The sequence below is a fragment of the Gobius niger genome (assembly GCF_951799975.1).
Source record: "Gobius niger genome assembly, chromosome: 9".
Classification (NCBI taxonomy): domain Eukaryota; kingdom Metazoa; phylum Chordata; class Actinopteri; order Gobiiformes; family Gobiidae; genus Gobius; species Gobius niger.
This window is the reverse complement of record NC_136860.1, coordinates 9,024,555-9,085,502: the sequence shown is the minus strand read 5'-3', so window position 1 is coordinate 9,085,502 and position 60,948 is coordinate 9,024,555. Positions and strand designations below refer to the sequence as shown.

General features: G+C 42.2%; 1 protein-coding gene across 1 annotated transcript; it reads right to left on the bottom strand.

Moving 5' to 3' along the window:
* Positions 1-9,555: 9,555 nt before the first annotated feature.
* On the bottom strand, positions 9,556-31,771 carry LOC306967776 (indian hedgehog B protein-like). The gene is made up of 4 exons (XM_079562955.1): positions 31,436-31,771; positions 16,839-16,996; positions 15,727-15,830; positions 9,556-10,258 (listed from the first exon to the last, which is right to left on the bottom strand). Exons 1-4 carry the CDS (start codon positions 31,733-31,735, stop codon positions 9,603-9,605), a joined length of 1,218 nt encoding a protein of 405 aa, XP_079419081.1. The 5' UTR covers positions 31,736-31,771; the 3' UTR covers positions 9,556-9,602.
* Between the last annotated feature and the right edge of the window lie 29,177 nt (positions 31,772-60,948).

Here is a 60,948-nt window from a genome sequence, read left to right as displayed (position 1 = left end):
TAACTTAGGCTATTAGCTTACATGAATATTAGCAACTCACAACGCTAGCTAAGCAATCTGATCATTACTACTTGAGCATTACAAATATGTTAAATCTGGTATAAACTAAATCACAAACACTGAGACCTTCAACAGTGGCCAGTATTATTGTATTACTCATACTTTCTGTCCCAGCCTTAATTAGTTGCCGCTAGCATTAGCATGCTGCTGCTAGCTTCATTTTTTTGCACGGCAATCAAAAATACCTTTGCGGAGGTTGAAACTTCTAAAAACGAAGTCAACAATTGAATAAGTAATAATAATTTAGTTAAATAAGGTCCTCATTCAAATCCACGGTTTGATTACCAACTGCAAAAATAGCGTTTTCTGTCAGGGAGATTGACAAAAAAGAGACAAACAACAAAGCTGCTTGTCACTATCGATCTAAAGGTTTTTGCAATTAGAATCACAGATTGTATTTACAAAACACTGGAGAACAATTTTATGCCACAGCTAGAAAGAAAATCAGGTATAGGCCGGTCAAGCTAAAGTCAGTCCTTTTATTTTCTTCACCAATATATCGACAAAAAAAACTATTTCAGGAGGACAATTAAGGGTATAAATTGTGAGTATAAATAAATGCCAGCCCTGAAATGCAAAATGGGCTTAGAATTAATCTTTTTGAGCCCCAGTTGACTTGTATTTTTCCTATAGCGATTAGCGTTAGCCATCAAACATTGCTAATTCTGAGCGATCCAGATGTTTCCAGCTATTGCCAACTTGTCGACCACATTTAGGTGAGGTCAAAGCTTAGTTAGAAATCATTAATAAAGGTCCAGACCTTGTGAGATTTGACTTTAGATGAGAATAAGCATGTGATAATGTCCTCAGAGCTAAATGCTGCATCACACTCAGTGAAGTTTCTGCTTTTCGTTGGGTCGGATACACGTCCAATGGCATCTGATCATATTTTAATGGTACAGAAATGATATAATGAAACAGACATGTCATACCTCGCCATACTTTAGCAGAGGGCCTGGCTTCTTCATTCATTTGTATGGGGATAGAACGTTCAATTCCAACAGGAAAGCTGTTAGCTAACAGATGTACGCATTTATAGCAATAGGCTCAGATGTTGCTAACGGCGTTCCTGCATTTCAAATCCAGATGTGGTGTCCGGCCCTGGCCTGAGCGCAGCCTCCTCAGCGGTGGAACCCTCGTATACATCCGTCCCATACCGTTTCTCGTAATACTATTGTAAAACGTGCGACTGCGGTGCTACACGTGCGTGCGAGTGGAGATGAACTCTTCTTATAGGCTGTCGTTACTGAGTGGACTCACCGCGGCCCACCCGGAAGGATTTTTTTTAAACATTTTTATTTAACTATTTATTTTTACGACGATTTCTTTCTTTCTTTCTTCCGGGTGTCTCTTGTGCATTCGTTGTGTAAAATTGTACTTTTTCGGGAAACATATTGTAAGAAGACATTCATATTTGTGAGTTTTTGTGAGCATGCTGACTTCCCCCCACCCCCAACGTGTACTTGTGCGAAAACTCCCCCCTCCCCCCCTCGGATTTACGAAAAATGCTAACCGTGCTAACGCGGCTAATGATGCTAACGACGTGACATGAACTGACTTTTGGGGCTACCGTAACAGCACTTTTTTTTTTTTTTATCTTCAGAGTTATTTATCATTCTCCAGAAAGCCGGTTTGCTGTTACACGCCGTGTTTTATTGCCTCAAATACCCTGCAAAAGTTCGAAAATATGAGTTAAAGTGACTTGAATTCAGGATGTTGGGTTGTTTTAATGAGTTGAAATGTGTTTACTTGTTAGATCATAGTTCGTCTACATTTCAGCATTTTTTGAACTTGGACTGTTTCAATTGGAGTTTAAAGGTGAGATGTGGCAGGTGAAAACAGAGATTCTCCAGGTTTTAAAATGCCTGATTGTAAAAACGCTCATCTTCTTAAACAGTAATCATCCTTTGTGGAAGATACCAAACCCCCCCAAAAAACTACTCATGCATTACAAAACTTTAAAGCCTGTTTTCTCCAAATGAGGTTTTCATTCCACTCTTGCAACAACATCTCCACCTTAGTCGCTCCTACAGACTCCACACTTTCCAGGCTTTTAACAATATTTTGGAGTTTTTGTTTCAGAGGGATTTTTAAGTAAGTCCGAGCCTGATTTATTGACTTATTTTGAACGCAAAAACAGAAACTTGCTTCTTCAAAAACTAAACAAGAGATCCAAAATCCTCTCTGAATAAATCTTTGGGACAAATATAACCATACATTCATCATTAAGTTTTTGTGCCAGAAAACATTGGCAATTTTAGCTATTCTTAAAGAAAAAGATTTACATATCAGATTTGGGGCCCTAATAATACTGGAATACAGGTGTCACGATAACATAATTTTATATATTGTGCAAATAAACTTTACTTCTAAATGTTCCCAATCACATTTTAAATCACACAAACATGTCATGCAAGTTGAAACTTCTCTACTGAGTGAAAATTACAGGATTACATAGGAAAAAAAACTGCAAATAAATACAGCAGAGATGTCCGAACTTTTTTTACTGAGGGCCACATAGAGAAACCGAGCCGCACTCAGTTAATACCTCTATTGTATTAAAGTTAGCAAATTCAATAAAATGTAAACTATGCTTTTTAATTGAATATGCTTAAAGTAAATAAAACAAAAACCTTCATCACAGCTTTCTATTAATGTATTTTCGTTTATTTTACGTATATTAAATTATATATAAAAAAACAAAAATGTGATTATTTTTATGGGCCGTAGTTTGGACACCCTTGAAATACAGAAAGAGGATAAATATTAATATTAAGCTCAAAAAATATATTGTTTATCTTTGATTTATTGAAGGATGAGCCGATAAAGCAATTATCGTGACAGACTCGCAAAATGTCTTATTTTGATATGAAGACGTAAAATGAAAGTAAACTTGTAACACATTTTGATCAGGAATCTTATCACAAAGGTTTGAAAATAATCTCTCCTTACATTCACCTGCCGTGTCTCGCTTTAATACCAATGCCAGTCACATGACAAAAAATATTGGCCCACAAACTTCCAGAAAAACAAAAAACAAACAAACGACTCCTCCATTTGCAAATTGAGGTCACTTTAATTTCGCCGTGGATTTTTTGCCGCGTATGAAGCGACCTGTGGAGATGCGACACGGGAGCGCCACACTCGGGGTGTGACTTGTAAACATGAGGTGTGTGGTATTTTCCTGTGTGTTGTTTTTTGCGTGAATATGGGAGAATCATACGTCATCATTTCGTGAATGGATTTTGTTTCTCTTGAGTCCGACCCGAGATCAGGTGTGTGTCGCTAATCCGTCTCCATAAAGGAAGCGAAGGATCTGAGATTTTTTTTCCTGTACCCAAATGACCAATAACAATAAAGATGATATCAACAGTCTGATTTGGTGACTTTTTTCAAGTAACTGGACTTCTTAGGGTGGTTTTATTTTATTTTATTTATTTATTTATCAGGGACGATACAATCAACATAGTTACAATTAATATTTGCAGCTGATGCATGAAGAGCTTGTAGCTAGAGCTAGTTCGCAGCTCATGTCCCTGGTTGGGCCTTTCTACACAGTTTACAATAATAAAATACATAAATACAACATTTGTATGAAACTTTGTCAGTCGCACTCATACACACTGTGTACACTCACACCTACGTTCACACAGACTCAGTGCTATTTACAAATGGGTACAGCTTTGGTTTGTTTTTAGCCAGGACGTAACCCTAGAAGTGAACATTTTAAACTCAGATGTGGTTTTAAGTTCTCCGGGTAGTGAGTTCCACAGCTTCGGACCAGAGAACGAAATGGCAGACTGACCAAATGCAGTTTTCCGGTATGGAATGGTACAGTTGTGATTGATTGAGCCTCTGGTGACTCTGTTACTGTTTTGTCTCTGTATAAATGAGTGGCTCGGGTGCAAGATTATTGACACATTTGAATATTCGTTTGAGAAAACACAACTTGCCAAAGTTTTCCAAGCTTAGCGGTTTATGCTTCTCGAGAACATTGCAGTGATGGTAACGGGTTGGTTTTTTGTCCATGATTTTTATTGCTTGATTGTATAATGATCCAATACGTTTAGTGACTTTGGGAGTGGCCTGTGCCCATGCCGTCATACAGTATGATATATGTGAAAATATCATAGCGTGCATGTACAAGAGGGCAGCCTGGTTTGGAATATAATGTCTAATTAACTTAAAACAATTTGAATTTCTTTGTATTGTCTGTGAGATTTTCTTGATATGTTTATCAAACTTTAGTTGGGGGGTTTAGTTATATTTGTGTTGAATTTTCCTTCGGATTGTTTTTAGTGTTTTCATTTCTTTTTATTTTCTAAAGTAACATTTTCAGACAAGAATGTTCTCATACCTGACTCACTTCCTGCATTTTTCCTCAGAGCGGTCACGTGATGCTGCTGTGACATGTCTTATCTGCTTTATACAGGTTTTGGCCCTGGCTTTCTGCCGGTGAATAGCGCCACCTGCAGTCTGACTTCTTCAGCGTGATGTTCCAGGTTTGTGAAAGCAATAAAAGCCCTCCTGGATAACTGTCCCGATTGGGAGATGGCGGATATGATGTGTTTGAACATATTATTACTTGAAGACATCCCAGAGATCCTCAATGGGGTTAAGATCACAATGTGAGCCCCATGAATCCTGGCGTTGTCATCTTGGAATAAGCCCGTCTAACCAGGGGAGAAGAAATCCATTGATGGAATAACCGGGTCATTCAGCATGTTCATTTAATCAGCTGATCTCACACTTTTGCTTAACCTAGACCTGAACAACTGCAGCCGCCCAGATCAGAACAGTTAGTCACATCCAGGTGGTAGAGATGTGACATTCATGACCGACCAGCTCTTTAAGGGGAACGGTTCAAACCGGATCCTAATTGTGAAAAGATTTTACCCAGAACTCCTCCTCCGAACAGCCTCTTTTTATTAGTTGTGGCACAAGATTTGTTCATAAACATGTTTTTCAGCGCGTATATATCAGACCCACTGTCGTTTTAGATTATTTCAATGAATGAAAGAGCAAAGAAAGTGCATAGATAAAGGGTTAGTCCTGAGCCACTGCCTCTCAGGTCTAGGACTGTCTTGCTGTAAGGTCAGAGCGTTAACCACTCAGCTCCAACACAAAATAGAAATCTAACAGTATTTGAATTGAACCAGCAGAGGGCGCTGTTTCCACACATATATCTATCTGCTCATCGTGAGCCGAAAACATTTGGGCTTCATCAAAGCAGCAGAAGCAGGAAGAGCAGGAGGAGGAGGGGAGTGTCGCTGTCCGTGGTGCTGAAGCCACAGCCCACCCTCCATCAAAGGCACTGGCTCCTCAATCCTCATTTGGTGGGTTGTTAAAACCAGTCAAGTCATTTTTCTATGAAGACCACACTATATAAAATAAAGAGCCAAGGAGTAACGATGTTAATATAGAGATGAGAAATATTGTCTTAAAGATCTTAAAACAGGGTTTCCAAGGGCTATTAAAAGTTAATAAACGAATTGTGCCAAAACGAAGGACTTTCTAAAATATATTTTATTGAAATTAAATTGGTGTTTTCCTCCTTGAGTGTATTGTAAAGTTGCTGACTAGTTTGTTAGAATGTCTGTGAAAAGAATTTGGAAGTTAGGAATGTATTAGTAACTGAGTTCAGACACAACTATTAATGTAATCTACTCGCTCCCTCTCTCATTGTTTGTAATAAATCAGGTCAAGGGCCTTTAAAGGGGGGGTATTATGCAAAATCGACTTTTCCAAGCTTTACATCATGTTATTAGGTCATTCCCTCATTAAAAACATGCCTGAAGTGTTGCCTTGGCACATTCACATATTTTTGAGTAATCTGTAAAAACTCTGATGGCGGCCATTTTAGGGATAGGTTTGCCTGAGTCCTCCTAGGAACGCCCCCACCTCCTGGAGACGCCTCCGAGCTTTCGTCACCAGCCGAGTAACCAACCACTGCTCCTCAGCAGAACCCCCTCCCCACTGATGCCACAGACAGCGTGTGGAGGGGGCGTGTCGGAAAGGCTCAGAGGTTCTTAAAGAGACAGAGGCCTATTTCAAGACATTCACTACAGCCATTTTGAAAGAGCAATTTTATACAAGGCAGTTATTCTAATTTACTGCATTTACAGACCAACAGAAGGTTTCGTCATCATTGTAGTGTGATATAGACTGGTGCTATGTGATTGAAAAAAGCATAATACCCCCTCTTTAAGTGAAGTGTGTCACATCAAAAGAGGCTCAACACAATGAAAAAGTCAACAAAAATCTATATTTAATATAGAATAAATTTATTTAACAAAAACATTTTTGATGGCGATTATTCAATAAGACAATTATCTTCCGAATTCAAATGATACGCAAAATAATAGTAATACATTTACAATATTATCTAAAAATAAATCTTTAAATATTTTCTCAGACAATAGCTTAATATACATATTACACAAGAGTGATCGAGTTTATATAAAAAAATTCCCTTTGCAAATTTCATTAAATAAGTCAGAGATAAATAGGTTTGTAATGCAAAAGCTTCCGGCTGATTTGGATGGATACATTTGACACGTGCCCATGTTTAGCGCAGTAGTTCCACAGCCTGAGTCTAAACACAAAACCTGAAGTCTGCTGAATAATATACCTGACCATATAAAAATGTGAATTATGACTTTATATTAGCAGATATCAAAATAATTTACACCGTAGAATATGTACAAAATGTTGAGTTTTACATCGCTTTCGAGGCAGCACAAAAACTGACATAACCGTAAAGTAATCCAGGAAACTCGTGCAAAATGAAGAAGCTCGCCTGTGTGTGGAATGTGGCAGCTAACTTCCTGTGAGCTCATAACTGTTTCCTGTTCATCTTTTTTATATGAATTATACATAGAATAAAACGTAATCATATTTTAAAGTCAAACCCTTCTTCATGCAAATCAGATTGTGTCGCTAATTTAGCATTTAGAGTCAAGTTAATGTTAGCCTTTAGCTTAAACATGTAAATAGCTAAACCTTTAAACACAGAAGTCTCCTCCAGTGATGTATATACAGCCCACATATAGTTTTTAACATTAGTTTAGTAAGTTATTGGCATATTTTCTGCCATGTAGTGTTTAAAAAATATATAGCGAGACCCGTAAAACGGGGACAGGAAACAGTTATGAGCAAAGGAAGTTAGCAGGAGCTAGCTAGAACGCCTGAAACAATCCATCATGCTCTTCAACTAATGACTAAAATGACTTAAATGTGTGTTAGTATGTTGTGCCAGACCAACATTTGAAGATGAATTTTAAAAACTTTTCAGTGTTTGATCGCCTGCCCAATGTATTTTTCCTGGAGCTGTTAGCATTAGCCATCAAACATCCTCTCTCCTTATGAACGACCCAGGTGTTTTCAGCTGTTCAACTCATCCACCACATTTAGATGATGTCGAAGCCAAGTTAGAAATCATCAATGAATGTACAAACCTTTTCAGATTTTACTTAGGAATTAGCATATAAATGCTAATGCTCTGAGCTAAATGCTAACTCATATTCAGTTCAGTTTGTGCTTTTTATGGGGTTGGTAACATCATCTTATGTTATGCTAATGATCGAGAAACCACAGAAATCATTTAAATGCCATGAAACGTGTCACACACCGCATACGTTAATATTGGGACTGCCTTCACCATTCATTTGTATGGGGATAGAATGCTCAATTCAAACTGGTCCAGGTAGCCTGTTGGCAAACAGATGTGCGCATATGAAGGAACAGGCTCCGATAGCTTTAAGCATTTCTGTGTTTCGATGTGACCAACCACTGAAACATTGCTAACGTTAGCGATAGCGCTCGGGGTTGCATCGTCAAAATCGGTGGCGGTGCTAGGATTTTTTAAGTGAGGTGGCCACGTCAATTTGCCACTCTCTAGCTTTGTCACTGCCATATGGATAAACCCATGGAGACTTTAACACTGGAGTTATTGTTCACATGAAAGCATTTGAACACTACAGCAGCTAACGGAGTTGTTCTCAGTGGATAATGTATGCAAGTAGTGGATTTCTATGGTAATTACTGTATCTGTTTGTATGGCGAGGTTGTTGTTGCTGATTGTACAAACTATGCCTTGGTACAGTAAGCTATTCTTCAAAAAATGTGTCCTCTGCATTTGACCCATCCTTTAATGCTACTAGGTGCTTTGCGGGAAGATGATCTGGATGATGTTTTAGCCAAACAGAAGAAAAGGTACCGACACAGTCAACAACAGTCCAGGAAACAAAACAGTGACCTTGTGGATGCGAGCAGAGAGGCCTCAACAGTGTGACTTTGCTGGACGGCTTATTATCAAACTTCATCATTGACAGTTTCAACGTAAAAATGTGACAAATTCAGGATAAACACAAAACCCTTCATTTTGGCTTCATATACAAAAATAACTTAAATTTACTATTTTACAGGAAGAGAAAACTGCAGAGCTACTGCCGTGATTACATAGGTTCATTTATACAAAAATGTCACAGTGTTAGCTCAAGTTGAACGTAGCGTTTGTTTAGCAATTAATGCTAACGGGATACTTTGGAAGACAATAGACACAATGTTTTTTGTTTTTTTTGGCTTTCTGGTGTGTGGTTCCTTCAATAGATACAGACGGCATCTTTCTCAACGCCCTTAAATGGTCATGTGTGAGGCTGCCAGAGGGAGAAAACAAAGAGGCAACTACTCTATCATATACTGCTTCCAAACCTCTTTAACAAATGCTGAATTAATTTTTTTACACCAAATGAAGACATGGAGAGGAGTGGCTCAACACCCCAGTCTCAACAGAGATGCCCAGACTTCCCGACAGGCCAACAGCCCATGAATAGATAAATAACGGGACATGCTAACCATGATGCTAACGCTAGCTTCATGATACATCCTAGCTTCGAGCACCGGTTTTCCGCTTCTTCTGGACAATTTGCGGTGTCAAAACATCCATATGGACCCAAGTTTGACCTCACTGTATTTGTGTGTGTTAAATATGTTCATAGTCCACTACCATGACAAGCTTCCTTCCCCCTCGGCTAGGCCACGCTTCCTTGCATGACGCGTTGCCGTCTGTATCTATCTGTGTGTGTGGACAAGCTTGACCACACAGCCTACGGAGAAAATGGGAGAAATCTGCAATTGCTCTTCAGAGTTTACCTGTAGTTTGATGACAATTAGGAAGGCCAGCTATTGGCCTTGCTAGTTGTATTATGTACAGAGAAAGTCAGTCTGTGATAGGGCTCTGTTTGAGTTCACGTGAAAGCTAAACAAACAGGCATCGAGTGAACCCCATCACACGGAAAACCCATGTGACATATAAAAAAAACCCCTGTCTGTAGCCGTACAACTTGTATCCAGGCTCTCTGTGAATGCTCAACCGTAGTCACTGCTCCGTTGCGCCATTATCTCATGTCTATGGCTTATTTTTCTTATATTCTCTTATTAAATAGATTTGGTCATGTCTGTCCTTTTTGGCATGAGAATAATATTGCCAGCCTAGTCTTTGGTCACTCTTTTCAACATTCCTCAAGTCTTTTCCAAACAGTCTACACCTCAACCCCCCATGGATGGAAGTGTGCCTCCGGCAGCAGCCTCCTCCCCAGCCACTGCAGCGCTCGCGGGTACCAGTGCACTCCACCGTTGCTGCTTGGGGCCTGAGGTGGGGCTACGAGGCTGTAGACCAGTCTGAGAGGAGCCAGCGCCCAGTGGGCCAATCGCGGATTGTTCAGTGCCGCGTAACACGACGCCAGCACTCCGTCTACCACGATGGCGCCGTGCTGCGTCAGCGGGGCGTACAAGCCGCGACTCCTCCTCTCCTTCACGGCGGACACGGGCGCCCACTCTGACCCCTCGCCGCCTCGCGATGTCACCACGCATTGTCCCGGCTCGACATCGCTGGCAAAAACCGTCCGTAGAGAGGAATTTCTGCAGTCCGACACGAAGACGAGATGCGCCGAAGTGAGGGAGATGCTGGCCCCGCCGTTCGTTTCGATGACATAGAAAGTCTTGTTGACGTCGGGTTGCCGGTCCAGGAAGGAGAGCACCCGGCTGTAGGTGAGGGGGCCGAGCCCGTCCGGCGAGGAAGAGGATAGAACCATGTCCCCAGGCTGGACGTCCCGCATCCGTTTGGTGCCACCGTCTTCCATTGTCACCAGCGCGTCGCCCGGGAAACAGCCTCCGGTTTTAGCAGCCACGGAGTGCTCTGTGGGAAAAGAGACAACGGTAAGTCTGTGTAATATCTATGCTATGGATGTCACGATTCTAACATTTTGAGTCACAATATTGTGAAACAGGTGGCAAACAGGGCTGACGGGTCAGACAAAGAGCGGATCAGAAGCCCCTTATGAGAGACCAACAGGCCCGGTTTGAATCGTTAGGCCGTCCTTCTGTGGACCCACCACCTGCAGGAGGAGCCATAAGGGGCTGGGGCAATGTGATTTGGGCAGCTGTCCCCACGACCCGGCAATGGACATGTGGAAGAAAATGGATGGATGCATATTAGCCATATCTAAAGGAAGCAAATTTATGTTGATGTTTTCCAAAGTCCATCAATGTGTCTCATGAATTTACATTAATTACAAGAGTTCCTAGAGAAATGTGCCTATTTCCTCCATGCGCCCCACACAAACAAGGCTGCACATGGTTCCTTTGGAGTTGGCCTGGAGCTCCCTCAGCTGGCAGCAGGAGGAATGACAGCAAAAAAACATTAAATCAAAAACAAGACTCAAACATCCAGGTGCCATTGCATCATGGCTAGCTACTTCATTAGACTTCAACCAAAAGCAGGAAGTGTTTGATTGATGGATCTGAATAATGCATAGAGCGATTATGAGGTTGTTTCGTTGACATATTGAATGCAAAGCTTTTTCAATAGGGGTTTCCGATGTCTATCTATTAGTAGTGGAAAACATGAATCAGGCTTCTTCTGGAAACAAATATAATCTTAAATAAAAAACTGTCAAACTTATCTTATCTAGGTGCTGTTGTTGTCAACATTGTGAATAAGATGCATTTTGAGAAAATGGCTCTCAAAGTCACAATTTCTTACATATATCCAAGGAGAACCTGGGATTAAGTGCAATAACTAAACATTTTAGTGAGAAAATTAAGCCATTATTTGTTTCAAATTGAAAGTTTTTACTCTATTAAGAAACGTTTGGCTTTCTCTCTCCACTTCACATTTTACATTGTGACATCCTTACCCCAAAAGCCAATCAGAAAATGAATTTTGTGTTTTCTCTATTGCGGTGTTTCAGAGAGCAGTGAACTTGAACCTCTCCCGTGACAGAGCTGTGATACTGGGTCAATGACAGCGCTGTAAAAGTCAGACTTTGACTCTGACCAAGGCCCAGCTTATCGGAGCTCAGCCTGCCCAGCTGTAAACACGGAGTGTGGGACTGGCAGCATCAGAACAGCCACTTCCTCATTCTCATAAAGTCAGATACACTAAGCAAAAAAAGTTGTGTCCACTAGAAAATGTCTACAAAAGCAAAATTAAATGCTACTGCTACTTTATGTTAGCGGTTTAACTTTTCACCATATTGAAAAAAAACAACCCTGGAGTAGTATTTTTGCTTCATTCATTCATTGTTTAGATTGGTTGTTTCTTCTTCTTCTTCTTGGATTTTCTTGCATGATACATAGAACATATAAGTGCCCTTTGCATTTTTTAAGTCCATAAATCATCACCAAGCCTATTCTGAGCAGTTCTCCTCTCAAACGGTGTTTACTACAGCGCCTTTGATCTGTTAGCGTGCCATTGACTAAACCTTATATGTTTCATTTAAGACACATAATTCCCATTGCCGCCCACTCCAACAACACAGTCTGATACAAACCAAGACAGTCCAGTTTTTGTCTTTTTGGCCCAGATGTTCTATTGGCTCTGTGCACGTTTTTTGGCTAACTTCCTGTTTGCCGGTGTAGGGCTAACACTACTTCCGTAAATAATGCATTTTTATTTTGTTTTTTAATAGAAGAAAACTGAAATATACGTCACGCTGAGTATGAAGTATGAGTTTGAAGAAAATTCAGTTCAGTGTGTGGTGCTATTTAACGTTAGCCTTTAGCTTCAAGGCTAAAACAGCTAGAGTTGCAAACACAAGTCTCCTCTGGGGAATTATTTACATCTTGTGTAAGGTTTTTAATATATTAAGTAATTATAAAACAGCTGCTTGTTTTCACCATGAGGTTGAGGTTAAGGTTTACTTTATTAATCCCCGTAAGGAAATTCATTCTCTGCTCCATGAACTGTTTGATTTCAACAACACACGGCTAACTCTTCATAGGCTTAAAACACAAACAGGAAACAGTCGCCACCCAAGGAAGTTAGCATTATATTGCTAACATTCTGTACACAGAGCCTTTTAGGCAGGACAGCACAGGGTGAAAGAACTTGACTAGAAGCAAGAGACATTCAGCACATTGTCGGAGCCAGGTCCTGAACACACAATGTAGTGACATACACTGTCTGCAGAGGGCGCTCCCGGCCAATTCCAAATCCTGACCAGTCCAGTGCTTTTTCCTTCACATAGATATTATTGCAAACTTTGCTAAGGCGCCCAAAATAATGTTTTTTAATAAATTATGCATATGTCCACGTTAATGGATTGGACTTGTGGTTAGGGAAAGAGTGAAGTTTATCAGATATCCTTCGTAATCTCCACACTATTTGTCTGCCCTTTGTCTACACTGCCCTACTGCACCCGGGTCGATCAACTGTGAATTTCCCAAACGCTGCCAGCAATGCTCACCTATCAAGACCACTGTCCCTGACCTTTGTCCCATTCCAAGACACAAAAATAATAATATGACTTACATCATCAACACATCGCATTACAAGCTCGGTGGTTGACATTTGACCTTTATGTCTGAGCGCTAACTCTGCGTCGCAGCTCATGTGTAACGGCAGACATTCCTTTAACGGCGAGCATTCCTTTACCGCGCGCTGGGGGGAAAGAAGTTTGTCCTTTTAAGACGCCGTCGGAGCCGCGGTGGCAAGAGGTAAAGGCAGTCGGGAAGGGCTAATGTGTAACCAGCCGATTGTATCAGAGCACGGCCAGGTCACTGCCAAGGAACACGTACACCCCGCCTATACGGCAAGGACAAGGAACATCAGCTTGAGTGAACATGGCTTGACTTGTTACATCTGATCCTGAACAAAAGATATCAATGGCAGATTTTCATTGATGCTTTGAAAGACTTAAGAAAATAAGTTACAAAAATAAAAATTATTTTAGCAAGAAGGTCCTGAGTTTGATCCCCAGCTGAATGGGGTTTCCTCAAGGTGCTCCGGTTTCCCCTACTACTAAAAACATGAACAACAGGACAGGATGAATGATGTGTGTGTCTGAATAAATGATGGTGTTCGGAGGGTCCGCTGGTGCAGATGTGTGCAACCTGTCCCTAAGGGCAGCCATGGCTACACGATTTTAAACATCCCTCTGCCCTGTGTGAAGCGATTTGGGCGACTTGTGTCATGTGAAAAAGCTATACAAATTAGATTCATTTCCGATTTTGTTAAGACTATCGGGCTGCTCTTTGTAAACTGTGAATCAGTGCAACTTTTTCTTTATAGTGTTCAACAACAACAAGTGCAGACAAAAACTATGCGTCACAGTTTCAGTCTTATTAATATGCAGAGAATAAGTCATTCTAGAGAGAGAGGGAGGGAGGGAGGTCTGGAGTAAGTTGTCGAGGCCAAATATTTGTCCAAGGTGTGCGCGGAGACGGGGGGGAGGAGGTGATAAGATGGAGATATGCTTCGGAGGAGACAAAGGCAGAGTTAATGATCTCTCAGGCAGCCTGGGCCGTGGTACGGACTGCAGCTCATGGAGCAGACACGAGGAATGTGCAACACTGCTGTGTGTGTGGAACATAGCGGGTATGTTTTTTCATTCATTTTTTTTTTTTTTTAAAGAAAAGGACAGAGATGGCAGTTGCAGTGAAGTATCCATTCAAATAAAATTTAAAAAGTAGTGTACTGCCTCCCCTGGATCCCTCAATTAATGTGGGGCCCTTTGCTAATGCAACATTAGGAAATTAGGGTATTGTCTGCATACAAAAGTGCGTGGGAATGACTAATTGCACGGGGAAGATCGTTTATATGAATAACAGGGGACCCTAAACACTGCCTTGTGGACCTCCCATTGATCATTAATTTAAAGGAGCAGTAGCAGTGGTAGCAGTAGCAGAAGATACAACAGATGCAAGTTGAAATCACTGTAGCAACGTTGAATGTATAGTATTATTGCTGTTATAGTGGTAATAATTGCAGTAGTAGTAGTATTATGTGTAGTAGCAGCAGTGGTAAAGTGTCTGTAGAAGAACTTGTAGTAGTTAAAGGACCTGTAACAAGGCAGAATGCATAGTAGTGTTATAAGAGTAGTATTATGATATTATTAAATTATTAGTAGCAGCAGGATTAGCAGTGGTGGTAGTAGTAGTAGTAGTAGTAGTTGTGGTAAAAGTAGTATAAGTATTGTCTCGGAGTAATGACAGAAGCAGTAACAGCTGAAAGCACTGTCTGCATAACAACGCTGCTAAAAAAAAATCGGGATGACAGGAGCGGAGAGGTGGTGGAATGTGCATGACCATTGTTTGAGTATAATTACTATGGCAACCAGCTCCAGACCCCGCCCCCTTTCAATATTAAACCTGGGTTAAGATCCGACCTCAGACTGTTGATCTACAGGCGCTGTTACAGTGAAGAGGACGGGACAGAACGACCAAGAGTGAACACACTTTGCAAATAAGTGGAAGGAGTGATGTATTTGCCCCCTGACCACAGAGTAGCTGGTTCAAACCCTGTCAATGCTTCAGTCCTCACTGGTTCTGTTCACACATTCACAGTTAACGCACTGATGTACAGTTAAGGATGTTGTTTTTTGGGGAAGAATTGCCTCTTTAAGGCAGTGGTTCCTGACCTTTTTTCCTTAAAGCGAAAGCTAGGCCCCCAAAAATGTCTCAAAACCTTGAAAATAGCTGTCATCAACATTTAATATTATTACTTATGACCTGACCCTTTGACCAGACAAAGGTTTTTGTTTTGTTTTAATATTGTTTCGCAGTGTTTGATTAGCCTTTAAGAGGTGCTGTGGAAAAATTTTATTGCTACAATTTGCTGCCCTTATGTCCAGCTAGACTAGATTATAGTGTGATGACAGAGCAATCAAGTGAGTTTATAATGGAAGTCAATGGGGCCTAAAATGCAGCTAGTGTAACATAAGGGTTAAACTAAATGGAAATAAACTCACAAATTTAAACCTGAACCTTCCATTATTCAAATGCAGTGGCACAAATCTAAACCTTTTTGGACATTTTTACACATCAAATGACTTATTTACAGATGGAAATACCATGGGTCCAATCCGTCCTGGTGGGGCCACATTGTGAACGTGATTTCTAAATATTTAAAATATATGAAATGAAATAAAATCTGCAGTGCCTTTATTCTTACACTCGAATGTTTCAAAGTGATATTTATAAATGTATCTGTCCTTCCTCTTCACCTGCAGGGTCTCGCCTTATGCTCTGAATGGCTTCAGCGCTGACAGAAGCAGGTGCAGGTGCATGATTGCCTCCCTGCAGACCTCCCCGTCTCTCACCTCTGTCCCAGGACCTGCACCACCCGCCTCTGTCTCTCTCCTGTGACCTGACAGATAAGCTCACCTGACTTGACGCTGCAGTGGATGTGGGCCTTGGACTCGTAGTAGACCCAGTCGAACCCCGCCTCCACCGCCAGACGGGCCAGCATGGCGTACTTGTTCCTGTCCCTGTGGTGGAAGAGAAGAGACTGACAGTTAGCATTCATGAAGTCAACCGCGGTAACTTTGGAGAGTAGTTAATATAATATACTGTACCCAGACTTTTCTTTATTTTCAACACTTTTTACATTGTGTGATTCTCATTGAAGGCATTAAACCATGAATGAGCACATGGGATTATGTAGGAAACAAAAAAGAGTGAACTAAGTATTAATATGTTTTATATTTTTTAATTCTTCAAAGTTGCCACGCTTGATTCTTGGCAAATGTCAACAGTGTGTAAAGCATTAACCAAAGCAAAACGCTATTTTGAAGAATTTATGTCAACTTTTAACCAAATATTTTAATTCGTAAATAAGCGCCTTTAGTGAGAAGCTACAATGTAAATGGTCTTGAAGTAAAAACAATACATTAAAAAAAAAAAGGTTTCCAAACTTCCTAAACCTTGACAGTAAGCCCATGAAGTGTTTTTGAGTGATGTGCTGCTTCTGAGCCAGAATGAAGGCAGTGACAAATCATATTTTCATGATTGGACCTTCCAGATCCTACAATATTAACAGGTCTTGTACCTGATTTATTTGTACTAGTCGTGAAATGGAGTCTCGCTATTTTTTTCCGCTACCCTTGTTTCTTTGTACTTACCAGATTTAGTACAGCTATGTAACAATGTGTAATAACTTGTATCGATGTAGTACATGGACAGTGGGATATCGTGTATTCGTAGATTGGGGGTACATAATCTAATAAGGTTAGACTGAAGTTTGTATGATTTACCTCCAAACTACTAATACCCATAATTCCATTGTGTATGGAAGTTATTACACATTGTTACAAGCACATTACACAGTAGTAAGTTTGGGTTAGGGTTACATTAATATGCAGTCGTTTGGGGGAGGAAATACTTAACTATAATTATAATAATAAGTGAAGTAGAAATGTAGCTGTTGTTTGCAATGTATGTGAAGACGCCAGATAATGTTTCTGATGATGATGAGGATGTTTCAGCCGTTTAGTTACCTGTCTGAGGTTGTGATATCCACAGCACGTCCCTCGTAGTGCAGGGAGTCTTCAGAGTGGTGCCCGTCTTCGTCCCAGCCCTCGGTCACCCTGAGTTTGACGCCGGGCCACATGTTCATGACGGAGATGGCCAGGGAGTTCAGCTTGTCCTTACAGCGCTGAAACACACAACACCAGCACCGTTAGCACCGACAGGGAGACGCTTCGATGTAGCGATATCCAAATGACATATAACTAACTTCACATGGATGGACTTGTTTTACTAGATTACATGGCCACTGTGCTCCTTCCACCTTCTAAGTTCTATCTTTCACACAACAAAATCCAGGAAATACAAATTGGAGAGCTTTTTGCTGTAGAAGAAGCAACCAAATTGCACACAGTCACTCTCAATTGCACGAGTGACGCAAAATACTACTCCAGTTATGTTTTTGACAAGAGAAGGGGTTTTCCTGTGGTCCACAAACGCTTCGAAATAAGCTTTACTTCTTTCATTTTCCTCCAAATGCCATAGAGCTAATGTGAGTCGCAGAAACTTAGCCATAAAAGCAGGTTCAGTAACATCAGAATTCATTATTGATGGGAGGTCCACAAGGCAGTATTTTGGGTCCCCTGTTATCTGTCATGTATATAAACGATCATCCCTGTGCAATTGTTATGCAGATGATACCCAAAGTCTTGTATACGGTTTGAACACGGATGTCATTCATCTCGATTTGATATTTGGCGGGTCTAGTCGTAACTTTTTCTGACAAGGGCCACAGATTCACACCAATGCAAAGCTCGTTTGTACAGCTGTACGCAGAGCCGTGGGAAGATATTTTAGTTAGGGGGTGCTGAGGGACAAAATTTACCCCCAACATAACTTAACTCCCGCCTAAATCGAGAGCATTTTCTCCAGTTCAGCTATACCCAAATCCTGTAGGCCAGTGTAACACCTCATTTGAAAGACCTACAAAACTAAATTGATCTTTTTCCTCACATCAGATTTTCTTTCATCACTTTTTTTGTTGGGCAGTCATCTCATTTTTGTCAAATTTTCGTCAAATTATTCTAATTTTTTTTGTCATTTTTTTGTCAATTTTTGTAAATTTTTTGTCACTTTTTCGTCAATGTTTTCTCACTTTTTTCACATTTCCATCATTGTTTTCGTCTCAGTTTTGTCGCTATTTTCACACCTTTTTTCCAGAAGCTTTTGGACTGGGGTAAAGCTGGAGAAAATGTGCTCGGTTCAGGTGGGAGTTAAGGGGTTAATATTGCCTGCAGTTCACAAACTATCCACCAGGGGGTGCTGCAGCGCCCTCAGCACCCTGGGTTCCCACGCCTTGGCTGTAGGATGTTTTGTAACACCCAGTGATAGGTACCAAGAGAATGTTTCGTTCTGTGTACTGCAGCCAGCGGCACAGGGAACATTTCATGGGAAAGAACGCAGAATGGGTTAAATTAATTTCCAATAAATTCAGGAGGGAAAACGTAACACCATCTGCGAAAAAGCTACAAAGGCTACAAAACCAGATGAGATCACAATCTCCTGACCTAAACATCTTTGAGGATCTATGGATGGACCTCCAAAGAGCAGTGTGTGACAGAGGTCCCAGCGATCTCTCAGTTTGGGAATATTTTTGTAAGGAAGAAAGGGCAGAAATCCCTCAAACTAGAATCAAACTGTGCCATATTGGTGGGTTACGAGGTATTTACTCAGCAGGGTGCCCAGTCTTTTGGAGATCATTTCACCTTCCCCTTGCTTCATTGTCTACATTAATAGAAATTCTGATATATGGGGCCCCTATACCTTTTGCAACTTCGAGGACACAGATTTGCAGATTTGCGACTGGTAGCATTTGCTTATAGAAACCTGCTCATCTCTGCAGCGCGGATCGAGTCAAGGTCAGAGCGTGTTTGGGGCGAGGGGGCGGAGTTTGCGTGCGTGTGTGCGTATGTTTGTTTGGGTCTGGAGTTGGGATGTGGGGGGTGGGGATTGATTACAGTGTTGTGGCTGGGACACTAAGGACACGGCATAGACTAAACACAATAGAGATGGTGCAATCTCTCCAACAGGCCTAATGGAACAGGTGCACTCATATTAGGGAATACAAACGCACCATCCGATCAGACTGCTCATGCTGCCAGGCGCATTAGGGGTATTAAAAAGTTTAAATTATGCGAGTGCGTGGTTTAGAAAACTGCAGTTATGGAGAAAATGAAATGCAAATACGTAATGAAAAAGAAGAGAGTGGTGGAGGAACAAAGACTGTTCTTTTTTTTTGGGGGGGGGGGGTCCAGTTAGCTTATTTACAATGACTATGAACTTTCACCTGGAACAAGGAAACAGTCCGATCTACACATAAAGCTGTTTGATTATTTTCACTCAATCCACATTCCAACAAATTTGAATGGAAAATAAAGAAAGAAATAATCCACGGCAGCAGATGTTTTTTGTTTGTTTGTTTGTTTGTTTGTTTGATCAAAGCTTTTGTTGTGGTGTCTCTCGTCGTTTCCTTCATCCGCCACAATGCCACATTTTAGCCTGACTTATTAGTCTTTTAACGTCAACAAAAAAGGATGGATTATTTTAGTTTCTCTGTAAACACTAGTTCAATTCAAAATCTAACCAAGGTTTCCAATATCCCATCTGAAAAAGTTTGCATCAACAAAATAAAGTCATAAATCTAACACAGATTCTATTCATTCATGGCCATTTTTGTTTTGTGTTCGTTCCTTGAAATATAAGCAACGGTTGATCATTTTTTGCTATTTCATATAAAGATATTAAAAGATACAGTGGTATTAAATATCAAATTAATCTTGCAATATATTTTTTCCTCATGTTTATGTCAGAAATTATTAGCAAGAGTTTCTAATTGATCCAAATCTCCCACGCTCCAGTGCGCTCATGAACGTCACATCATTAGCATCATAAGCTAATGTACATTGCACGATTTAAACGAAGGATCACTCATCCCGGGGGACATCTTCTGTCGTAGCTCCAAAAACACAGGTCGTACTGTCGGTCGAGAGTGTCGAGCTGAGGAGACGGACGTGCTAGCAAGAGGCGCTGACTTCAGCAAAAGAGCGCCAACCCTGTGGCTGAGGTTTAAACTCTAACTTTTCCCAACTCATTTCTAACATCCCAATTCTTCACAGTGATGAATTTATAAGCTTCACAACTACCGGGGGCAAAATGGTCACAGAATAAAATAAAAAGCTAGTTCACTATCGAGACTAAGGCTTAAAGCAGTACTAACTCTTCCCCCTAGAGGCCATAAGCGCAACTGCAGGTGTAGTAGCAAGTTACGATTTTTTTAACTTATTAATTGTCTTGGAGAGTAAATACTACACTGACAGGAAAGGTGAAGGGAGAGAGGGTTACTGTGCATCCAATTATACAATGGAAATATTTTTTTTTTCATTCAAACCTGGATGTAAATACTGTTTAAAGTGATGCTAGCCCGCAGCTAGCTTTTCCCGTTAGCCTGTTAGCTTCTTCTTCGTGATTCCATTAGTGTGTATTGCTTTCTCCGGACCGGTGGCAGTCAAGTTGCAAACATGGTTTTCAGAGACACCAGGGGGAGATGAAAGACCCTCCAATCATCCTATAAACACTTGTATTACCCCCACAGGGGCAACTAAAAGGATTTATTAAGGTAAACACGTTACTTAGTACTGCTTTAAAGGGACTATACAGAGTTTAAAAATGTTAAAACTATGTATTTTCCTCCCCCTACATGTTCCAGCCATGTCCTAATGTGTAGATTGGGCTCACTTAAAAGTTTTTAATGCGGGTCCGAAGTGCCGTCATGCATGAGCTTTATATAGAAGCTGCAGTTACACATTAGACCTGAGGTGGCAGTAGTGGGTATAAAATGACGAACTTGCATCTAGCCCAGGGGCGGACTGGGACTGAAAAACCGGCCCTGGACTCTGACCAGCCTGGCCCAATTCAGCGTAAATGCGACACATCCACAAAGACGTTTTTTAACCTCTTACCCCCTGTCACGCTGTCGCTGCGTTTTCGTCAGATTTTTGTTTTTTCATCACTTTTTTGGGGGGTTTTTTGCTGTGTTTTTGTCAAATTTTTTGGTCACTTTTTGTCTTGTTTTTGCCATATTTTTTTTCACTTTTTAGTTGCTTTTCCAGCACATTTTGGTTCTGTTTTCATCCTCGTTTTTGTCACTATTTTGATGCTTGTCTTCTAAGCTTTTAGATGTGGGTAAAGTCGGTTAATGCGGGGGGTAACAGGTTAAGGAAAAAATTGAGAGGACCGGTGGCCCTAGAGTCCGTGGCCCTTCTGTGCTCTTCCAGAATGGACATATGGCCAGTCCGCCCCTGATCTAGCCCCTTTACAGATTAGAAACATCTGATTTTATACACTGATGTTAAAACAAAGTTATACATGCATAAAATGATGACTACAGATTGTGTTATGTGGCGAATGACCTGCCAATCTTCTCAATCACCGTGGAACTTTCAGGGTCGAAATATATCTCGAGTTTTACAACAACAGGTGTGTCTTTATAAACGTTAAAAAACATTGTAAAATATATAGTGGTCCATTTAAAGGTCTTTTACATGAATCATTAACTCATACGCACTCACATGCACTGGGTCATTATGAACCCGTCAAACTGAGGCCGCACCAGAAACCGCTCTGGAAGTGTTCTTGTTTTGGATGCCATGGCAGGATTATGGTCAACTTAAGATGCTGGATCACCAAATCCATCGTCATTGATGTGACCGTCACAGAAGCAATCAGCCATAGATACAGACGGCATCTTAATTGTCTGTACGGTATACGCTCATGTTCGAAGCGGCCAGAGCAGGAAAACAAAGAAGAGGAAAAAAAGAACTTTCTTCCACTTCACCGTTACTGCAACAAATTAATTATGGATATATTTTTCTACTAAAGAAAGACACAGACACATGGAGAGTAGCAAAGTGGTTGAACAGCCCATAAATACAAATACCGTTTTTTTTCGCTTCTATGGAAAAAAATTGGCTGCAAAAACAACATCCATAATGACCCGATTTTGGCTTGACTTTATTTGTATGTGATATACATGTCCATTGTCCAACTAAACAAATCTGTGAGTTTACAGCCATCCAGAGGCCTTGTTTCCCCGGCAACCTCATTCTCCAGCCCTCCACAGGAGAATCCATCTTGAACCGCTCCCGTCCTCACCGTTTGGATAGAACCAAAACTGGTTCAGTTCAAAAGACACTAAATCGGCGATCACGGAGACACACAAGGTGCAGCAAACACACATAACTTTTTTCATAACTAAATATTGCATGGATTTGTAATGTTCTTGATGCAAACGCTGCTCCAAACGTGCGACCTCTACCGGAAAAACAATTCAAGCCGGCGCAGTCCCAGATTGATGTTATTGGCACTGTCATAACAATCTGAACTAAGGTCACATGACTGTCTCATAAAGGCGAGACAACATTCCAAATGATGACAGGACTTTGAGCCGTAAGATGAATGTGGCAGGTTTGTGAAACCGGCCACTTCCCAATCATGATCGGGGAAAACATCTGGACATTTTCTGTTTGTGCTTTTCTTTCCAAAACTGTGTCTCTCCCATTGAGCTATATCTGCTCCTACTCCGACTGAAATTATGGCATATCGTGGACACAACCTATTATACTTTTATAGACTTATTTTTTATGACTAACTTGAGACCATCCTGTAATTGCTTTTGTTTCAGAGACACATAACAAAACATGATCTTCTTTGTGCTCCTTTCCGATGCTGTGAGGTTGGAGGATTCTTCTAGTCAATGAACGAGGTTTGAGGTATGAAAAAGGAGAGTTCTTTTCTCGAGGGAACATATGGTTAAAGGCAGCAGAAGGTTAATTTAGCAGAAAATGCCCCCTTTAAGTGCAAAACCAGGACATATAAAAGCAATGACTCAGAGTTTACAGCAGGTCTAAACCGTGACTAACTCATGACAAACCCGGAAATAAAAGTCTACACCAGGACCAACACCTTCAACTCAAACCTAAATCCAACTGACGGGCAGAATCATGACTCAAAGCGGCGCTAGCCCAGACAGCGCGAGGTTAAACCGGGCCCGGAGCTCCTATATCCCGCGGCCGCTGGAGTGGTCACCTGACGTATAAATATCTTTTATGATGCGGCGCGTGCATTATTATAGAAATCATAAATGTTCCCAGGCAGCGCTGCGGCCGACTGCTCAAGGTCTGTTCTTTTGGGGAAGGCTGCATACTTGAGGTCAGCTGCAGCGCGCGACACATCAGGCTGCAACCGTAAATGTGAGGTTTCAGGCGAGGTACTGAAGGTGAATAGGGAGAAACATTTAATCAACAGATATCGATTTCTCAAACCTCTGCTGTGCATTACGGACTAAGTATGGGGAAAAAATGTATTGCAAGCTTCCTGTTCATTTATGTTTCCATACAAAACTAAGGCATTTTGTGCACAAAACTGCCTGTATTATTTGCTCTAAAATCTAATTAAAGTGTAAATGTACGGCTTTAATTTGTTGATGTATTAGTTGCAAAGATTTATGTCAGTTTCACTTTGTTTAGTTTTTAAATAAATATTGCTTAAAAAAAAAAAGAAATAATCAAGCTAGGAAATATGGTGCTTTCCAGGCACTAGTATATTTCCCACTTGAAAAGTACGACCCATAGACATATTATTAATAGACCGTCATTACTCACTCCTCCCCGTTTGACAAAATAACTACGTTCAAGGGGGAAATCATGGCGGATTTACAGACTCCTCCTCCCCAGCTCTGACGAAGCATGTTCCTAAAAAGGGCATAAGGGCGGGATCTTCACCGTAGACTCGGCCCTTGCGTGACATATAGTTCGGTCGAAGCCGCGCAGCTACAATGCTAGCAGTCCGGCCCTCATTAGTACGAGATTTCTGAAATTTTTCTAATGAAAACCAGCCTGGTTTCTTTAATTGTGCCTAACCCAGCGTTATCACAGGAGCAATATCTAGCTGTAGAAAGTTAAAAAACAAACAAAAAAACAAGCACCAAGCTTTAGAGTTATTTAGAACGTGTCTAAAGTACAATGTTATGCAATGTAAAACTAGCTTGTTCTGCCTCCACTATATGAAGGCACAGCAGCAATGCCGGCCAATGGCGGCCCCTAGGGTCGTTGACGTGAATCTCTGCTACAAGCGGCCATTGGTACGACCTCAGAGCGTTCCAGCTGAATAAGCTTCTATGCAAACAAAACGGCTAATGCTACAACAGCTAGCTAATACGTTTGTTAAGTGTGACGTCACGACTTCAGCTTCCGGGTCCTTGCAGACCGGCAAATATTGGAGAAAAAAACATTAAAAACTCTTAAAAACAACAATCAATATTTCTGAAACTCAACAGAGAGTTACTGAACATATATATTTATCAGACTCATTTGCCAAAAATGCCGCACCTACTGCTAAAAAAGTATTATTTACTAAAGTCGCTACTTTTGGGGTTAGCGTAGCTGCTGCGCCGACGTTAGGTTTTCCCTCCGCTAACCCGGATGTACATTTTGGTAAATATTACTTTAATAGCAGTAGGTACAACATTTTTGGCAAATGAGCCTGATAAATAAGTATGTTCAGTAACTCTCTGTTGAGTTTCAGAAATATTGATTGTTGAATTAAAGAGTTTTTTTTTGTAGTTTCTCGCACATCTGCCAGTCTATGCGAACCCGGAAGTAAAGCTGTGACGTCACCACTAAACAATCGTATAAGATGCTAACGTTATACGAACGTTTCTCCAAACCAGATATGATTCAAAACACGCGACATAACGTTATGTTGAAAGCTGTGACCAAAAGTAACGTTCACGTCACTGATGCAGTGGTTTTGTTACAGTTGTATCATTAGCTGCTCCTCCACTGGGGGGCGCCATTACTGCCTCCATCTCGCATTCGAACTCGGAGCTCTCTTGAGGTCTCCGAGTTTAAGAGTGGCTTTCCAAGGCATTTTTCCAAGTGGGAGGTCGGAAATTTACCAGTTACCTGGAACGCATCATTAGATATTCAATAATAGGGCTGGGACAAAATAGCGTTTTGCAATGGATCGCGATACGTCTTTCCGTGTGTAACCATGCATGGCATTACTTTTGACACTTAACTCAGTTCTAGAAATACATATACAAATACTAATAATGAATTAAAACAAAGGAGCGCAGTGCTGTTATAGTGATTTTCTCCATAGCGATGTTCCAGAGACGTCATAAAATTAATACTGACAAGAAGACTAAGATGTTAAGAGAGAAAACTAGTTCAAAATGTCAACATTGACCATTTCATCTGCCGTGTCTGCCTGGCCTTAAATATATTTGGAAATGTTTTCCCTGTTATAATGTTTCATTTAAGTGGTTGCTCCACTGTAGGTTTTCAAAGACGTCTTGCCTTCTTGTCGCTCATCTGATCAATCATTTTGGTGACAAAGCTGTACGTAAAGGGTTTAATGGTTTAAAGTTGCTCCATAATCCAGAACAGACCTGGAGTGGAGCTTCGCTTCATTCTCGCAGGTCTGAGTAATCCTGCTTAGTTTGGTTGTTTCTTCTTCTACTACGGAACACACTCCCAGTTTATTTCCTCATTTTCAGATAGAACATGGAAAAATGCCAACACTGTGATCTAAAGTTGTTCATTTTTGGAAGTGACCCACATGTGCAGAAGCGGACACAAAATTGGATGTGTAATTGGAGCCAACGTATTGACAACATAAAAGGTTTAAAAGAAGATCTAGAAAGAAGAGAAGTAGGGTTTTTTGAGGGAATGGATCACTTTAAAAATATTTGTGGTGGAACTGTCCGGATCTTTTTCCCCCTTCAATTTAACACAGATTTACTCCTGAACGCAACAACACAACAACCAGCAAAACAAGAGAGCAGGCGACACAAGTCACAGCTTTTTGCACTTTTCATTCACTGCGGTTAATGCTCATCACTGAATCTGGGAACCTTAGCCTTGGTATAAGCTAAGTTCACGCCACCGACACGTGAGTTCTGACTGAATTCTAAGGAAGCGCTGCTCGTTATTTCCCTTTGAGTTAGTGGCAGCATCTTCATTTTCCATGGCAGGCAGTGAGTTACTGATGGACAGTCATTAGCATCATGCTAAAAACATCATATTGTTAGCAAAGCCTTCACCAAAGGAAACTTCATCACAGTAAACTGTCTTGTCTTGAAGCTAAGGGCTAACACGGCTCAAGAGATAATGGACCTGTCTTTAGTGTAAATATCAGTTTAAAGCATCTGTATCCGGCTATTTTAGCCATTCCAAAGTTAAGTATAGGCATTTATATGATATATTGTACCACTACCACTATGGAGCACTAATTTTTGTGATAAATATAAGTGTTTTCTGGAGGTATTTTTCAAACCCGGAAAACAAAATGCTTGGATTCAGTTAACTCCGCCCCCTTTCTCCGCACATACAACTTCTTTAGCAGTAGTAGAAATATAAATACCACAGCAAAAAGTAAAGTTACTTCACAATGCAGTTATAAGGAGTTGACATCTGCAGCAGCTGTGTTCCACAGCTTCATAAATGGCTAACAGGACGGCACAGTAGTACAGTGGTTAGCGCTCGTGCTTCACAGCTAGAAGGTCCAGGTTCGATTCCCATCAGGGACGGTGCGATTCTGGCGAAGGTTCACCAAACATCCATCAAGTGACAGTCACAGAAAAACACTATTTTGGTGATAGTTGCTGAATCCCGGAAAGAAATTCCAACTTCTGGTGAGTGGCCTCTTCTTTAGGAAGGTTGAATAAAGTCCTATCCTCTCAAACGTGCTTTTCTCCGTGACATTATCGTTAGGTAAAAATAAAGAACAGGTGTGTCCAGAGTAGGTTAGAAAGAGCTCCATCTTCACAACCTTCAGTGCAAACATGACGTCTGTTCAGATGCTCAGGGGTGCGTTTGTTTTCCCTGCAGGGGCAGCGCTGACACGTCAGGTACTTCCTTTTTTTCTTTCTTTGCACTCTGGGGGTGTCTTTGATGAGGAAGTAGCAACATGGCTAAAAGCTCCACAAAGTTGATTTTGCATGAGATAGGTCCTTTAATGTTTGTGCTTCTCCAGTCAAGTAGCCAGTAACTGTCCAACAGTAACTCTCTGTCTGTTTTCTTCAACTATTTATCGATTTAGGCAAGCCACATACTAAAAGTTTAGACGGAGGATGAACATTAGACTGAAGGGATTGAAATAGACAGTGATGTTTTATGAATAGAGCCGAATCCCAGCACTTTCATCCAACTCTTTCTCGTGTGGATAAGCACGGTTACCGGGAGCTATTGTTGTTTTTTACTATCATTTTAAACTACTTCAATTTTCACTTTAAGCTCCTGACATCAGCAAGAGTTTCGGAGAACATGGATTTCAACATGAAAGATCACTCAAACATACATGAATGAAACACAGCCCCGACATGGCCCCAAAGGTCGAAAACATTTGAGGATTCACCCAGAACCAAAAAAAAACAAACATGTATCTCAGCTATTTTTTCATTCAATTCCAACCAGTCAACGACAACAAAGTGTAAACCTTGACTTCTCATGATAAGATGTGCCATAAATACAAGGTTCACATGCATTTTTGCCCCTGTGTGCTATTTCTATATGAGCGCAACATTTCGGGCATGGTCTACTTTTCACAATATGAACATTTCAAAATTTCTGTAGACGCATAATTGTAAAGCCATTTTTAGTAGAATATTTCTTATAAATCGAGACCATTCTCAAACTTTACCATGAAAGGCCTAATTTAGCTTAATCTAGTAATTTAAATACAAGTTTCAATAACAATCAGTGTCAGGATATTTATTTTTTTGGACAACACTAGTCTGAACACTCTACACAGTGAGTTCACATGGATATACAGTATGCAATCTCACTGTGAGTGTTTAAGTATCCTGGTTATGTCCATTTAAAACACAATGACCTCAATTCAATATCCTGGATAAGCGTGAGATATGCTAAACCAGGATACTCTCACTGGTAGATTTCGACAGATACAGTGCCGTGTAAACAGAGTATCCTGGTATCTGATGGACACTGAGCATGTGTGAACTATTGTACATGGGGATTCAAAATGTTGTATCTTGTAATAGCGTCATTTGCCGAAGCTGTGACAGAGGCTTCGGCGCTAACAGAAGAAATAAAAAAGGAAACGCAGCAGTCGGTCTGAACGTTTTGCATATGTTTGGATCGACTGCTGTTTTTCTCCAGTTAACAAGGCAGCGGGCAATTTATCAGCGTCCGTTAGCCTGTGAAAGGTGTCTTTCCTATAGCCGTTAGCATTTAGCCATTAGCCATCACAAATCAAGAACGGTCCAAATGTTTTCAGCTGTCAGCCATCCACCACATGTAACTAGCCTGGCTAACACCAGACTAAAATCACAAGTGATATTTAGTCTGGGGACCACCAATTCATTTTCTCGTTGGAGAGGTGTGGTTTACGATCGTCCATACTCGTTTATTGGGCGATACGAAAAAAGAAAAAAATGTCTATCATGCGTCTGCACGTAGCCACAGCCAATCATATCATCGTATGAGATGACGTATGACGTACCCGCTGTAAACTTTTGAGCTAAATTATTTAGAACAAGGTCTAAAGCTTGATCGAAAAATACCATCGTGTCTGCTGCTGTCATGTTGGATCCGTAAATAAACTTTTTTTTTTTTATCCGTAAATAAACTGCAATCTTCCGTATATCGAATAGCACGTCATCGTCTTGCCGTCCCTCCTCGTTCTGTGATTGGTTCCCAAATCCACCGGAAAATTTCGGCCATGGTCCCCAGGCTGTTGTGCAGTTCGAAATAATTCGAGCGCACACAGCAGCCTGGTGTTAGCCAGGTTAACATGTAACATAAATCAATAATAAATGTACAGATCTTTTGAAATGTTGCCTAAAATACGATGAAGTGTATGAAAGTGTCCTCTGAGCTAAATGCTAATGTCATATTCAGTTTAAGGCGAGATTCCGCAGGTGAATAAGGAAACTTTTTAAATATAGTGATATGAATTTGAAACTTTTGCTGTAGATTACTGGCATAAATATGAGAAAAAAAATGTATTGCAAGTTTTCTGTCATTTCATGTTTTCATAATATTTTATGCCTAAAAATCCGGCGACAATATCTGAATAATGGATCGAGCCAGGTTCAAATGAATGATCTTAGTTTGTCGACATATTAGTCACAAAGAAAGACATTTTGGATATCTTGTTTAGTTTTAAAATAAGCGTTTTAGTGTAAAAATTTAAATTTCGCCTGTGGTTTTGAAATTCAAAACTCAATAAATCAGATGAGGAATTATATATTAAAAAGTCCGACTGAAAAAAAACTTAAATATTGTTCAGTCCAAGGCTGTAGAGTCTGAAGTTTGTAGGAGCTAAAGTGGAGTCACACCAACGTGAGAAAATGCCTCTTGAAATGACAATTTCCTATAAATCAGTGCAGTAATTAAACATGTTTTTTTGAAGATAAGGACGTTTTTTGTTTCCATGTTAAAGTTTATATAGTAAGAGACCAAACTGGCCCAAAACCTGAAAATGAAAAAAAAAAAAAAAAAAAAGGTGCTGCTTTGTCTGGGGTTGGAAACACAGCCAGTGGCCACTAAACATCACCATTAACACGTGTTAATGACAGGGAAACCACAGACGTGATATACCTGACACGGACATACCTCACCATACTTCAGTATAGGGACTGGCTTCACCATTCACTTGTGTGACGATAGAACACTTGTACTAACAGGCTCAGACAGCTAACGGCGTTCCTGTGATTTCTCTGGCGCAGACTGTCCTGCGTCACACCATCAGGCTGTCTTTACTACTTAATTCACACCAGCAAGGTGGGTGAAGCGTCTTGCCCAAAGGCACAACGGCAGCCTGTGTAAAGCCAGGTCGAAACCACTTCAGAGTCCAGGAATAGGACTGAGTCAGAGCAGCGGCAGTAGCAGCAGCTCGTCTCCTCACCGCGCTCCAAACTACATCCAGATGAGCACTTGACTGCACTTACAGAGTATTAGGGCTAATCCGGGACTGAGGCAGGACTCAACCTACAGGACCAGACCCCGACCAGATCTGCACCAGACCGGGACCGAACCGGGACTGATGGGTCGTTCATGACACACTCTTTTCAAAGTTTTTCCAACAAATTCTTTCTGCAATTGTTGCCCAAAGTTGTATTGACGTGACGCACATTTCAAAGTTAAAAGATAAAATCCATTCTCGTTTTAAAGAGACGTTTTAATGGAAAGGTGAAAGTAAAGTTTGACTGTATTGTGCTGAATTGACAAAAGTCTTGCGCTTGAAATTGGGACGTCTTTACAAAATGGTCCCGTGACACGTCATAGAATATTCCAAGCCAGTTAGGAGGCGAAGATTTTACACAAATAATAAGGAATTGTTTAGCCCCAAATCGACTTTTCCAATCACACAACCAGTGGAAAAATCTGGACGCTTTTCCGACGGAAAGCCGGGACAAGTCACCCTAACTAAAGACGAAACAGGCCATGCTGTAGTTTTTGAAATGCTAAATTTGCAGCCTTTTCACTTGATCGATTGAACGCAGCACTTCAAGTCCGAACAAATCTGGAGAACTCAAAACTTCGCTCTCCAAACCTCATCCAGTTTACTTTAAGAGATCTTTCCTCAAGACAGATTGCGCATTATGACCAGTACATGCCAATATTATGCCCTTCCCTGTGGATATCTCACTTCATAGCCGACAGAACAATTGCCCTAAACGCAGCAGCCTCTCACCCCGGAGACACCAAAAGACGAACAGCTATAGGGTCAGGTCATGTACTGGAACAGACACGAGAAAATCAAAACTTAGATGACGTGAGGATCAGCATCGAGACGTTTCAAAATCACACACGCAGAAAGAAAGTCTGTGCAAGTCTGTGCATCTAAGTCAAAGAGTTTAGACTTCCTACTCGAGACAACGGTGAGATTCAGGGCCTTCATTTTGGCGCAATTCCTTTTCGTCGCTCAGAAAACTTGGAAACGCTGGGGGATCATGTGAACCCTCATCGGCAACACTTTATAAGAACTACACCTTATTCAGTCTTAAAGGAACAGGCCACCGTTTTCCCCCATACTGAGATATGTTCTTGCCTGAGCTTAGACGAGTTGATGCGTACCCGTCTGGTCGTTGTGCGTGCCCTCAGTCACGCAAAAAGACGCAAAGATGTTGCTAGCATTTGGCCTGTCCCAGTATATTCCTGTAGCAAGCTCTTCCGCGGGCACGCACGTAGACCAGACAGGTACGCATCAACTCGTCTAAGCTCAGGTATGATATCACAGTATGGAAAAAACGGTGGCCTGTTCCTTTAATAAATGATGAATTAACACTTAATTCATCATTTATTAAGGATAAATAAAGTGTCGTTATTATAAAGCGTTACCCTCCTGTATAAGATCACTGATGTGTGTTTTAATGTTTATAACCCGAAGAAATAAACGACTCTTGCTACTGAATCTAACTTTACTGAAGAAGTGGGACATCCAGGCTAAGTAGGTGGGACGTTGTGGGGGGCTAAAGGTCTAAATGGCGCCGCAGGGGGGACCCGGCGGTCACCCTAAAGAGCATCCCTCATCGCGCCCTCACCTGCGTCATGAGGCGGTCCGCGCCCGTGTCCTCCTCGTCCTTAAAGATGATGTCCGTGTTGTAGTTCGGCGTCAGCTCCTTGAAGCGCTCCGAGCTGCGCGTGATCTTCCCCTCGGGCCGCCCGCTCGCCCCGAGGGTCTTCTCCGCCACGTTGGGGCTGAACTGCTTGTACGCCAGCGGGATGAGCTTCTTCGGGGGCCGCCGCTTGCCGTACGCCCTCCCCGGACCGCAGCCCCCGACGGCGGCAGGTGCGAGCCACAGGAGGAGCGCGCAGCAGAGGAAGAGCGCCGGGACCCGCATGGAGGGGGGTTTGGTGGTGGTGGTGGAGGAGGAGGGGGGGGGGGGGGCGACGACGACGACGGTCCGCGTCACCTCCTCCCCGGAGAAAAAAAAAAAAAAAAAATTAAAAGGAAGCTGTCAAAAGGGGGCTCACATGCTTCGGGAGTCTCGGGTCCTGAAGAAGCAGCGTGGCGCGCCGCTGTCCCACGCAACTCAGCTCATTTTTTTTTTTTGTGTGCGTCCCTTTTTTTCCCCCTTCTTTTTCGGTCGCGCGTAAGAGAGTAGTAAAGTCCGCGCGGAAGGCAAACAGGTTCAAAGTCGAAGTTGAATGAGAAGGAAGGGGGGTGGGGGTGGGGGGGTGACAGCCAAAAGCACCGCTATCCCGCCGCGTACAGCGCTCCCTGTCCCGGCATATACGTCCTTGTCTTCCCGGCGCGCGCTCCCAGCCTAGTTCCTCTCCTTTCCACTGCCGCCGCTTCTTTCCCTTTTACGCAGCGACTTGAAGGCTTTGAGTGATCCAAGGGCTGCCACTTTCAGACCGCACCCTGCTGCCAGCCTCTCTCTAACTCTAACCCTCTCTCTCTCCCTCCCTCTCTCTCTCTCTCTCTCTCTCGCTAACTCTCCTCTCTCCGCGCGCCACCCACCCCACCTCAAGGCCCGGCCCCCCCCGTGCGGTCGGTCGCTCGGTCGTGGGTACATGCAGGGCGCAAGGGAGAAAGCGTGTGTGCTCCGGGAAACTGCGGCCGCTGCGCCTGGCTTTTCCGACTGAAGTGGAGCCGGACTGGACTGAGCTGAGCTGAGCTGACAGAATGCGCGCACTCAGGATGTAAACAGCGCGATCGATACAAATCACGTTACGCAGCAGCCTATGCACGCAGCGGGACTGTATAGGCTACTTTTACGCACGGAAGTATAGGCTGGCCAAAGGGGGGAAAGAGGGTGAAAGGAGACTGGGCAGTGCTCCCTAGGGCTGCTTTAATGTTCTACTCATTTAGAAGTGAAAAAGAATAAAAAATAATTTAAACAAAATCAGTGTAAGAGTAGAAAAGTGATGAAAGTGCGTCGTCAATTTGAGCGAAATAATATGTTATCTGACTGATTTCTTTAAGCTCTTAACTCCCACCTTTTCTCCAATTTCTCGAAAAGTGTTAACAGCCTATAGGTCAGTGTCATGCCTCATTTGAAAGCTAAGACCTACTGATCTAAGCAGATGTTGTCACTTTTAAATTTGGGTAACGCCGAACTGGAGAAAATGTGCTCGGTTACGAGGTGTTAAATGATCATTTATTATATTAAAGGTGTAAGAACATACACGTTTATTCTTCTTTGTGAATGATTCTTCAGCCCGATGGTTTCACTCGACAGCTCAATGTGGGAGACGAGCGGGGAGAGACGTCCAGCAAATTGTCAGAGTGCAGCAGCCTTTTCCACACGGCTGCATCCAACTATTTCACTCCAGTAAAAGTACTGATGTATGTACTTTCGAGCAGAACTATTATGACACAACCCAGAGACCAAATATGCGATAAAGAACTCTCAAAAAGTGGGAAATACTGTCAACATTTCCTGGCAAAGCAAAACACCCCATGGAGACATATATGATGTACAAAAAGTGATCAGAAAAAGGTGCTTAACCAGGGGCGGCAATTGTGAGGTTCAGAGCAAGGTGAAAATTGTCCCTCCACGGTGTAAACTTACCCCAGCTTTATGTTAAAAGGGGGGTTTTATGCAAAATCTACTTTTTAAAGCTTTACATCATGTTATTTTGTCATTCACTCATTAAAAAACATGCCTGAAGTGTTGCCTTGGCACATTCACGTATTTTTGAATAATCTGTAAAAACTCTGATGGCGGCCATTTTAGGGATAGGTTCGCCTGAGTCCTCCTAGGAACGCCTCCACCTCCTGGAGACGCCTCCGAGCTTTCGTCACCAGCCCAGTAACCAACCACTGCTCCTCAGCAGAACCCCCTCCCCACTGATGCCACAGACAGCGTGTGGAGGGGGCGTGTCCGAAAGGGTCAGAGGTTCTTAAAGAGACAGAGGCCTATTTCAAGACATTCGCTACAGCCATTTTGAGAGAGCAATTTTATACAAGGCAGTTATTCTAATTTACTGCATTTACAGACCAACAGAAGGTTTGGTCGTCATTGTAGTGTGATATAGACTGGTGCCCCTCTTTAAGTGTGTTTACATGCACTCGAGTATCCCGGTTAATGGCTAGTATCCTGGTTTTGTCTGTGTCCATGTGAACGCAAAATCCTGAGTTTCCTGGATATTATAGAAACCGTGATACTCTCACTAAGTGTTTACATGCGCTCGCGTATCACGGCTATTAGCCATAGTCCGATCACGGCAGATTTGGGGATATGGTGCTAACTTAAATCCCCTGTTTACGTGATCAATCTAAGGATCTCGGCTTAGATCCTCGAGGCTGTCTCTTTAGAATGCCCACTTTGCCTCAGCTGAGGTAGACGACGGCAGCGGCAGCCTGTGGGTAATTCGTTCCCTGGGTCTGTCTTTGCCATTGATGTGGATCAAGGAGCACTGCTGGGAGAGTGTGGAGCTGATGGAGTTCACCGATCGTGAGCGGAGAAAGAACTTCAGGATGAGCCGGTCCTCCTTCAGCGTTCACGGACCGTTTTATTCTTCTTGCCAGCTAAAATATTCAGTACATTTAATTGTTTCATTATTAAAAGAAAAGAAAAGCTCAGTCTCCTCTTGACTCCAGAAATAGTTGTCCAGACTCGTCGCCACTGCCATGTTTGTTGACGATTGAAGGAGCATGTACAGGAAATGGGAAGTTGCCTATAACCAGGAAATATCACACACATGCCGTTATATCTTGGTTATTGCAAGTGTGTGTTATGTATCCACACAGTTTCCAGGGTACTGTGCCATTTGAGCTCAATATCCTGGTTTCTCATGACTGCAGACGTAATGGGCATGTGCGAGGTTTGGAAATAGATGCAGCAGTAGCACTAACTTTCCATAACACTGTAGTTTCTCATGTAAATAGTCATATGAATATCCTGGTTTCTCATGGCTCATGAGTGTGTTTACATGCACTCCAGTATCCCGGTTATTAATCACGTCTCGGTTATGATAATATACTGGATGTTTACATGTGTCTGAGAAACCAGCATACTCATATCCCTGATTACATGAGACACTATCCAGGATATTTGGGCTCCTGAGGCTAATGACAAATATGGTAAGACGCTAAACACCTTAGCGATGTTGCTAACACATGGCTTTTTCGGACATTCCTCTAAACACAGACACAAGAACTGTCCAAGAAAACGCTTCAAACTGGTGGTTGTTTGTAGTAGTTTTATTGGTAAAGTTCACTGTGATGTTTTGTTAATGGTGGCGAGAAACTGTCGGAAAATCCTGTGAGAGCATCCTGTTTTCTGATAACCTGGATATTGGCTTTATCCAGGAAACTGACATTAGGGCAGAGACAAAACCCGGAAACTTCAAATCCTTGTTAATAACCTGGATACTTGAGCACATGTAAACGCACTCATGCAAACATCCTAACAAGAATGTTGTCCATGACTCATAACCGGGATACTTGTTTAAGTCTTCCAAAAGTTAACAAATCCTGAGTACAGCCAGTGTCGAATCCGGCGCCTTATAGACCCAAAGATCCCAATATGAGTTCCCTCTTTTCAAATAATATGTTGTTCCTCGTACATTTCACTAAGCCGGGTAAACATTAAAAATGGACTTCACTGGAGTGGTATTTTTCTTGGGAACATTTGAAAGATAAACATTAAAGGTGCATTATGCAACTTTTTATACTCGTGCATCTTTAACCTTGTAGTGACCCAGTGGATGGGTGGTCAGCATGGCAGGCTCCAGGATCAATGGTTTTGTTAGGTTTTCAGGATGGAAAGTTAAGGCGCCATGTTAAGCACTCATACAACCGCTGGGTCACTAATGTAAAAAGCTGCGTAATGCATCTTTAAAGAACATAATGAAACATTAGACCAACTTTTGCTAACACAGTTATATTAAAGATTTTGCAGAAAAAAAAAAAAATGAACCCAGCTTTCTTTTGACTATTTTTGTGATGTTTATAGTTCCACCTCATTATTGGACACTGACAGGACGTGACATAGGTTGAAGAAAAGAATTTTAAACTGTTGCCGTGCCGACCATGTTTTAGATACAGATGGCGTGTTTGTAACAACTTCAAATCATGATAACGCTGCCTGACTAATGGTGCTTGGTCCTTGCGCGCTGGATCGAAACAGGAAGTCAGTTCTTCGGTAGCGTTGTTATGATTTGAAGCTATGCACAGAGTGAATGGCCATGTGCAATGCTCATGCCCATCAATCATTGCTCATGTTTAAAGCAGTCATTTCTCCACCGTTACTTTAACAAACGCTGAATTATGAATATATGTTTCTACAGAGAGACAGAGACATGGAGAGGGGCAAAGTGGTGGGTCAACAGCCAATAAATACTTTAAAAGCGGACAATGCTAACCAGGAAGCTAATGTTGGCTTCATGCTACGTTAGCTAACGAGTGCTGTTTTTCGCTTGGACCATTTGGCTTGACTTTATTGGTGTGTGATGAATATGTTTATTGTCCGCCAGAAAAAATAGATAATGAAAAATTGTGACTCTACGCCTGGGGTCACCAACCTTATTTCAGCTGAGAGCTACTTTAAGAGCACTAAGTTGTTCGAGGGCTACCAGTTAAAAACAAATCCTAAAGACTTAAACGTACACTGTTCACTTATAGAATATTGACCCCATATTATATTAAAATAGCTTTATTTTAAACTCATACCGAGTCACAAGAACCGAAATAACTGTAATTTTAAGAATTAGATTCAAGAAAATGAAGTGTTTTACACTTTACAAAAAGTCCCAAGGGCTACTGGACATGCCCCAAAGGGCCCCTGGGTGCCCGCGGGCACCACGTTCGTGACCCCTGCTCTATGCCCTCAGCTAGGCCACGCCCCCTTATATGAGGCATTGCCATCTGTATGAGTGAGTCAAACTGCTATGGACATTTACCTCTATCTATGTCAGTTCCTGTCATTACATTTTCAAATAAAAATCACTCTTCTGTCCAACATTTCGTCATTAAAATGGCTGCTGTCCTGAAATAAAGTGATGATTATTAGTAAGTCATATTTTTAAAAGCATTAAAACCTGTCACCTGCACTGTAAAGCTTTCCACTGCAGCGCCATTCAACACAAAGTAAACTCTCACACACTGTCGTACACTATTTTCTGCTTCCCAGTAAGTCCAACAAGTGCACTGGCTGAGGTTTCACCCCAGGTGCCCTCCCGGACACAACAACAGACGTTTTTGACCTTGAGCGGCTGCCTGTCTGTGAAGTATCTCTGCCTGACCTGTCTTGGCGGGGAAGTTTCCCGTGGAAGCCTGCCAAGGAAAGCACATCCATCTCTCCGAATGGCACGGACTATACAGCAGTAATCGCCAGATTGTTCAACACTTCATCAATAGGTTTCTTACACTCACTGTAGAACTGACGTTAAAGCTTCACATGGATCTCCTGTCTATGCCATCACGCCTGTTAGTGATAATACCATAATGACAACATGCATATTACCCCACACATACCAGAGATGGTACTTTTTACAGCAAATGTAATCATTCTGCATGATTAGAGTCTCAAATATGAACATTTAAGAATGAAACAGAGCTGCTTGAAGCTTCTGAGTCTAAATAAACGTGTGGAGCACAGTTAAAACCTCTCTTAAAAGCACCCAGTTTCACTGCATTGACCCTCAACGCGGTATAAACTTCAGTATGTGGCAAAAACAAAAAAGTTTGTGCACCCCAGCTTTAGACCAGGATTTCCCAAACTTCCCAAAATCACAAACAACTTGGGACTTCCTTCTGTAAAATGCAATTATCATTCATCATGATGTTGGACTAGATACTGTTTTGATATTGGGCTTTTTCACTAAAATATTCTGCTTTCAATCAAAAATACATCAAATTCAATGTCAGAAAATGAAGATACTGTCTCAAAATGTTTCTTAGGGAACCACTGCTCTCGACAAAGCACACCGAGCTTCATGACGACTTATGAAGTCATAAGATTACAATAATTATAGATACTGATCGTAAATCAGGTTAAACATCTGCATTTTGACTCAAGTCATTCTAACCTGTCCTCCTTTCCACCTTTCGACATAAATCTCCTTCAGTGTGGCGCCTTTATGTTGAATTTTGGCCAGAACAAATCTATGATGAAATGTGATACAAATGTTACTTTATGAGAAATTCAAATGGGAAGCACAACGGCTCCTGGATGATTCTTGTGTCAAACCCTTTCAAAGTGAATTCATGATTGTGGATGGGTTGGTGATTTAGGGTCTTTTTTTGCAGATAAAATGCTGGAAACGAACAGAAAGGAGAAGTCCCTGAGGATCTGGAGTTATACACACCGTTGGGGGGACACTGGATGTGACACAGGTTTGAGGGCAGTTTCCCCAGGATGGTGCCGGTCCATCTTATAAAGGGCCTATAACACCGGTCTGGAGACTAGTTGGAGACTCGAGACCCGCTGGGCACCGAGATGTCTCTGAAACCAGGTAGTCTTGTTGAAAACGAAACAGGTTTGATTTCAGCAGAGACGGCACAGAGTCTCCGACAGGTCTGGAGACATTGCAGGGAGACCTCCAGACTTCTTGGTTCTTGGTGCAGAAATCGAAACTGTTTGTTTTCACCAAGACTACCTGGAGACTCGCCTTATCTCCAAGAGACGTCATGGAGACATCTCCGTGACCAGCGGCTACTGGAATCTCCAACTAGTCTCCAGGCCGGTGAGATCGGCCCTTTACAAGACGGACCCGCACCATCCTGCCCTCAAACCTGTGTCACATCCGGTGTCCCTCCAACTGTGGGCACAACTCCCGCTCCTCAGTGACTTCTCTTTCCTGTTCTTTTCCAGCACATTTTATCTGCCAAAAAGATCCTAAAACACCAATCCATCCACAATCAGGGATTCACTTTAAAAGGGGGTGACACACGAGAGCAGGAGCAGTCGTACATCCCATTTGATTTTCTTATACAGTAACATGTGTAGCTGTATTTGTATCATTTATTTGGGCACCTCCGGTGAGATAGGCCCTTTAGGTTGAGTGAAGGCCATGAGCGCAGGGCCGTGTGCAGAGGTGATGAAGCGGCAGTGCACTTTATTTCAAGACTATTTCCATTGTAGATTCAAACTGAAGGCACTCATTTATGAATGAACACATATGGAATTATATTTTAAAGGAACAGGAACAGACCAGTGTTGTTTTTGGCAGCCCTTTTAGTTTTAGTCTTAGTCTTTTGGACGAAAATTCTTTTAGGTTTAGTCACATTTTAGTCATTTCAAAATGTGATAGTTTTAGTCACGTTTTAGTCAGACGAAAATTAAAAAGGTTTTTGTCAAGTTTTCGTCTGTTTCATTATAAGAAGTTATAATTAATTTCGATAAGTCTTGGAAATTGCAGCACGGCGCCGCTCCGGGTCACGTTTACCGTGTGTTCTCGCACTCCGCGCACAAACTCTGTTTGTGAACGACCTGACGAAAAACTTTCTCCCATTTTTGTCTCGTCTCGTCTCTTTTACGTAAACTCTAAACGTCTCGTCATGTTCTAGTCCCCAAAGAGCTAATTTTAGCTCGTCATCGTTACGTTATCGTCATTAAAAAAAGGGGCGTCAACGAAAAGATATCGTTATCGTCTTCGTTGACGGAAACAACACTGGAACAGGCCACTGCTTTTCCATACTGAGATATGTTCTTACCTGAGCTTAGACGAGTTGATGCGTACCTGTCTGGTCTTTGTGTGTGCCCGTGGAGGAGCTTGGTCGCTTCTAACTTCACCCCGTTTGGAGCTATAGGAAAATACTGGGAGAGGCCAAATGCTAACAACATCTTTGGTCACTTTGGGTGACTGAGGGCACGCAGAAAAAACAGACAGGTACGCATCAACTCGTCTAATCTCTGGTAAGAACATATTTCAGTATGTAAAAACGGTGGCCTGTTCCTTTAAAGGTGTAACCAGTTTCCCCTACAACGAAAAACTCCCCTACAACGAAAAACATGCACAATAGGTTCATCCTACAGCCAGCTGTTTCTGACCTGGCTCCACATCTGGAGACTGGCCTCTCTGCTCCTACAGGCAGCAGAGAACCAATTTCCCTTTGGGGATTAATATAAACTATAACTTATCTTAAAGGTGCATTCTGCAGCCTTTTTATGTGGAGAAAAAAGTTGTTGTTTGTGTGTATCGGATCTTGTAGTGACCCAGCAGCTGTATGAGTGGTCAGCATGGTGGGTCAGCATGGTGGGTCAGCATGGTGGGTCAGCATGGTGGGTCAGCATGGTGGGTCAGCATGGGGCCTTTACTTTCCGTCACAGTGCTCTCCAGGAGGCTCCAGGACCAATTGTGTGGAAAGTTGTCAATGCTGAAGAAGCCCTCACCAGAAAACTTACAAAACAATTGATCCTGGAGCGTTGTAGAGACCACTGTGATGGAAAGGAGCCATGCTGACCACTCACTACAAGGTGTAATACACACACAGTCTCCAGAATTGGTTTTGACGTCACAGTTAAAAAACATTTCAGGGGTACGACCTTATAAAGCTCATTGAAGAATTTAAAATATTAAAACTTTTTTTTTTCCAGCCTTTTCTGTTTCCTACATAATCCCATGTGTTCATTCATAGTTTAACCACTTTCACTTACCCAAATCTAAAAGCTTCTTTACTGGAGAGCTTCCAGCCTACAGACCAGTGTTACGCCTCATTTGAAAGCTAAGACCGACAAATCTGAGCTAAGATCTTTGCATTCTTGCCACGTTGTCATCACTTTGTTGTATTTTCGATGCTTTTGCTCCACTTTTTCATCGCCTCACTTTTTTTTTCTTTATTGTTTTCAGTTATTGTGGTGTTTTGTCCCTTTTCCATCGCACGTTTTTCACATCTAATTTCCCCCCCGCTGTTTTCACTTCTTTTTTTTGGTTACACTTTATAATAACTACTACACCTTATTTAGCCTTTATAAATGATGAGATAACACTTAATTCATCATGAACAATTCATTAGTTCGCACTACTACTACTACTACTTACACTACAACACTTAATAACTACTTAACTACTACATTTAATGCCAAACTCATAATGAATCGTTTTTCATACTTGACTTTTTCCTTTGTTAAGTAGTTATTAAGTGTTATTCACACTTAACTAATGCATTGTTCATGATTAATTAACTGTTAAGGCGAGACACTGCAGGTGAATAGGGAAAAAAATGTATATTTACAGATATTAATTTGAAACGTTTGCTGTCGATCACTGGCATACGTGTAAGAAAAAAATACATTGCAAGTTTTCTGTCATTTTATCTTTTCATATAAGAACAAGGTGTTTTATGCCTAAAAATGCCCCAAGTTTCCCCTCTTTTCGGCGACGAAATCTGAATAATGGATAGAGCTACATTCAAATTTATGGTTTCATTTTATTGATAAATGAGTTACCAAGACGTTTTCAGAGGGGATTTAGGATTTCTTGTTCAGTTTTAAAATAAGCTGTTTTTTTGTGGAAAATTTTGTACAAATATAATTTTTGCCTTATTTTTTGACATTCAAAACTCAATAAATGGGGCCAGGGATTAAATAATAAAAAAATCCCTCTGAAAAAATCTTCCAAATATTGTTCAGTCCAAGGCTGGAAAATTTGAGGTCTTTAGGTCCGACTGACGTGAACATAGCGTCGCCACAATGACAGAAAAATGTCTTTTGAGAAAAAGGCCCTTGAAATTGCATTGTCCCATATAAGTCTATGGGTGAACATTGCATCAGCGCAATATTTAAACATGTTATTGTGAAGATTAGGCATATTTTCTGTTTCCGGGAGAAAGCTTGTATGTTCAGAGACCAATTTGGCCCAAAACCTGAAAACTGAAAAAAAATGAGTTTTGCCTGCAGTGTCTCCCCTTAACTCATCATTTATAAAGGTTAAATTATGTGTAGTTATTATAAAGTGTTTCCTTTTTTTTCCCAAGAAGCTTATCCATTTGGGTAAAGCCAACCTGGAGAAAATGCCCTTGGTTCAGGTGAGGGCTGAGAGGTTAAGTTGAAGTGTAAGGCGAACTTCCCGCACCAATCCATCTGGGAGTTCCTGTGGCTGATCTAGAATCATGGTCAGAACCCCCTCGCTGGAGCATACGTACCCACCGAGGCAAAACTCCACACAGATAAAGATCCCATCCGGCTCAGGAACGGAACCCCGGGACCTTGAAGCGAAACGTTGCCCCCCCCTGTAAAGCTCCCGTTCCCGACGACAAACCGCAGCGGCTCGAGTGTCCGCGCGCCGCGAGCCCTCCGATGAAAGGGGCAGTGATCGTTATTCTATTTCCGCCTAAAGTCAACAGAGCTAAACCTGGCCTGTGTACACTGTCCCCATCGGCAGACATCTAAAGGCGCCCGCGGATCAAAAAATACTTTACGGCGTGTACGTTTGACAAATAATAAAACATAAATCGCGGCCCGCTCGCACAGGCCAGCTCATTGAGAGACGTGCGTCCGCGGATTCGGCGTGGATAAATATTTGAAGAGCTAATTTGGAGGGGTTGGTCGCGGGGTGTTTGCCCAGCCCACACAGGCGCAGTCAGGGAGCCGGGACCGGAGAGGGGAGAGAGGGGAGACCAGGGGAGAGGGATTAGGACAATTAGGAGTAGATTAGCCGCTGTTAGCTACTGTTGGTCGCTCTAATGAAGGGGAGACACTGCAGCTCCATTTGTTTCATCTTCAGATGTTGGACCAGTTTGACGTATACATTTTAATAACCTGTTAGCCCTCGCCTTAACCGAGCACTTTCTCTCCAGTCGTTATCCAGGTGTCCAGGCTTTACCCAAATCTAAAAGCTTCTTGAAAAACAGCCCTCAAAATAGCGACAAAATATGAGACGTAAATGAAGATGAAAAAGCGACAGAAACACAACAAAAATGTGACAAAAAAGCGATGAAGAAATGACGACAACGCGGCAGCAGCGCATAGAAGCACAATGAGGAACAATCTTCGATCAATTTTGTAAGTCTTAGCTTTCAAATGAGGCGTTACACTGGCCTGTAGGCTGTAAGAAGCTTTTAGATTTGGCTAAAGATGAACTGAAGAAAATGTGCTCCGTTAAAATGGGGGTTAGGGGATTGTTCATTTGTTAACATGTTTGATTATTCAGCTGCGGTTTCTCCATATATGAATATGGTAAATTGTAGCGTTCTCAAAATGTATTTGACATTTAAGTTGCTCCCACGGACACCACATTTTTGGTGTCAGTGTGAAATTTTGAAGGTTATTTTTCAACATCTAATTTCTAGCCTGATGAACTGAGCCTTGAAACCCATCCATCCATTTTCTTCCGCTTTATCCGTGGCCGGGTCGCGGGGGCAGCAGTCTAAGCAGAGATGCCCATAGGTGAGGTTCACGCACACCTCCTCCAGCGTGTCCTGGGTCTTCCAAGAGGCCTCCTCCCAATGGGACATGTCCGGAACACCTCCCGAGGGAGGCGACCAGGAGGCACCGAGCCACCTCAGCTCCTCACCTGATCTGGAAGGAAACTCATCCTCGATCTTGTCCTCTCAGTCATTACCCAACGAGGTGAGGTTCAGAACGTAGATCGATCGGTAAATCGAGAGCTTTGCCCCCCGACTCAGCTCCCTCTTCACCACGACAGACCGATACAGCGACCGCATCACTGCTGACGCCGCACCGATCCGTCTGTCGATCTCACGCCATCCGTCCCTCACTCGTGAACAAGACCCCGAGATACTTGAACTCCTCCACCTGAGGCAAGGACTCTCCACCGATCTGAAGAGGGGAAACCACCTTTTTTCCAGTGGAGAACCATGACCTCAGATTTGGAGGTGCTGATCCTCATCCCGGCCGCTTCACACTCGGCTGCAAACCTCCCCAGAGCAGCTGAAGGTCCTGATTTGATGAAGCCAACAGAACAACATCGTCTGCAAACAGCAGAGATGAGATCCTGGGGTTCCAAAAACCGGACGCCCCCCGGTGTTACAATCTGAGCAAGGCAGACCCAAACAGAGGACGGAGAGAAAGGTGAGTACAAGGTTTATTTATACAAAGCTGGTTGATGGCTGGTAGGACGGAACAGAGATAGGGGTTGTATGGAGCAGACAAGGTGGTGGAGGCTGGAGTGAAGCAGGTAGGTAAAGGCTGGGCTGGGGAGAGGCTGGAGTGGAGCAGGTAAGTAGGGCTGGGGCTGGTGCGGGACGAGGCTGGGATCCGGAGTGGAGCAGGTGAGTTTCTGGCAGGCAAACTGGCACGAGGATCTGACGGGGAGCAGGAAAAGGCAGTTAGAAAAATATCCGAATACAAAATAGCACATTCAAAAAATAGGCCTGAGAAGTCTTCTCACTCAAGTAGACTGACGATCTGGCAGAGAAGTGAAGGAGAGCCCGTGCTTTATACTGCAGGTGATGAGATGAGTGGATTCAGGTGTGCCAACAAGCCAGCCAGGGAGCAGGAGCAGCCACACCCATCAGGGAAGCAGCCAATGACATGCCCACAGCAGCAACAAACAGGACAGACAAACCTACACTACAACACCCGGCCCCCTTTGAAACCCGCAAAATAAAGTTACATTTTTACAGATTATTGTAGACTGATTAGTTCAGTGAATTCAAGACTAAACAAGATACTCCAAACATTCAATGAACAAAACATCTTTGTATCTAGAGTAATATGTGACACAATAAAACCATACATTTACCTGGCTCTATCCGTTATTCAGAGCTCTGTCAGAGTGACCATTGGGTTCTCGGTCTCCTCCCTGACCAAGGCCCTTCTCCCCTGATTACTCCGTTTGGGCTGACGGCCTGCTGGAGTCCTGGAGGTTCTGAACTTCTTCCATTGACGAATGTTGGGGTCAATGGGCTCTTCAGGACCTTCAATGCTCCTACAGTTTTTGTATACCTTCCCCAGATCTGCACCGCCACACAAACCTGTCTCTGAGTCTACAGACAGTTCCTTTGACTTCTGGGCCGTTCTCATTGAATACGGGATGTTTTTTTAATCAAATATGTGAATAAAACAGTGGCGCAAATACTGTGAAATGAGATTCAGTCTCAATGGGCTCAAGACACTGCATAGTAAGGATTTTCTTCTAGTGTGATGGTCATAAGAAGGAGAGATCACTGGAATTAACTGACAGAGTCTGGGATTTAAAAATAAACTCGCTTAAACATAGTGCTTTTTTGATTTTTGTGTTATCACTCGGTGAGATACAGACTTTCCTCTGTTGAATCTGCAGGTTCTAAAGGAGTTGCTGGGCCAGTTTGTGTACGAGCTGCTGTGGGATTATTGTGGAGTCCAATTCTGAACTAAAATCTAAGTACAACATTCTAACTTAGGGATCGCTTGTTCCAAGGTTTTGAACAGGCACGAATGGAACAAAACATGCATCCTACACGCCAGTACACACGCAAACTTCAAAGGTCCGCGTATTGAATTGAGAATGGCTTCCGTCCCTGTAGTAACACCTTAGAGGTCTGTTCAGTCCGCGTGTGGGACTTTATCATTCTCAGCAGGTATTTCTACAGACTGAACTCTGCACTCTGTGATAACTGCCATTCAGCACAATCTGCAGTATGTGCATGCGACAGCCGGCTAAGGCCCGGCTTACAACACAAGAATGCAGACTTTACAATCGCCGAAGATAACGCCTTTTCCAGTTCCCAATAAGCATTAAATGGACCCATATCACGGTTAATCTTTTAACTGTTATAGAACGTTTATCCCCTTGAAAGACACACCTGGAGTGGCTCTGCAGGTGTTTTCCATAATAGCCAATGTTTTTCATCTGGACTGAGTTTTGATTGAAGACGTTGAGCCGCTCGTCCAAGTAGCCTCACCTGCAAGCTGAACCTTCGCGGTACTTCTGAGTTCACAAACGCACGAGCACGAGGATCAAGAGATATTTAATACAACTATAGATCGGGCATGATACTCGTTGACGTGGCAAATGTGGCGGCCATCTTGTGACTGCCCGGCAATAGCAACCAATTCAAAACTGGGAGCAACATTTTCGTTGATTCTCTGGCAGAATGTGAGATACACATTGTGGGCACTAAAGAAGCTGCTGTAAATGTAAATGGTCAGCCTCTCCGTGACCTGTCCTGAGATTTCACTCGTGCCTTCTGGACGTCATTTTAATGTACCTGCTTGGAAAACGAATAGTTTCTCCAACTCTTTCGTCCCCTCTGTCACTGAACTGTTGAATTTTGAAGGGAGTGTGTTTATTAGGAAACATAGACCTTTTGAAATGTGCTCTATTTTTATTGTTATGGACTATTGTTTATCTTTAGCCTTAACTCTTGTCTGAACTGTTGGGACTGACACACAGTGACTGTTTGCGATGTGTTTGTGAAATTATATGCTTGATATACATTGAATTGAATGATTTGAAGTGTTTGACAGAGGAAAATCCATGAACAAAAATGTTATTTTTTTGCCAGTTATGACATAAGGTCAGTCACAGTGATCAAAGATGGAAATAATTCAAAATCGATTTAAAAATAACAACAGTATTGAGGAAATAAGTGGTGTTTCCCATTTGATCACATTGCACTGGGTTCGTTCCAACATGTTACTATGGCCAGTGTTCCACAACGACAGTGAACACATTGAGACCGAAATGAGTTCATCCCGTTTATTCTATTTGTTGCAAAGAAGAGGAAGAGCATTATATTGGAGAAACCAAACAAGTGTTACAGCAGAGGCTTTATGACGTGGTTGTGATTGGCTAAAACGTCCCTGTCCTTTAACAATTTAAACAATAATATAAAGAGCCAAACTGGCGTTATACACTACAAACAGTGCAGTTTGAGCATTTATTACTGTGTGTTTGTATAGCTACAGGCGAGGCAACTCCTTCTGATATTGGCCATCTTGATTTGATTGATTTGTTTTGATCCATCCAGAATCCAGAGGTCAACAGTTCGAATCCAAGCTCTGACCGGTGTTAAGTTTAGTTAAAGGTCCTATATCATGCAAAATCGACTTTTTAGAGCTTTTAGCCATGTTTTTTTGCTATTTCCTTATCAAAAACACCCCCAGAGTGGTTTGTGGCTTCATTCACGCAGTTCTCAGCAATCCTCCTGAATCCTGCTCTCTGAGCAGCTGCTCCGCCCTCTCCTGGTGAACCACTGAGTTGTGACACTCTGACGTTTTTTACGTCATAGTGTCAAACAGAAAGAGCACAACTTCTGTAATGTAATGCCTTACGGCCTGATTTTAATTTATAAAACAGCTTTAAAAAAAAATAAAATTATAATAATGATAAAAAATAAATGAAAAAAAGGAAGCGCTTCCAGGTCAGGGCTGAAAACAAACTCAAAACAAACGCACCCCTGAGTGTCTGAACAGACGTCAAGTTTGCACTGAAGGATGTGAAGATGGAGCTCTTTCTAAACTATTCTGGACACACCTGTGCTTTATTCTTACCTAACGATAATGTCGCGAAGAAAAGTGCGTTTGGCTACGAGAGGTGCAGGAGTTTTTTCAACCTTCCTAAAGAAGAGGCCACTCGTCAGAAGTTGGAATTTCTTTCCGGGATTCGGCAACTATCACCAAAATAGTGTTTTTCTGTGACTGTCTCTGATGGATGTTTGGTGTGTGTGTTAGCTTGTGTGTTAGCTTGTGTGTTAGCGTGTGTGTTAGCGTGTGTGTGTTAGCTTGTGTGTTAGCGTGTGTGCTAGCTTGTGTGTTAGCCATTTATGAAGCTGTGTTGCAGATGTCAACTCCTTATAACTGTATTGTGAAGTAACTTCACTTATTGCTGTGATTTTTTTTTTTTTTTTACTGCTGATAATGCATGGGCAGATCCGCTCGGAGAGAGGGGGTGGAGTTAACTGAATCGAAGCATCTTGTCTTCCGCGTTTGGAAAATACCCCCAGAAAATACTTAAATTTCTCACAAAAAATAGTACTCCATAGTGGTAGAGGTACAAAATATCATATAAATGCCTATACTTTACTTTGGGATGGCCAAAATAGCACGATACAGATCCTTTAAGTCCTGTACTTAAAGCTGCTCAAATGCTGCTCTAATGCTGCCTTCATGCGCTCTGGTTCCAGTTGTGAAATGAAATGTGTTCAAGTGCATTTGTGTCGTAGCAAAGTGAAAGATTAAAAAAACACCAATACACTGTAAACAAAGAAACAAAGAAAGTTGTCTACAAAACGCTAAACTGCTGCTTCTTTGTATCTGCTTTGATCTATTTTATTATTGTATTAAATTGATATGCTAAATAGCTAAATGCCTGGTGTCGGCTTCATAACAATCATCTAAAAGACATAAAAACGTTTTATCGCTGCCCTCTCTTGTCTTGAATGGTCAAAGGTTTTCTCATCTCGAGAACTCTGGCATCAAAGTTATCTTCCAGTTTCCCAGTGGAAAATATGAGCTGAGGTGGCGTTCATGTGCAATTTCCCACTCGACAAGTGGTATTTACCATAATTACGAGAGCACATGAAGGCAACATAATCTACTCCATTTTGTCGGCCCAGAATCGTTGCATTTCCACATTGCATCGCTAGATACGCCACTTTCCAAACAGCGACGAGACGAGCGTTGCACCTGTCCCGCTTCACAGTGCACCCCCAACACACCCCTCACCTGCCCCAACACCACGTAAATACAAACAGATCGCAAAATAAGTATGAATGTTTACATCAACAGTTAGCGGCTAGCACGGTCAGAGTTTAGCACAAGCGGCTAGCACGGTCACAGTTTAGCATAAGAGGCTAGCACGGTCAGAGTTTAGCATAAGAGGCTAACACGGTCAGAGTTTAGCACAAGCAGCTAACACAGTCAGAGTTTATCATTAGCGGCTAACACTGTCACAGTTTAGCATTAGCAGCTAACACTGTCACAGTTTAGCATTAGCAGCTAACACTGTCACAGTTTAGCATTAGCAGCTAGCACGGTCAGAGTTTAGCATAAGAGGCTAACACGGTCAGAGTTTAGCATAAGCGGATAACACGGTCAGAGTTTAGCACTAGCAATTAACACGGTCAAATTTTAGCATTAGCAGATAACACGGGTTTAGCAAAAGAGATGTCCACTTGTAAATATAAGTACTGTGTTGTAAATGCTAAAAAACACAGACTTACATGACAGTTGCAGTTTAGCAAATAAATATAAAGTCAGGTATAAATATTGGGTCATCGACTCTCGACAAATTCTTTTGTTTTTGGCTCTATAACGAAACAACATGTAGTTAAACTGCAGACTTACAGCTTTCATTTGAGAGTATTTACATCCTAATCGGATGAACGGTGTAGGAATTATGTGAGCCTCCCACTTTTCAAGGGACCATAAGTAATGGGACAAGTGGCTGCTCCGCTGTTCCATGGCCTGGTGTTTGCTTTTCCCTCATTATCACATTTATAAGGAACAGATGACACGTCCAGAGTTGATTTCAAGTGTGATATTTGCATTTTGGATATTATTGCTGTTATTTTCAATATGAGATCCAAAGAGCTACCACTATCAGTGAAGCAAGCCATTATTAGGCTGAAAAATCAAAACAAACCCATCAGAGAGTTAGCAAACATATTAGGCGTGGCCAAATCAACAGTTTGGAACATTATTAAAAAGAAAGAACACACCGGTGAGCTCAACAACACCAAAAGACCCGGAAGACTATGGATGACAAATGTGGTGGATGAACAAAGAATTATTTTCCTGGTGAAGAAAAACCCTTCACAACAACAGGTCAGATCAAAAACACTGTCCAGGAGGTGGTGTCTGTGAGTCAAAGTCAACAATCAAGAGAAGACTTCACCAGAGAGAATACAGGAAGCTGAATATAGTTTACCAAAAACATCTAAAAGTCTTTACAGTTCTGAAACAACATCCTAGGACAGATGAGACAAAGATCGACCTGTACCAGAGTGATGGGAAGAGAAAAATATGGAGAAAAAAAGGAAACATCCACCTCCTCAGTGAAACATGGTGGTGCAGCATCATGGCCTGGGCTTGTTTGGGCCGATGGAACTGTTCCCTTGTATTTATTTATTGATGATGTGACTGTTGACAAAATCAGCAGGATCAATTCTGAAGTGTTTATACAATATTATGCAATATTCTGTGCACATATTTAGCTAAATGCTTGGACGCCGCTTCACAGTGCAGATGGACAATGACCCGAAGATACTGCAAAAGCCACCAAAGCTTTTTAAGGCGGGGAATGTAATTGTCAAAAGTTAGATTTATAATTGTTTGTCCCATTACTTTTGATCCCTTAAAAAGAGCGAGCACACATAAAAACTCTTGTAATTGCTACACTGCACATCCGATTTGGATATGAATAGCCTGAAGTTAAAGCTGAAAGTCTGCAGTTTAAGCACATCTTTGTTGTTTCATTTCAAATCCATTGTGGTGGTTTATAGAGTCAAAAACAATTGAGTCGATGTCCCAATATTTATGGACCTGACTGCTGATAAATGTGTGTTGCACATTAGATGAATGAGATTTCCTTTTCCCTTTGACCACATCATCAGGTTCTCTCCTTCACCTATGCAATGCAGGGTTCACTGCTGACAACATAACTCCTGGAGAACAGCTGAAGGCAGCTTTAAGAACAGTTTTGGGGATCTACATTTTAGTAGATTATGCAAATGAAAACTCTTTACTTTCTCACCACTTCATCTGAAAGATAAATAATACTTTCTTCCCCTTTACATTTCTCCATAAGCTACAAAGATGCACGCTCCAGCTTGAGAACTGTTTGTTTAATGAGCAAATAGATCTGGAGTACGTTCATATTCTAAACTCAAAACCATCCATTTTTGCAGTGTGCAGATTTGGAGCCTGAATGTTGATGTCGCTTCCCATTGGGCACCCACATGTGTTCCCGAAAGCATCGGTGCTGTGGTATCCCGTGGTATTCCATGGCAGTGCGTGAGAGCGTGTGTCATAAAAAGAGGCGTGTCCCTGATGCCATCACTGACTGTGTTTGTGAAGTGGTCACATCGGCCTCGCTCGCTCACCCTCCTCTCCTGCATTCTGATATCTGTGGCCTTGAGTTCTCTTCTGGCCATGAACCCTGGAACCCTGGAAAACAACACAGATGTAAAGCAAAAGGATTCACCTCCTACGTACTTTCTTCTGCCTTTGATGCTGCTGTTCCAGAAGACTTTATAGAAATGCAGTTTTGGTGCATGTCAATTATTTCTGTTTAATATTTTCAGACTAAGTTCTTCATAAATTCTTGTGTAGTGACTATTTGATGCTGCAGCCAGATGATGAGCGAGACAGATACATAGAGTTTTTTAAAGGCACAGTGAGTTTTGGTGGAGCTTGAGAAGTTGTTTTCTGTTTTGTGCTTGTCTCTCTTTAGCGTCAGTCGATGCCGTAAGGGACGTGCCCGTCCACATAACAGAACCCATCTCCAGCATGTGCTCATTGATCTTTGTAACTTATTAATTTTGGGAGTGAAATAAGAGGCTGCGGTGCAGGACAGAGGGAGCGGATGCCAGCCTGCTCGGGGCCCTCAGATGGGGCCCTCAGATGGGCACCAGGGTTACCCACGCACACCCAGGGCCCCACCAACAAACGCTGCAGCACCAGCGCATAAAGACACATGAAAGCAGCTGTTTACAGCCACAGCCTGTCGCTCTGTGACACACACATAATGAGAGATGAGAGCTGCCCGCTCAAAGAGACGTCTTTGACAAAATCTATCAATATGCAAATGGCACATTTATTACAGAGGCTGACAGAGCTCTGCCTTATAGGAACAACATGTTAGAACTTATGAAACCACAATCAGGACGTGGAAGTTGTTTGAATGTGTTTCTGTGACCACATTAAAGTAATCTTTTATCAAGTCTAGCAGTTTAGAGCATGTGAGCCGAGTTTGACAGATGTGACCATACAATCATTCATTCAAATATGGGAATAGCAAATTGTTAATTGAGACTTTGGTGGCTTGTAACTTTATATAACGTTTCGTGGATCATTGGGAAGCCCGGGGAGCCTAACAGAGACTGGTGCAAGGTCTGCAAATAGTCCTCAAGCCAGAGTTTGGACACCACTAAACTACCTTCTTTGATTCCACCAGGATCTTTGATTCCACCAGGATCTTTGATTCCACCAGGATCTTTGATTCCACTAGGATCTTTGATTTCACAAGTATCTCTGATCACACTAAGATCTCTGATTGCTCCAGGATCTTTGATTTCTCCAGGATGTCTGATTGCACTAGGATCTTTTATTGCACTAAGATCTCTGATTGCTCCGGGATCTGTGATTTTCTCCTGTCTGGTGCTCCAGGGCAGTGTTTGCCAAAGCGGGGTTCGGGACCCTCAGGGGTCACAAGCACTGTCCTGGGTGTCCCAAGATGATTTCAAGATGTAAAGAAAAACATACTGATTGTGTATTTGATATCATTCCTAATTCAAAACAGCTTAGATTGGTGTTTTTTGGTGTCAATATTATTAATTAGTTTTTTGCAGTTCATGTCCTGGATTGTTTGCATGGTCATTCTGGGGGACTCTTGGAGCTCCAGGGGAGTGGGTGTGGTGCATTCATCGGCTCAAACTGTTTCCAAAGAGTAAAACAATTTGTTTCCCTCTTTCAGTTCCTATATTTATAATCACATATTGAGATCTTTCTTATATCACGATCATTGACAAAAACAAAAACATAGAAGAAACAAAAGAATTAGTCCACTTTCTGTGGCCTGGGATTCCATTTCGAGAGGCCAGCGCCTATAAAAATTCCTTTGAACGCTATCAAAATCACCAGCCAATCAGAGGAGCGCAGCTTTTTACATACGCCCGCCCTGTTTGGTGGGGAAAAAAAATTACGATTGGTCCCAATTGAGTCTGTGAAGCCGCGTCGGATCAGCGGCCAGAGCAGTAAATACCATTTAGCACAGGCACGAATAAGCCGCGCTATAATGCTTTTATAATCGCAATAAATGGGAGAATTACATTGGGGGAGACAAGAATGGCGCGCCGGGCTCTGAGGGAGGAAATGAGGAGTGCAGTGGAGCGCGGAGCGGGACATTAGCTGGTAAACAACAGCGGCTTGTTTTGCACTCGGTGGCAGGCTGCGTGTTTGTGGCCTGCGGTGGGATGCTTGTAACGGGGGGGGGGGACGGGACGCTCGGTGGGACGTTACGCGCGAGGTAACAACAGCTGGGCTCCGACCACAGGCTCAACCCCTCCTCCCCTCCGCCTCCTGTCCCGTTCACACACCCCCCCAAAAGCCACAATAAACAAGTGGCACTGCTCCGGACCGCAGGCTGAAATCGTGTAAGCCTTCATCATGGCCTAAACTCGATGGCTTTTGTGAATGGGAGAGGGAGAGGAGGGAGGGGGGGGGGGAGAGGGGGGGTTACGGCTGTAATTCTGCCGGCGCTCTGAAGGAGCTGGAGTTGGAGACGGCGTTTGATCCGTCCATCAACTCATAACCCACACGTAGACTCAAAATGACGACCAGATCATGGTTCTAGGTTCCGATAGGGGTCTGATACCGATAGGAAGGGGGTTGGCCGATTGATATATAGGCTGATGTTTAGTTAACTATGTATTAATGGTTTCAATATATAGAAATATATCGAATAGAGGTCGACCGATTCTTCTAAGGCCGATGCCGATATGCACCAACAATATTTTTGATCAATATTTTTGAGAAATGACTTATCTTGATGCGTCTAAACGTGTCAGCGCTGGACTGTGACAGCGGGGGCGCTGTGCGAGGAGCATAGGGCTAATTTGTTCAGGACATTCACGTTCAGTAGGTACTTCAATGAAAGTAAAAGTCTGCAACATAAAACATATACAATAAGGGTTAAAAAAACAACAACGATTTTCACCATGATGTTTCTCTGCTCTCCTGAAGCCGAGGAAGTTCTGGGGGGGCTCTTTCTAACATCTCTCCCCGCCTTAACTGAGCAGATTCACAGATTCTATACCCAAATCTAAAAGACTTGACTGGAAAGCAACAGTGTAATGTTTCATTTGAAAGCTAAGGCCGACATAACTGAAAGCAACTGTTTGGTCGCATTTTGTCACATTTTTGTCGCTTTTTGTCATGTTTTCGTAGCTATTTTGTCTGTTTTTGTTGATCTTTTTTTCCCCCATTGCTTCTTTCCTTTGTTCGTTGTGTTTTCGTCAGGTGTTCGTCACGTTTTTGTTGCTCTTTTGTGGCTTTTCTTATTTTTTTCATTGCATTTTTTCGTTGCTGTCTTGTTTCGTTCCCTTCTCGTTTCGGTCGCGGTTTTGCTTTTCGATTCTGGGTAAATCCAAACTGCTGAAAACGTGCTCGGTTCAGGTGGGGGTTGAGAGGTTAAAGCTCTGACCGATATAGCCGGGAAAAAGCGAAGGAAAAAAAAAACATGTTGAGCCCTACGGTAACACAGCATCATCTGCGGCGAAGGCGACACAATATATCAACAGATAAACGAGGTCTTCCATCTGACTCGGATTGACGCATTCTGTGCAAACACGGCCTAAAACAGAAACACATGTGAACTCCGAAATGTGGCTTGTTAATGTCTTGTTTTGACTCAAATTGATGAAATGCGTCGTGCGAACTGTGTCGAAATGGTTTAGTGAAATATTGCAATAATAGTGGTATTGTTTACCGTATGCCCTGGCCTCATTGTCCTCTTTCAATACAAGGCCTGTGGGTGCTGCTCCTAAACCCCTCAGGTCTCAAAGACACTTTGGAAAGAGGGAGAGAGACAAACAGAGAGTGAGAGAGAGAGATAAAAAAAGAGAGGGGGGTAAAGAGAGGTAAATGTAAAGGTGCTTTATTTGTCATTATATACATCAACTGTACCTCAAAATGTATCCTCAGCATTTAACCCATCCCTCGACGTGACTGGACGACCTGTAAGGGGCCTGCCAGGTCAGGATCACCTGGCTGGACGATTCACCTATTGTACATGTTTTTAATGGTAGGGGAAACCGGAGGAAACCTACACAGACACGGGGAGAACTTGCAAATTCCACACAGAAAGGCCCATGGGTTAGATTCCCACCTGGATGGGGCCTTTTTGCATGGGAATCGAACTTGGGACCTTCTACATGTGACGCACGTGCGATAACCGCTGTGCTACCGTGCCGAGAGATATGAAAGAGAGAGAGAGAGAGAGAGAGAGAGAGAGAGAGAGAGAGAGAGATAGGGAGAGAACGATAGAGAGAGGGAGAGAGAGGGAGCGATAGAGAGAGAGAGCAAGAGAGAGATGAGAGAGTGATAGGGAGAGAGGGAGAGAGAGAGAGGGAGATGGAGAGAGAGATGAGAGAGAGAGAGAGAGAAATGAGATAGAGAGAAATAGGGAGAGAACGATAGAGAGAGAGAGAGAGAGAGTGATAGAGAGAGAGAGAGAGGGAGAGAGAAATGAGAGAGAGAGATGAGAGAGCGATAGAGAGAGAGAGAGAAATGAGAGAGAGAGAGGGAGAGATAGGGAGAGAACGATAGAGAGAGGGAGCGATAGAGGGAGAGGGGGAGAGAAATGAGAGAGAGCGAGAGATAGGGAGAGAACGATAGAGAGAGGGAGCAATAGAGGGAGAGGGGGAGAGAAATGAGAGATGAGAGAAAGATGAGAGAGCGACAGAGCGAGAGAGAGCGTTAGAAAGGGAGAGACAGAGCAATAGAAAGAGAGAGATGAGAGAGTGATAGAGAGAGAGAGAAATGAGAGAGAGAGAGGGAGAGATACTGAGAGAGAGAGATGAGAGAGCGATAGAGAGAGAGAGAAATGAGAGAGAGAGAGGGAGAGAGAGAGAGAAATGAGAGAGAGAGAGAGATAGGGAGAGAACGATAGAGAGAGGGAGAGAGAGGGAGCGATAGAGAGAGAGAGCAAGAGAGAGATGAGAGAGTGATAGGGAGAGAGGGAGAGAGAGAGAGGGAGATGGAGAGAGAGATGAGAGAGAGAGAGAGAGAAATGAGATAGAGAGAAATAGGGAGAGAACGATAGAGAGAGAGAGAGAGAGAGAGTGATAGAGAGAGAGAGAGAGGGAGAGAGAAATGAGAGAGAGAGATGAGAGAGCGATAGAGAGAGAGAGAGAAATGAGAGAGAGAGAGGGAGAGATAGGGAGAGAACGATAGAGAGAGGGAGCGATAGAGGGAGAGGGGGAGAGAAATGAGAGAGAGCGAGAGATAGGGAGAGAACGATAGAGAGAGGGAGCAATAGAGGGAGAGGGGGAGAGAAATGAGAGATGAGAGAAAGATGAGAGAGCGACAGAGCGAGAGAGAGCGTTAGAAAGGGAGAGACAGAGCAATAGAAAGAGAGAGATGAGAGAGTGATAGAGAGAGAGAGAAATGAGAGAGAGAGAGGGAGAGATACTGAGAGAGAGAGATGAGAGAGCGATAGAGAGAGAGAGAAATGAGAGAGAGAGAGGGAGAGAGAGAGAGAAATGAGAGAGAGAGAGAGATAGGGAGAGAACGATAGAGAGAGGGTGCGATAGAGGGAGAGGGGGAGAGAAATGAGAGATGAGAGAAAGATGAGAGAGCGACAGAGAGCGTTAGAAAGGGAGAGATGAGAGAGTGATAGAGAGAGAGAGAGAGGGAGAGAGAGATGAGAGAGGGAGAGACAGAGATGAGAGAGCGATAGAGAGAGGGAGAGAGAGAGATGAGAGAGAGAGGGAGAGACAGGTGAGAGAGAGAGGGGAGAGAGAGAGAGAGAGTCCTACTTAGTTTTAGAATGCTAAAATAAAAGACAATCTCATGTTCCTTGTTAAACTGCAGAACCGTAACTACCACGTGGTCTGTGCACAGTGCGACATGAGCGAGGCACTGGGGCGACTAACAAGTGGAACTGAACTTCATCCTGAATTCATAAACTATGTCTGCAGAGTAAATGTCTAAATCCTTCACACTTAATTTGACTGTTTTCTTCTACATCAGTAAGTGCGGCTTTAGGCGGCGTTTGGGCTGGAAAGAGTCAACACTTTTACATTAAAGTAAAGTCCGGCTTCAAGGGTTGGTGACCCCTGCAGATCACCAAATGAAATGCGAGTAAATAAGAACACATTTGTCACAATCTGTCCATGGGGCAAGTTTTGTGTTCTTTAAAGTTAAACTAGTAAAAATAAAAAATAAAGTGTCATCACATCTCGTCTTACTGCAGTGAAGAATTTGGCGACTTCCCCCACCAAACCAATTTAGCCGGCGCGAGCAGTTCGGGAGTCGACGTTACAGCCAGAGAAAACCACAGTGACCAAATCCAAGCCCTCTATCTCCGGTTCGGCGTGGCACCAACAGCACAGGCCCCCGGACTTCAGGCCAGCGAGAGGGAACGGAGAGCTGCCCGGGCACGCGGCAGACACAAGGAAAATAAAATACAAGAAAAAAAGAAGAAGAAGAAGAAGAGGGAGGTTATAAAAGTGGAGCGCAGGCTAAAAGCGTCTGGGAGTTAGCGGCCGAGGGCTGCAGCCACCGCACGGCCAGAGTCAACAAAGAGCGCGGACACGGCTCTGTGCTTCATACACTACAGGCTCAGAGCTGATGAGGACGAGCCGCCCGGGCCCCCCCCCCGAGGCACGCAGGTATAGCCACAGGCAGCGGCCCGCGTAGATAAATGTTTGAGGAGAGGCTATATCAGGTTGTTTTTCACCGCTGCACGGACACTTGGCGACTCGGGTTAACCAGACCTCAATAAATTTCCAATTGGCAAATAGCACGAGCCATTAGAACTATAAACATCGACTGGGGCGACCGCGGCTGCTGCCAGTGGGAGGGGAGAAAACATGCACGGAACTTTGGAAGGAGGGTGCTTCCGTCGGGGTCAGGGTCAAGCGTTTGTTAGATGGTCAGCCGTTCAACGAGAAACAGACTACAGACGTACATGATCTCCGTACTCCCCCACAACCAACATCTCAGAACTCAACGGCCGAGCAAAAGAGCTTCACCAAATCAGTCGTTTTGGACACTGAGACCCTCACCATGTGTATAGAATATAGAAACCCAACAGTAAGTGGGATATAGCAACATTAATTAGCATTGTCTATAAATGTTATAGTGTGATTGTTGATTGTTCACACTTGTCCCTATCAAATATATAAACAAATACAATGTACTTAATTGATTCATGCTTGCAGTCAAATATTGAATATCGGCAAGAACATACAATAAAACCATTATCAATGAAACCATAATTCATTAAGATCATGAAGATCCTAGTCTGGTTTTACCCTCGTACTCATTGCGTTTCGTACAAGGGTCTGGATCTTCACAGTTGAGCTCCGTTATCAGCTGGGAGGAGTGAACTCCTTTGAAACAATTGAAGCTGATTTTTGCTAGCGTTTGGTCGTGACGTATGTAATGTGCCCGTGTGAGTGAAGCAGCTATCATAACTCTGTCATGACTCTATCAAAACACTATCATAGCTCTATCATGACTCTATCATAACTCTGTCATGACTCTATCATAACTCTGTCATGACTCTATCATAACTCTGTCATGACTCTATCAAAACACTATCATAACTCTATCATAACTCTATCATAACTCTGTCATGACTCTATCAAAACACTATCATAGCTCTATCATAACACTATCATAACTCTATCATAACACTATCATAACTCTATCATAACTCTGTCATGAGTCTATCATAACTCTGTCATAACACTATCATAGCTCTATCATAACACTATCATAACTCTATCATGACTCTATCATAACTCTGTCATGAGTCTATCATAACTCTGTCATAACACTATCATAACTCTATCATAACACTATCATAACTCTATCATAACTCTGTCATGAGTCTATCATAACTCTGTCATAACACTATCATAGCTCTATCATAACACTATCATAACTCTATCATGACTCTATCATAACTCTATCATGACTCTGTCATGAGTCTATCATAACTCTATCATGACTCTGTCATGACTCTATCATAACTCTGTCATGACTCTATCATAACTCTGTCATAACTCTATCATGACTCTATCATGACTCTATCATAACTCTATCATAACACTATCATGACTCTATCATAACTCTATCATGACTCTGTCATGAGTCTATCATAACTCTATCATGACTCTGTCATGACTCTATCATAACTCTATCATAACTCTGTCATAACACTATCATAACTCTATCATGACTCTATCATAACTCTATCATGACTCTGTCATGAGTCTATCATAACTCTATCATGACTCTATCATAACTCTATCATAACTCTGTCATGACTCTATCAAAACACTATCATAGCTCTATCATAACACTATCATAACTCTATCATGACTGTCATGACTCTATCATAACTCTGTCATGACTCTATCATAACTCTGTCATGACTCTATCATAACTCTGTCATGAGTCTATCATAACTCTATCATGACTGTCATGACTCTATCATAACTCTGTCATGACTCTATCATAACTCTGTCATGAGTCTATCATAACTCTATCATGACTGTCATGACTCTATCATAACTCTGTCATGACTCTATCATAACTCTGTCATGACTCTATCATAACTCTGTCATAACTCTATCATGACTCTATCATGACTCTATCATAACTCTATCATAACTCTATCATAACTCTGTCATGACTCTATCATAACTCTGTCATGACTCTATCATAACTCTGTCATGACTCTATCATGACTCTATCATAACTCTATCATAACTCTGTCTCTGTCATGACTCTATCATAACTCTATCATAACTCTGTCTCTGTCATGACTCTATCATAACTCTATCATAACTCTGTCTCTGTCATGACTCTATCATAACTCTGTCATGACTCTATCATGACTCTATCATAACTCTATCATAACTCTGTCTCTGTCATGACTCTATCATAACTCTATCATAACTCTGTCTCTGTCATGACTCTATCATAACTCTATCATAACTCTGTCTCTGTCATGACTCTATCATAACTCTGTCATGACTCTATCATGACTCTATCATAACTCTATCATAACTCTGTCTCTGTCATGACTCTATCATAGCTCTATCATAGCTCTATTATAACTCTATCAAAACATTATCATAACTCTATCGTAACTCTATCATAACTCTATCATAACTCTATCATGACTCTATCATAACTCTATCATGACTCTGTCATGAGTCTATCATAACTCTATCATGACTCTGTCATGACTCTATCATAACTCTATCATAACTCTGTCATAACACTATCATAACTCTATCATGACTCTATCATAACTCTATCATGACTCTGTCATGAGTCTATCATAACTCTATCATGACTCTATCATAACTCTATCATAACTCTGTCATGACTCTATCAAAACACTATCATAGCTCTATCATAACACTATCATAACTCTATCATGACTGTCATGACTCTATCATAACTCTGTCATGACTCTATCATAACTCTGTCATGACTCTATCATAACTCTGTCATGAGTCTATCATAACTCTATCATGACTGTCATGACTCTATCATAACTCTGTCATGACTCTATCATAACTCTGTCATGACTCTATCATAACTCTATCATAACTCTGTCTCTGTCATGACTCTATCATAACTCTATCATAACTCTGTCTCTGTCATGACTCTATCATAACTCTATCATAACTCTGTCTCTGTCATGACTCTATCATAACTCTGTCATGACTCTATCATGACTCTATCATAACTCTATCATAACTCTGTCTCTGTCATGACTCTATCATAGCTCTATCATAGCTCTATTATAACTCTATCAAAACATTATCATAACTCTATCGTAACTCTATCATAACTCTATCATAACTCTATCATGACTCTATCATAACTCTATCATGACTCTGTCATGAGTCTATCATAACTCTATCATGACTCTGTCATGACTCTATCATAACTCTATCATAACTCTGTCATAACACTATCATAACTCTATCATGACTCTATCATAACTCTATCATGACTCTGTCATGAGTCTATCATAACTCTATCATGACTCTATCATAACTCTATCATAACTCTGTCATGACTCTATCAAAACACTATCATAGCTCTATCATAACACTATCATAACTCTATCATGACTGTCATGACTCTATCATAACTCTGTCATGACTCTATCATAACTCTGTCATGACTCTATCATAACTCTGTCATGAGTCTATCATAACTCTATCATGACTGTCATGACTCTATCATAACTCTGTCATGACTCTATCATAACTCTGTCATGAGTCTATCATAACTCTATCATG

What these genes read in the sequence shown, in the direction of transcription:
- LOC306967776 (XM_079562955.1), bottom strand. Translation starts at nt 31,735, where the DNA reads ATGCGGGTCCCGGCGCTCTTCCTCTGCTGCGCGCTCCTCCTGTGGCTC. An exon ending in GATATCACAACCTCAGACAG is followed by an intron (nt 15,831 to 16,838) that starts GTAACTAAACGG and finishes CTTCCACCACAG; the next exon opens with GGACAGGAACAAGTACGCCA. An exon ending in CCACTGCAGCGTCAAGTCAG is followed by an intron (nt 10,259 to 15,726) that starts GTGAGCTTATCT and finishes CTTTTCCCACAG; the next exon opens with AGCACTCCGTGGCTGCTAAA.